We start from the raw sequence: 62,596 nt of genomic DNA, 5'->3' as shown, positions 1-62,596 counted from the left end.
CGAGTTCCCGCTTTGATCCGGCCGAAGCTTCGGAGCCGCCTCGGAGATCCGGCCATAGGGTACAGCGGGGAATCGATTAAATATCTATAACTTAGTTGTTTTTTGTCCAGTTTGGATGAAACTTGCAGGGATGGTAGCTTCCCCATTATACTCTATGGCTGGATCTCCAAGGCGGCTCCGAACTGTTTCAGGAAGCTGAACGAGGCCAGCACTTCGACCTGGATGTGCTGCTTTGGACCCTGAAGCGTCTGAAGCTTCTCCAGATCTGAAGTTTTGTTCGAAACCTTAGTGCTTTGCAAATAGTATTGTAGAGAAAGTGCCTGGGAACGAATTGCCCTGCTGAGATTTAAGGCCAAATATAGGCCTTGCTGACCTGAGAAGGGATACTCTCCTGACTCCAAAAATAAAACACTCCAGGGTCATGGAGGAGAATCAGCTGGACCTAAACTCCCACGTCCCAGGAGTGCTGTGTTTCTTGGGTATATCAATGGGAACACCGGGCAGGAGGGGTTAAATTACTTCCGCATTTGTCAGTGGTGTAACAGCATCCAGTTCCACTGTCTATGATTCAAGAAAGGTATGGAAACTTTGTCACGGAAAACCCACCAAAATGACGGCAGGATTGGAAAACGTGTCTTAGAAGAGCAAAAGATTCAAGGAGCGAAGCCTAGCCTGCTTATCCAAGAGAAGGAGTTACATGGGGAAGTTAAAGACAGGGCTCTTCAATCCGGTAGAAAAAGGTATAACAACGTGCAGGGCTCCCAGGCTGCTTAAACACAGCCCCTGAAGCCAGAAAAGTAGTAGGGCACCCTGCATTGACTCTTGAGACATGCCCATCTCAAATGCTTTATGTCCTACGGGTTTCAGCAGTGCCAAGCTTTTGGTTTGTGGCTAGCAGGATTGGAGGGTTTGGGCCCCCGATACAATCCACTGGCTGGAAGTTGAAAGCAGAGAGGCTGAGAAAAGAAATAAGATTGCAATTTTTTTAACAGCCAGGGTGAATTACTGCAGGAACAACTTGCCAATGCCGTCAGTGGATTCTCCATTGCTGGAGGTTTTTAACTCAATACTGGCTCTTTTCCTAGACGACATGCTTGCTCCAGTTTGCTGTTGGAGCTAAAGTGGGAATGGATTCATGGACGTCCTAGCACCAGCGTTGGTGCAGCAGGGCAGACTGGCTCCTTCTATAGCCTTAAAGTCTATGTCTCTATGAAGCCTTTTTCTCTAAGCAAAATCAAAATGAGCCGGAGCTAAGCTCCTATGTCGGTGCCTGCTTGAATATGGAGATGCTGCAGAATCTCTCTCGGTTGGTGTTCACAGCTGTTTTGACAAAGCTTTTGCTTCCTGAGCTTTTACCGTCTTTTGCTGCCCACGAGTTTTACCACACATGCAAGATGGGTGTGCGATACTACTGCTTCCAGCACCAGCCCCCAGGGAGATCATGCCAGAGAATATCGTGGGGGGAAACCCACTGCAAAGCTCTTTGAATTTTCTATCATCTCTTAGTAGCTCATGCTCCCGAATTCACAGCAGCTGACCCACCCACACTTTCTGATGCTGTTTTATATGGGTGCAGCTGGGGGTTGAAAACCAATTACACGCCAACCCAGCAAAAACACAAGTATATGCCTTCCATCTGAAAAACCATGAGGACAACCACCAGATCAGCATTACATGGTCTGGGACCTCCCACCGATTGAATCCAGTTTGCCTTGGAGTCACCCTCGATCAAACCCTCTCATACAAAGAACACATCAGGAAGACAAAAGCAAAGGTGAGCACATGCAACAGCATTTTATATAAACTTGCCAACTTAAAATGGGGAACTAGGCCCTTAACCATCAGAACCAGTGCTCTGGCTCTCAGCTTCTCATGCCCAGTATGGCAGAGATCTGTACACACTAAGTGCCTTGACCCTGATGGCTAGAGAATGGTATTTAGAAATTTGCTTTTAGAAATTGGCTTGTGAGAAGAGCAAATATTGCATTAGAACAATGGTCCAGGGGAATGGCTAGGGTTAATTGGGTTCTAAAGTCTGTTTGTCGCCAGGATTCACGTTCTCAGCACTCTGTCCAAAGTTAGCGGACACATAAGCACATACATACTGGGAAATTGAAAGCAGCAAAACAAGCACTTTGTTCCCTTAGAGCCCATAACAAGAAAGGAACATGCAGAATTAGCATTAGGTTACAACGACCAGCTGTATCTTGGTGAGAAATCCCCTGTTTTGATGGAATGACCAGATTAGGAGACAGGAAATTACCGAGTGAAGACACCACCAAATGACCAAACTAAGATGTGTACATGATTTGTTTAAAGAAACAAGGGATTAGGCTGACAGGGCAGAACATGGACAGCATGACCACCACAGGGAAACCAATCAACAGTACCCAGAAATGAAGAGTCACCAGGAGAAAGAGAATTCAAAAGGTGGGATCCTGAGGCCATCGTGGGCAGAGGGTGCACCATCGGCCCCTCTCACCCACCCCATTGGGGGCAGGTGGTGGGAGGTGGGCATCAATCCCCAACCTTCAAGGCAGCTGACATCCTGATTCAAGCAAGAATCACAAGGTGGTGCTCACATATGGGCTAGACATACCATCTCCTTGTGATACCCTGGGACTGGTAAATGAGTAGGACTGTGTAGTCATTTTGCTTGCTTTGCTTACATTAGTCATATTTGCTATCACTGGGTGTGTCTACACATTCATTCATGTGGGTGTGTCTACACATTATTCACCGCACATTTAGTCTACTACTTCCTTAATAAAGCACTAACTAAATCTACAGTATCTAAAGTTACTGCGGAGTAGCACCAGCGCACGGTTATTTAGTGATGCTTACTGCGCATTAGCCTAATAACACTGCGCAGTAGGCTATTAGCACGGTTTCTGCTGTGACATGCTACTGCACAGTGTTATTAGGCCAATGTGCAGTAAACATCACATGTAGACACTCCCACTGTGTATCAATAGCATTTGCCTATTATCGAACAGAAGGGGTCATGGTTGGTCGTCCAGAAAGATTGGGCCCACTAGGAACGAAGTATCAGGACTGGTTTGTAAATCCAGTGTCAACAGACCCCATTCTGAATGATAGGTGCTGATGCATCCCAGGATGTCTGAAGCCTACCAGCCAAAAAAGTGTGTACCTGCCTGTTGGCATCACTCTGCTCAACATCAGAAGAGCAGTAGCAAGCAGGACGGACTGACTGAGACAAACTGAAGATGTGAGACACCCTCTGTATGACCGTCCCACAGCACACCAACATCTTTTGTCATGCAGGAGCTTCCTCATCAGCACCAACCTCTTGATGCCACACCCAAGGAGATGTGACTACAGATGTGGAATGAGAGACTGAAGAAAATACCTAACACTGAAAAGATGGACATTTCAGTAGCCAAATCTGTACCACCAGGGGCTGATGAACCATGGCAAAGGTGGCAACGTCTCAACCACCTATGCACCACAGTTCGACGCTCCAAGGAACTAATGAAGAAGTGGGGCTGTACCATTGGTTCAACCACCTGCAACTGCAGCACAGATCCTCAGACTATGCAACACCTGCAGCAATGCCGGCTGCTTGAAGGCACATGCACAATGAAATATCTCAGAGTACAATGACTGAGTACAAGGCACATGTAACAAAATGGTCAAATGTGGTGTAGAGACACAAGAAGAAGAAGCTGGGGGTTTTGACTGGGGTGTGCTGATGCCCTCGTCTGCACTGGAAACCCAGTGATTCCTGGCTGGAGGGTCTTGCTCTCAGGCTCAGGGTTATACCAGTCCCCAAAACTGGGGTCAGGAAGGAATGTTTCCCCTCAGTCAGACTAATGCAGACTAAGAGGGGGTGGGGACTGCCTTCCTTTTGAGTGTGCAACATAGTCCTTCTCCTTGGATTTTCTGAGTGTGTAATAACTACTTTCTTGTTGCTGCAGTGGCAGAGCATCGCCAGTAGCCTCATCTTGCTGGTTTTTACCTATGGCAGATTACAGGGTGTTCTTGGCACATGGGGTACTGTGAGTGAGCATTGCAAGTGGTGATTTTGGGGCTTCCTTTCATTATTGAATGCCTGCAAACAGAAAAAACTAAGACGTGATGGTCTAAGAGGTGCTTTCCAGTCCCAGGATCCCTATGACCAGAGTCATGATGAGCTATACAAGCATTACCCCCATTTAATGATGAAGCATTGACATGCATGGCCGAAGGAGGTCACTAGTCCCAGGCCACGCAGGATATCTCAACCTAACCTTCTTCCTTCCCTCCTCCTCCAAGTGTGTAGCCACTTGGAGACTCACTTGCTGTGCAAGGCTGTGCTCCACTGAAACGCCCTTACACATGTGCTATCTCCAGCGCAGCACCGTGCACACACAGCTATCCTGTTTCCGGGGCAAGATTCAGCTTGGGACCACCTGGCACGGTAAGCAAGTAGCACAGTCATAGCCCCCGAGTGCTTAGCTGCGAGGATGATGTGTGCTCCTTCTCTTTCCCTTTTAGGCCAATATTCAGCAAAGCATTCAAGAGAACGTGCTTAAGTGCATCCATATTCAGCAAAGCAACTGAGCTCATGAAATCCTCAATGGGACTTTGAGACCCAACAGTCCTATAATTAAACACATGCTTAAATACTTAGCTGGACTGGGGCTAAAGCAGGTGCCAGTCAAATTCACACACCAACCACTATTTTCCTCTTGCAATGTTCAAAATGTTTCTCTGAACATGTGATGGCTGCTATAATACTACGTTCTCTAGCATCAAATTGCTTCTAAACATAAAGTGAACAGGCCAGATTCTTCAGGGACCGTCACAAATGTACAGGATGTGTCCTAGCGTCCCTTGGAAAGCATTGGTCTTGATTAGCTGATCAGCCTGCTATGCCGCGATTGAACTAACTGGAGCAGGAAGCTATTTCTGGTTCCAGAGGTCTAAGAAGCAACCAAGATTGCCCTGAACTTCAGCCTCTGAAAACTGGTCGTGAGACTATAAGTGCCACGCTAGGTCCGAGCAATGGCCCATCTATCCCAGATTCCTGTCTCCGACAGTGGCAGGAGTGAATACTACACAAGGCCAGCTTTGAACGGAATAAATCTAGAGTGATCTATCCCCTTGTTACCACCGGTTGAGAGATGCCACCAGAGGCAACATCTCCAACTGTCCTGTTCAACAGATCTATCATCCATGAATTTCTCTAGTCCCTTTTTGAACCCAGCTGGGCTTATCCGCCACCACCTCCTGTGGCAAGGAGTTGCACAAGTTAACATGTTGCATACAAACATACTTTTTCTTGTTGGTTTTCAATTTAAATTGTCTCCTAGTAATTTCAGTCGGTGCCCCCCTAGTTCTAGTTCTCCGGGACTTGGTGAATAACAGTTCCCTGTTCATTTTGTCTATGCTCTTCGTGACTCTATGCATCTCTATAATGTTCCCCCTGGGCCCTCATCCAAAGCGGGTCTCCCGTATCTGGACAATGTCTTTCCTCATACACAAGATGTATTGGCCCTGCCCCACCTAGGAACTATGCTGCACAGTCCCGAGTGCCATCTGCTGGTAACTTAGCTCTTTTATCATGACATTACATGCAGATGTCCCATACCCAAGGGCACTTCTGTATCAGGAGTTTCCCCTTTCTGGTGAAGGGTGCACAACAGTTTCCATTCTAAGTTCCTGTCTTTGGCCACTTAGAGAAATATTCAGCTTTCAGGGTAAAATGTTCTGTGCCCGCCTGGAGCATAAGTTGATTTTTTCCCCCCTGAAAGTTGAAACATTTCTGCACCCATATTAAAACTATTCCTTTTTCACCTCCCCATACACCTGCATACCTGAAATCATTCTTGCCACTTCCTTTCAAGGCGAGTTGAAATCGAGGGCTTCAATCTGGGTACGAGATACCGGCCGTCAGATTTTCTACCCACTCAAAGGGCCAGTGAAATCATCTCATTGCAGAACAGCTTTCTTAGCCCAGAAACATTTCTGAGCGTCTTTCAGAGCTGCGAGGGGCATCAGCTTTCATTTTGGCAAGTGCTGATCTGTTGGGACTTGTGGTGTGTGTCTGTGCATTTGGGTTTGCAAGGGGGGGGTGTTTCTGTCCTTCAGCATGCGCTTCCATAAGCTGTGCCCACTCCGCTTGCTGTGTGCCAGGGCCACACATATAAGTTGACAAGCGAGTGACAGGCCGGGCAACAGAACCCAAGCTTTCAATTTGTGGCAGCAAAGGGTTATCCTTTGAGATTAAGAAATACAAGTTTTGACCCCCACTGCTCCCAACTTGCTCAAGGACTTTATGCTTAATGTGTTTAAAGGTAAAGTGTTTCTCCAAACTAATCCAGCAGGCTTGGTACCAGCAGCACTCCTCTCCTGTGGACCTTTTGGGGCCTGAAGATGCATCCATCTTCTTCACTGAGGCTATAAACAACCACTGCGTTTGTCCTGAGACAACCCATTTTATCTTGGGACAAAATGCAATCGTTTGGACACCCCATCCCATCACCCCAGGACAAACCCTACAAAGGTTCAGGCATGCCAATAGCTGGTCCTGGGATATTGCAAAGCAAATCCTGGGATAGCATCACTGAATCAATGGCAGAAAAGGGGCAGTGCATTCACCAAACTCCGATGGGAAGGGCGATAGGTGCACGTGCCGATTCCTGGACTTTTCTGTCCTGGGACAAACCCAGCTACTTGTCCTGGGAAAGATGCAATATCCATTCCTAGCCTGAGTAAAGACACTGACCGTAACTCAAAGCATCACTTCATATGGCCCGTCGCCAGAGTCCAAAGATTACCCAGTCTTTAATATATTCATCTTCACTATGCCCGTGTGAGGTAGAGAAATCCTGTTGTTCCCATTTTACAGGTTGCAAAGGGCAGTACTGGGCTCCAGGAGCAGCCTGGGAAACTGAACCAGAACCTCCATCCATCTCCCAGTCTCCCCTCCGGCCTGTACTCAGCATGTACCGTGTAGGACAGATGCTGAGCGGAGTGGAGCAGAAATAGCATCGAGGAAGGAGAGGCAAGTTTTGTGGAGCGCCTGTCCCCATCTGTGCTGCACTGCAGCTAAGTCTGGGTGAAACCTAAGCCACCAGACTTTTCTCCTCTCGGAGAACTAGGTGCAGCTAGTCGTTGTCCAGCTCTTAGTTATGTCAAAAAGGTCTTTTCTAGCCTCGATGCAGATCTGGGGACTTGTCCTTTAGTTGTCTCAAGTGGACAGGGCTCACCTTGTAGGCCGACTAGAAGAGAGCCACGCACCTTATTTCACCCAGCTCAAGCTCTTCCTTGGTTGGTGGGAGCAGGCATAGCTCTCTTGATCCTGAAGAGCCACACGGACTTGCATCGCTTGTCCACAGTCAGCAGCCGTCTTTCTTTAGCACTGATCTCGCAAGACACTGCAACTTGCTAACCACCCAGGAGACGTAAAGAAAGATCCCCAGACCAGATCATTAGCCTGGGACTCAAAACTGGGTTTAATTATGCAAGAGGAGAAGATTTTTTATTGGGCCAAATACACGTTTGAGATAGACTCAAACTATCTTCAAACGCAGTGCATGCCTGTTGTGCCAGGCTCCGTGACCTTGGCTGACATCTGGAGAATAACCTGTAAAATGGGAACAACAGGATTTCCCTACCTCACGTGGGCATAGCGAAGATGAATATATTAAAGACTGGGTAATCTGTGGACTCTGGTGACAGGGGCCATACGAACAGCAGGAAAGGGACTGGATTAGGTTTAGTGGAGGGGAGGACACCACTGCCAATTCTGCAGCGAGGGTTTACAACCTAGGACCAGGTTGGGACGGAGACTCAGACGTCTCCTTTGTCACACAACAGCTACGAATGCCCTAGCAAAAGAAAAGCTACAGCTCGCTCTGCTTACTCAGGTAGCTGACTATCTTCACCGGGTCCCAGTGCAATGTTTCTTGCTGCCAAAAACCTTGCAAAGTAAGATGAAGAGAAGATTATCGGGTTCAGGACGGCATCTCTTGTGTCAGCGAAACGCTGAGGCCAGGCAGGGTTGCTTTCAATGGGACGGCTTGCATAAGGCTTCCACAATCCTGCCCTGTCAAGACAAACCATAAAAAGTACACTCCCTTAGACTGGATTTTTAATTTTCTTTTTTTAAGTTCCACTAAATTTTAGATTCAGGAGACCAGATTTTTACAGTTGATAAACTAGTAAGACATGCCCAGCTCAACTGCTGACTAAAAAAAGCCATACTGTATCCTAAAAAAACCCACTGAACTAGGCTTGCTCGCTTTTGTTAACCAACTGCAATGACTACCTAACGGTTTGGAGAAAAGCAGCCTTTATTCAAGAACCAAGCCCATCATCTCCTTGTATACAAGTGCAAGAGCTAACCACATCATTTGCCAAGGCCCTCAACAAGTCTTCTGACAAAAAAAGGGAAGAGAAGTGCTGCCAATCCTGATAACTGACAAAGAAGTCCATCAAAATTAGACCTTTCTACATCAGAGAAAAGCAGAAGAGGGCTGTCATCTCATCTCTCCACCTGCTTATTTGTCCCAGCCACCTGGCATGTTTCCTCTTATATTTCATGCTGGTTGGGAAGGGACGTTCATTTTCTTTTTTGCACAAGGTGCTGACATGGGGACCGCAAAGGGATTGGTCTCCAAGCGTCATTACAATATAGACACTAAATAAAAGTCAATGCACTCATGTAAAGACCCATTTGCAGATCATCTTTAAGGGAGAGAGATTTAGAGTTTTCTTTTTTAAAGTTAACCCTTTGGAGCATATTCTGTCCACTTGCACGCACGCAAGCCTCTTGGCTTCAAAAAAAAGTTTCATAGGTAGGCATTGAAATGCAGGATTTGGTCATTTTAACTGTTTATAAGATTTTTAAAACAGAGGTTTAAGCTGCTATAGAAAACGCAGCGAAAAACCTTCCTAAAATGCACTTGGAAAACTGCTAACGTTTCACAACCATATTAACGAAGGTACTGTATACTGATGCATAAGGGGAGGTGGAGCATTTGAAGCTTTGTCTTCTTGTGATTTAAATCCTGTTGAAAACAACACCAGATGGGTTCAAGCCCAGCAGCTCAAGGTCATCCAACAGTGTGTCCTGCTCCAAACCGTAAGCGTGATCATGATTGAACTACACAAAGTCATCAACAGAAACTTAATATGCTGTCAGATACTGGGTGATCTTCAGAAAAGCATTTTAAATGCTGCTTACGTCCAATGACAGGGACGCAAATAGCCCTTGTGCAAAAGCGATACTGGAAGAACTGAAGACCTCTCTTCGTGTTCAATTTTAAATTTGCTGCAAAAGAGCATGTTATTTACTTGATGGACTGCATTCTGGTCAGGACACTTGGGTGGCTTTCCTGTCTTAGGCACGTTCGAGGGGAAATGTCTTATCCGTTGTAGATTCCCAACCGTGGAGCCACCCAGCTGCAGCATTGTGCAGGCCATGCAGTGGCTTATCTATTAGCTATCTAGCCCAATAGAGAAAGATATAATCTCTACTGAATGCATTTAGGTTTCTCTATTGAATTTGAACCCTGCATCCTTCATAGCTTTATGTAGCACAGGATTTGACTTCCATTTTGCAGAATGATGCCATGCTCCCATGACACATCCCGAGATGTCAACTACGTTATTTTTAACTGTAACACCCACTCACCCACCCACTGTTCGGCACAGATTACCACATTTGTTCCCGGGGCAATTTCCAGGTGCTACTTTTGGTCTCTGAACAGAAGGCCCTCAAGCACCTGCGAGTGTCAGCCCACTTATTCAAGTGCTTAATTTTAGGCATATGAGTTTGAAATACTTGGCATGAATGTTTTGCACCCTTCAGGGGAAAACAAGGCCTGAACAAATGAAAAATCCGTCACTATACAAGATTTTTTTAAAAAAGACCGATTTTAGAGTTTGCCTTTTTTTTTTTTTTTAGGGCGCCAGAAGGGCCCACTCTAATCTAGTCCACTGATTCAGACCCATGGGGTGCCACGAGGCCAGCACTGCCGCAGGGTGAAATTGCCACCTGCACTTCTTTTCAGGAGGTATGTCAGAGCCGAACGGAGAAGCGGCTGGAGACGGAGCCCACACCTGCGCCGGTTACATTATGGCAGCACGACCTTTTGCTGCAGCTCTCCCTGGTTTGACTCCGACGTCAAATGCACAGGCAGTTCTACCTGCAGGCCCCGCCGCCCGTCTCCACGAGACACCCAGCAGGGCGGGACTGGGGAGCTTGCACTCCCGCCACCGCCTCTTCCTGATATGGCTCTGCAAGAGGTGTCTGGTAGTACTGGCAGTTTCCATACCATGACAATGCTCATATAACATTCATATTAATTTTTTTAAATGGAGCGCTGCTAAATTTTGACACGTTTTGCAAGGGTGTCTCGAGTCTGAAGAGGTTGAGAAGCACAAGTCTGGTCTGATGCCTACATAAGGCATTCATTCTTGCTTCAGGAGATTAAGAGCCCTGCAATCGCAGGCGATCTCGCTGTTCTTGTCAAGTTGCAGAGGAAATGTGCACTTGAATCTTTTTAAGTAGTGCTTCACAACAAAGAAACATCAGCTATGAAACATCTGACTTCTGAATCCCGATGTTCAAAAACCAAACTTTAAAACAAATGCTACGAAGCATTTCTTTATAAACAACTTTTTTTTTAAATTGTTTTTTAAAAATAATGAACTGAAACAGGATTTTTTTTTTCCAAAGGGAATATGCAGTTAGGTTTTATTCCTATAGCACCATCAATCCATAAACTTTGCTTTTAATTTACTGGTAAAACAGATCCTCTTAAGGCCCATAGGACAGAAATATGGGTTAGCTTTAGTTTTTGCTATGGTCTAGCTAACAGAGAATTCACACTTACTTGCCTCCACTCCCAAAAATTCATTTCTACAATGTACAATTATCGGTTCCATTTCGACAAAGCCAGCACGTCCAGTGAAATCATTTTTTTCTGGAGCAGAAAATCTAAAAATCTTAACAGCTCAGTAGACTAATCTATTAATCTGCCAATTTAAACTAATAATGCATTTCCTATGTTACAAAATGAGTCTGGGAAATGTATATTTGGGAAAGATTATTTAGTAAATTACCCGAGTTAAAAAGCTGAGTAGGTGTAGATATTTCCATAACTACCTATTAAACACATCCTTTCGAGAAGGATATGAACATTTACATATCTTGGAGAGTTATAGTCGGACGCCAAAATACTTTAAAAACTCTTTAACGTATTTGTCCTTCTTACAGATTGTATGCTGCAAAGACTTGCAGAGAAATCCTTTTTTCTCCTGACCTAAATAGAAAGACAACTTGTAGTTTTTTAGAGAGACAGAATGACAAAGAAATTGTATGTATAATTTAAGGTTTCTAAAAGTTAGGGAGGATTTTTTCCCCCACATGTACAGAAATCAGTGTTTGCAGGTATGTACAAAAGTTTATTTTACATTTTCAAATACCAACTGCTTCAGAAAAACAAATTTACAATAAGTAAACAGACATTATAAAACCAGCTTAATGGTGCATTTTCTATTAGAAACACAATTTAATGTAATACAATATTTAAAATAAAAATAGAAAAACAGAGTGCCTCCCTTTATAAAGTTAACAATTTCTGATGTGAACCATTAAAATCTTTTAAATACAACAGCAGTCAAAAGTATGCTGCAAAAAAAAAAATAATAATAATAATAAAATTGTACAAGTCTCTTTCTTGTACAATATTTTCCCAGCTTCACAGATAAACTCTGACCAGAAACATGGCAGAAGTCATAGCCTGGGAGCAATCTTATGGAGCTGTATCATGTACAGTTCACAACAAAATACCTGCTTCACAACTGTGTACAGCATATTGTTACCTTATTAAAAAAGGTTGTGTAAACACACACAAAAAAAAAGCTAGAATGCAATGCTTTTTAACATTAAACATCTATTTCTATAATTTATAAAGTATGGATTTTGCATATATAACCTCTTTTTTGAGTTTATAAGAAAGAGTTAAAAGGGTTTAATTAGAGGGATTTAATGACAAAATTGGGATTAAGAGCCATTTGAAATCTGGATATTAGTATCTCCATTGGGCCACTGTAGGGTATCCCCAGGATCTTGCATATCAAGTGAGCCTGTGACACAAACAGAACGCAGAGTGCAACACGTGATGAAATGAAAGGTGAAAATATTGAAGTCCCTTGCATGTTTCAGCCGGGAACCTAATTTTTAGTACTTCCATGCTATCAAAGTGTGAGAGTTGATAACTATGAGAAAAACAAAAGTTACAACAAAACTTCTACATTTCAAAGCGCTTGTTTCCTGATGGGATAAAAAAATATTCTGACTGTTTCAAAACTTATGAGGAAAAACCAAAGCATCTCAAAATAATTACAGAAAATTAGTAAGGCATGCTATAATACGTCAGTACTCAGTTGCACTGCTAAAGCTATGTTAGTCAGATTTTTCCATTATTAACCCAGTTTTCAAAAAAAAAATGAAAAGATCACTGCTTAGTATACATATTCCTAAACACTTGAACAATTTACAAGTAATTATAATGAACTGAATCAGAACATTTGAAGAATTAGTAAATGCGCCCCAATTTAAAAACAAACCTTTTACAAACAATTCATTGATATGTGGACTCATTTTTGGTATTAAATGTCCAAAGTACCATACACGTTTTTTATTAGGCGTTAGTATTTTTACAGTAATAGCATTTTACAGATTAACAGTACATAGTCCCATATCTATATATCCCTCTACAATAGAGGGATGCACCTTTAACAATGTTCTCTCTACAAACAGTTCAGAAGGAGCCATTATGTTTTACTCCATCAAACTGTTTTGGGGTTTTTTTTTTGTGATACAACTCAAAGGTTTAAAATAATGTTCAACTTCAGAGATGCAGTGACATGCACCTAGCACAGTAACATGTATTTGAAATAGCACTGCTTAGAAGCAAGGTCTTCTTATTTGAAAACCTTTATGTTAAGTGTCACAAAAATCACTTTAGAACGTTTGAGTTCTTAAGCAAGTGAAGAATCAAAAGTTGAATGATCTTTTTCTTTGCACACTGAGCCGCAATACTGCAGTCTGCACGGTGCATCTCATCGCTTTCCTCTACCTCTCCAATGCCAACGTACAATGGGGTGAGAGTTAAGACAGAACGGCAGCCTTTGTTTTCATCATCTAGCTGTTTGATTAACAGAGAATGTACAAGATACTAATGAATTAATGCTCCAGCATTTTCAAAAGCATTTTAATAAGCTACGCAGATGGCAGCCTTTTCTAAGTATTTTTCTTCACAGTTTTACAGTTGTCGGTATGTATTTTCGATTAACAGGCTGAGAGCCAAAAGGATACTTTGAGACAGTACAGGCTGCTGCACCCCAAAAAGGAATACCAGCAAATTTACATAAATATCATCTCCTGGCTTAGAAAATTTGATTAAAACAAAAAAATTGGGAAGAATATATAAAAAAGTAAATCAATCAAACAAAATAACTTGAGTTATTTGTGCTCAACGTTTCCGTTCACGTGCATGCATCCTGTGAAACTTTTGTTAAAATAAGCAGGTTTCACCCAGCTTAGTAAATATCCTTCATTTCCACTTCTGGCACTGAGAGGTCATAGGTATTTAACAACATGGATACAGAATTAGTAAACACAATCTACACTGCCAAGGAAACATTTTCAACTGTATCTGCTACTTTCGCTGGGACTTCGATTGTTAGAGTAACTACGGTCACTCTCACTGTCGGAGCCAGAAGACCTACAATAAAAGGTAAACAGGGTGAAATGCCTTACAAATTAGATTTCTGTTTGTGTTTCAAGTTCAAAGTTGAGTCAATGAATACTCTTTGTAAATAAGATTAGTTTGCCCCCCAGTTAAAGGGATATTAATTAAAATAGAAGATAGTGTCAAAGTTACAGGGTGAAATTCCAGTCCCAATGATTAGAGTAGGAGCTCTGTCACCGATTTAAACAGGGCAGGATTACCCCTCACAACTACATTTCGAGAGTAAAAATAAAATGTATTTGCTTGAATTCACCGAGCTAGGATGTATTTGAATAAGTCTTTAAAGCTGTCTCAGCAGTGTTTCTCCAATGGAGTGAGCATGCACATTTCTTACTTCAAAACCAGTAAAGAGGAGTCTAAAGGATTGGGCCACGAAATGGTAAAATTAGGTTTTGAAAAACCATTTGCTTATCAAATTAAATGCGTGTGTTTTTCTTCTTTGTGAACTGGTTGTGTTGACCATCTGTGCAATCTGCAGCCTATTTAAATGGCATGCAAGCTACACAAGTATATGTGAATTTAGAAGAGTAAACTTTCTTGAGAGAGCAGTAATTTTCCAGTCCTAGTTATTTAGTAGATAGCTCATATGCCAAAGGAATGTACCTTAATTCCACGTCTGTCTTTCTGAGATTTGCAGCAGCTAACCTGAAACAAGATTCAGGCTTTCTCCATCCCATTATAATCATATTCAGGTGTCAACTCTGATGTATAACAGAACTTATTTTAATGACAGAGATGGATGGTTTGGGGAATGATTTGAGTGATTCCACAGACTAGAAACTGGGAGTGGAAATCCAAAGGAAAAGAAGAATGGGAAATGGATAGGCTAGAAACAGCGCAGTTCCAAACACTGGCAGATTTTACCATTGAGCAATAATTGATGTGACAAAAGGGACTAAACAACTGACAACCAAAAGTTTGCTACTACCCAAGATCACAATCCAACCTTGATCTTTGTAAACTGCCCACTGACATCTGTGGGATTTCCACTTCAGATTTAGGGCTGCCCATCATCTTCCGTTTATACCATGGACCACATGGCTCAGACAGCAACCCCAGCATAGCAGTGGCCTTACAAATTGAAGTTCTTTTCGAAACATGCTAGGAACGTAAGCTTTCAAAGCAAATGGACTCTGAAAAACATATCCAGTGTCTATAGAAGTGTAACTAATTACACTTACAGCTCTTTAACTACAGTTATAATTAGAGTGTAAGAAGTGTCATTTGCACTGGCATTTTGGTCAGCATAGTTATTTCTCTTCTCAAGATTTTTGCTGGTATCTAGTAAAAAAGATCTACCATCCCATGGCATCTTGGCATTAAAAGGTGATTTTTCAATCCCTTGTACCAACATATAAAACAAACAGTTAGATTTAAATCCCACAATCATTTAGTTCTCAAATGGTTAAATAAGGATTTTTTTTTTTTTAAAATATGTGCTGCCACAGGTAGAGAAACAGATGTATACAAATGTACTTACAGCCAATGGACTGAATATAGCAGTACTATATTTTTGGTCTCTTCTCAAATTCCTCTACCTTTAGAAATAGTGATTTTGTCTGTTACTCTTGTCATGTATTTCTAATTCCTCATTATTACTATTAAACAACCTGGTAATAATAGTGAATTTTATATGGATAGTAGTATTAGGAGTGGGGGGGACAGGGTCTCTCTCATTAGCTTCCAATACAACACTAAAAGACTTTCATTAGGAATACAGCTATAGTTTTGAAGTTATGCTACTAAAATTACATACCTGGACCGTCGGTCATAGCTTCGAGATCTGCGATAGCTGTCGCTCCTTTTACTTCTACTTCGACTACGACTTCTGCTATAGTAACTATCATAGGTATATGACCTACTTTAATAGGGAGAAAAGAAGTCATTAAAGACTTTGGAAAGGTCTTGGTTAAAATGAAGAAAATCAGACTTGGGGATATATGTTGTAAAGACATTTATAAAGGGAAATAAGAATTGCTGAGTGGCAATTATTTGAAGGATTTGTCAAAAAGGTAAAACAATTAAAAATGTTTACTTCAAATAGTGTACTTTTCTTTATAAAGCACTAGGAATACATGCCTCACATTGCTTACCCAAATAAGCTATTTATTTAACTCCCCCCACCCCCACAAACTACATGCGTTTTTAGACTAATTTTAAACGTTCAACTGTATCAAAAATCTTAACTTCTCTCTTGCTATTTTTTAATGGGAAATAAAGAAAAAATGGGGGAGTAGGAGAAGGTTAAAAACAAACCGACAGACTCAGGAAGCAGTACACAAAGGGCGTCTAATTCTATTCAGGTTCTAATACTATGTTTTTTTTACCGTAATATTTGGGTGCCTTTATTTTTTTATCTTTTAAAAAATATGATTAAATTTCAGGCAGTCAAATTCTCTTACTTGACTACTTAAAAAAATATCACATAGGTTATAAATTGAAAAGGCACTGTCTTAATACATTTGCTCACTGTGGGTGTACCTACATGTGTTCTTTACAGCAGAACTGATTAATTAGCTTTCCAGTAAAGTGTCACAGTCTACACATGGGCTATTGGGGAAGTACTATCCTATTGCAGAGTAATTATGTGTGCTCAAATGCACGTGTAGACTGTGATGGACTGGCTGGGGCATAAGGGCACTACAGTACGGGTGCTGCCTGCCAGCTAGCCCTGCACTATAGCACTCTTGTGCCCCAGCCAGACCCTCTGTTGCCTGATGCCGCCACCTGAGCCCAGGGCTGACCCTCTGGGCCGCCTGCCAGCCCAGGGCTGCTCCACCCTGGCTGAACGTGCTGTGGTCCTGGAAGCATGTGTAAACACTGAACCCAACAGCAGCTGACAGAACTGTGTCCACATTCATTGCATTGCCCTAATTGCATGTGTAGATGCACCTAGTAAGAAGAGTTTGCCATCTGTATTAGTTGTAGGACCATAATCCCTACCTGGATCGACTGTGACGATCATATGAACTGCTTCTGGATCGACTTCTACTATAGGTTCGACTGTCAGAATGAAACAGGAAAGACGTTTTAATCATTAAATTGGAATAAATGCTGAATTGGGGAAAAAATATGATTTGCTTGGTGTTTTTAGTTGAAGCTGCCTGACATATTTTACATTCTCCAAGAATATGCAGTCTTGAAGTTTATTTCTATTCTTACACACCACAGACATTTCAAGTAGAGTGCACAGAAAATGCAGTTGCATTGATGCATCTCAACCTTGGCTCCAACATTAAGCTACTTTGATTTACTATGCCTCATTTACTACAATTTGTGGTAACATGCACTTCTGGGCACCATTTTCATCACAGAAACTTACCTCCGACTCTTGTAACTGTGGTACGAGCTACTCCGACTTCTTGACCGATCCCTACTGTACCATCCCCTGCTTCGACTTCTTGTATAGCTTCGGGACCTAAAATTAAATAACAATTTAAAAAAGGATTTAGTAATGTGTAAACTAAAAGGGAGACATACAAAAATAGGAATTACCATGAAGATTGATTTTGCAAATCTGTTTTATTCCATAAAAGCCAGTTAAGAGAAATTTAATTTCTACTAGCATGCAACTATGAAGAGAAAAAAAAAAAAAAAAATCACAAACCACAAGAAACTTTATCTTAAATGTTTCTTTTGTATCTTTTAAAATAGAATGGCAATTTACCAAAAAAAATTGCACAGCAAATGTATTACCTATAAGAGGAAGTGGAACTCCGTGATCGACTTCGTGAATGACTGTAGGATAGAGATCTTGTTCTATGTCTGGATTTAGATTCAGATTTACTTCGTGACCTACTCAGGCTCCTGGACTGGCTGTTGTCATCTCTACTTGGAGACTGTTCTTCGCTTGAGCTTTCTTGGTTTCTTGGCCTTCGATTTAGTCGTGCTGTTTTTCTAACTTCATCAAACAGAGATCCAGGCCGGATTTTATTTTTACTTTTTATTTCTATTCTTAAGCCTTGCGGTTTAGACTCAGGTGCCGAAGCAGTGCTTTTAACTTCTACAGCACTATTATTAGTAGCGGACTGTAGATTGCTTACACCTTGCAGAGGTTTCCATTTGTTATCTATCATACTGCTTTGTGTGCTTTCACCTATTTCGGTTTTCACGGCATTTTCCACAGCAATGGGCATAGTGACAGAGTTACTATCTTGTTTTCCTATTTCTCTTTTTTCTTTCATGTTGATCAATTCCCTAACGTTTCCCTGTTTGGCAGTGCTCAGTTCCGGGCTCTCAGTTTGTAAATCTTTGCTCACACTAGTATCCGAAGTCTGAGGCTTAGCATTCAGGTTGACGGGAGACAAGATGTTCACAACTACCTTCCCAGGAGAGTTACGATCTGGAGTACAAATCTCCATGTTGTCATCTGTTTGTAAGACATCTTCCGACCCATTCTGGTTACTTACTTCGGCGTTTTTAAGATTGCCGTTTGGAGCCGTCGCATTTATCTCTGGATTTGAGGTTGCAGCTGAAGTGCTCTTTTCACCGTCTTCTTTACTAAAGTAACTATGGTCCGGTGATGAGCTGCAAGCAACATTTTTACTTGCGAGGTTTTCAGCTCCACAAGACTTTTCATCCTTTTCATTTTTATCTTGGCACAGGTCACTGTTTTCACAAGTTTGTTGATTCTTTTCTGTAATGTCCTTGGCAACTTGCTTTTCCTTTTCATCCCTGGTAACTGGCTGCTCATTCGCATCCTCCTCTTCCTCCTCACCGAACTCCAGTGGCGGCTGCCAGTGAAACGCTTCCTTTTGTTTTTGAACCTTACGCTTCTTTTCTTTTTTCCCCTTTGATTTTTCTTTGGCTTTTCTGGAATGTGACTTCTTCAGAGTTTTTTTGGATGCATGCTTATGTTTTTTGGTCTTTCCTCTAATATTTGCTGAACTAGAGTGGGAACTCTCTGACTCTGAAGAGGAGGACTGCCGTTTGCTTGTCTTCCAAGTACGATCCGAATCCAGGAACCCTTCTGAAGAATTTGCTTTCGTTTTCACCCTGCTTTTGACAGGACCAACTTCCGTATCAGATCCCGAGGAAGCCTCACCTTCCTCTTTGCTAGATGAAGGCCTAGACTCATCTCGACCATTTCGAGTTTCATCTCTTTCTGAATTTGATTCGGAGTCCCACTTGCTGCCTGAATAGGATTTTCTTCTGGTCTTGGCACCACTTCTAGGCCGCTCTGAAGATCTCTCCTTGAAGGTTTTTGTTTTAGAACGGGCACTATCCCAGTCACTCTTCGCTTTTTCCTCAGCTCTGTCGGAAGTCAGATTATTCTTATCCCGTTTTGGATTCTCCCCTTCTGACTGAAAATGGCCTTCTTTTTCTTGGGCCGTCTGGACTCTACCAGAATGCTCGCTGTCTGTAGAAAAGTCTGAAGATGACCTACTCGCACTTCCTTTTCGCCCTTGAGACGACTCGTCATAGTCTTTAGAGCTTTTGTAAGGAAGAGTACTTTCAGAGCTACTTTTCTGCCTTTTCTTAAGCGATTGGAAGTTTTGTTCACTTGACTCAGATTTTCTTTTGCTTCTGCCTCGATCTTCATCACTAAGGGAGTAATATGAGGAAGACCCGCTGTAGCCTGACTGGTCACTGCGATATTTATTTATTGACTGGGATCTGCCAGTTGACCGAGATCTTGTTCTTGAACTAGATGGACTTCTCGATCTTGTATATGATCTAGAGTAGGATCTACTTCGAGAAGATCTGCTCCTTGATCTTGGCCAACTATCTGAACTTCTGTCACTACGATACTTTGAATAGCCACTTCGCTCGCTCTCTGAACTCTTGCGTTGCTTATGGTAGGAGGAAGTAGTATTAGCTTCCTTAATATTTACTAAATTGTAACTACTTTGTGCAGGCATTAAATGGGTTGTTTTAGCTTTCATTTCCTGAATTCGCTCATAAGATGGCTTCCAGGGCTTCTGTCCAGGTTTCCATCTGGAAGGTGGAGGACTGTCACTTAAGGGTATAACTGGAAGGCTTTCAGTTACAACTGGGGGTACTACAACTTTATCACTCTGTGGTATTGCTGCTCTTACAGGTTCAGTCTTGTTTGGCTTATTTTCATTTAACCGTGCTCCAGTATTCCGTGATGAACTGGGGACAGTCTTCTGGTGCCTCGAGTTAGAGCTAGATCTTGATCTGCTTCGAGACCGCGATGATTTAGATGCTGTTCTTGACCTAGAACTTCTTCGGGAATATGATCTGGATCTGGATCTGGATCTAGACCTAGACCTGGACCTGGACCTGGACCTGTAGTATGATCGGGAATCTCTGCTTGATAAAGTTGATGAACTCTGATCGTCTTTGTCAGATTTAGACCAGTCTCTTCTAGATGAGTGTCTAGAAGATGAGGAAGAACGTGACTTCCTCTCTTTATCACAAGACAACTTCGCCTTCCTGGTGGAAGAACGAGAGGATTCTACCTCCGATGAGAGTGAAGGTTTCTTTTTTTTAGTTTGTTTATGTTTCCTGAAATGTTTTTGCTTCTTGGACTTCTTTTTGTGTTTTGCCTTCTTTTTCTCTTTTCGGTGCTTTTTGTGATAGTTGGTATATCTTACAGTACTAAGATCAGAATAGCCATTATGCGACCAAGATCTTGATCTCTGGGACATGCTTCTTTCATCCCATCTGCTTGTACAAGGATCACTCAACCTTAAAAAAAAAAAAAGGTCCAAACAAAGTTAGGGTTTATTTATGTTTCTTTAGCAAACAATCTTAAAAATATATTAACAGGATGGAACAAAACAAATACAATTTTAGTCCCTGACTAATACAACTTTTCTTCTTCTTATTATTATTATTATTCAGGAACCAGATACTTAAATGCAGAACACGGAACGAGATTATTAGACCGTCAGAACATGGTATAAAGTTCGTATTACCGTTAGTAAGTTACCAGAACTTCTTGAGAGAGCTGCTTCTGAGAAACACTTATAAACTGTAAAAATACTTGAGCAATTTTTTTTTAAATGTGATTATTAAATCTTGTTCTGGCCCTAATATTAGACTTGCCGTGTTTATCTGTATTCCTTCCCAAGAGCTCCCTAGCTGTTGGTCCCACATGGTTACTGCACTGCCCCATCCACCATGTGCAGGGTCACCCCTTCCTTTTTCCCCCGCAAAGTAGATGCTCCTACTGCAGATGCTCTTACTGACTCTCCACTAGCAGTACGAGGGTGCCCCAGGGCTGTATTTCATCACTTAACACATGCACCAGCAGCTGCTTTCCAGCAGCTGATTTTTGGGGGAAAAAAGGTGTGTGGTATGCAAGTAAATATGGTCTTGTGATCCTGAACTAAGCATGCCCACAGAAGACATCCTTCCAGATGAACTACTCAATCACTGAAGCTGCAAAGAAAATGAATGTAAGCTAAGTTTGGAAAGGCTATTACAGTTCTGGCACAAGAGACTTTTGAAACTTGTAGCAAAGATCTTACTTGTCTCCTTTACTCCATTTCTCTCCGCTGGGTTCTCTGTATGTTCTTAATCTTTGCATTTCTTCTTTCCAATGAGGAGGGGTTTCACTGCTCTCATCATTGTCAGACTCAGAACAGGAGCGCGATCGAGGTGGGGTGTGGTATCGCTTGAAGAACAAACAGCAGAATTAAAATAAAGGCAGACAGTACACAACAATTATCCTGTCGCAGAAAACCAACGTGAAAATCATCCAGGAGGTCTCAATAATACAGGCAAGGAAAGAAACGCCATTCTACATTCCCTTTTTGTCCTGTCAGCATTAAAGGGGACCTGACTTTTTAACAAGTATGACATTAAAGACTCCCCCACTACCCCGAGTTGAAAATTGGGAGATGAATGGATTGATTTATATGGAACTCAGAAATAAGACATTTGGGATGAGATCTAAGAGTGAACCTAAACATAAAATACAGAGTACAAACAGAACTTGTCAGCAGGAGTCTATCCTTTGAAGCAATGTAGCAGCTGTATGAAGATTGCCTTTTTAATATACCACTGGTATATAAAGCAGGTTGGTAAGTGTTTAAGGATGTGGACCCAACAACCCTTTAAATATTATATTGAGTTCCTGTGAGAGAGTGGGGCTCTTCAACACAGGGGAAGAGGTGGGGATGGTAGTCATGGATAGAAAGTCAATATGCTGATACTGCTGCTAAGAACAGATCATTATGTAATTAATAGAAAACCCAGTTTGTTTTAGGGCTAGCAAATAATCTATAGTGTTGAAACTCGTGATGTTAAATGGAAACTGGAAATAAAATGCCCCAATAGAAAACCTCTTCCATTTAGCTTTAGTCCGTTTTACTGAAAGCTTCCCACTTTGGAGCACAGTGATCTGCACCTCAGCTAAACGACTTTTGGTGGATGCCAACAGGAAAGCACCCAAACTGCAAAATGCATCAAAGATGGTTCTGGATACAACAGCCAACACCTGTTCTGAGTTGGGTAGGACAATGGGGATACTCCTGAAAGACTCCAGAACTGGTATTTATAGGCTCTTAATTTTTCAGGAAAAATCAGGTGCACAGGTAGCTCAATCAACAGTTTATTGCTTAGATACTGAGTCAGTATTAAGAAGATAACTGGTACCAGGGTGGAAGGCACCACAACTTGGAGCACTTGGATTCACAGAGAAAAAAGCAGTGTCCGATTTCAAGCATGTGCTGTCTTGGAGCCTGGTACCAAAGCAGCAGGGAACCTGTTCAGAAGTTTGGTTCTTCTCGAGACAGAGACAAGTTGCAAGTCTGATCATGTCCCAGCCTGTTAGGCATCAGGGATAGCAATTTCCATCTTGGCTCATCCTTGGAATGTGAAATCTTCTGAACCTAGAGGATGCTGATACCAATGCGATGGTGGATGAATAGGGTCTTTGGTAGATGTGAAACAGGAGCTGGGGCTGAAACCTTGCATCACTGAGACATTAAGAGAGCAATTGACAAGAAGGTTGATGCTCACTAATAGCCTCTCTTTCACTGCCTAAATAAACTTGCAACAAACTTTTGAGGAGGAGCAGCCTCAGTATCATTGCCCTGTGCAAATGATTCCTCAGTCCCTCCATGTGCTTAGGGAAACAACAAATGGAATGTGTGTAAGATGGGGAGATGTTCAGAGTGCCTGTAAATAGATACCAGAATACTACATCAAAGACAGATCTTAAACATCACTGATTTAGCTCGAGTCACGATGCTAACATGCCTGTACTGAAAAAGGGCAATTAATGTAGAAATCTTTGCCATGTAGGTACTTACAGACCGCTTGAGCTAAATACTTCAGCTGCATAAGTCGCTTGCCTATTTTTAAAACCCCACACGAATTTGTAGTTCTTTGTTGAACACTGCTATAATTTCAACACCCACATCCAAATCAGACGTGAAGTATGGCTACAAAACACTGACCATGCATTAAAACACAATACTACGCATAATCCATAGCTCCTTTACTCACTGCACTGGCTCTGTGCACCTGAGATGAGACCTGTGCAGATTAACTGATCTTCATTTACATGCGTCATCTTGTCTATCCAAACCCATAAAAAAAACCCCAATAATAATGCGCCCAAGAACCCTGTAGCAGGTGTTTTCTGCAACCTGGGGCAAAGATAAGCAGCAGCAAGAGGTACTTTCCCCACACTAGTGAGGAGGAAAGAAGCAGCGGTGGCTGGGTCCTAGTGCTCACTCCCAGTGCTCACTCCCTGACCTGAACTGGGTCAAAGCTGACCCACAGCCTCAAAAAACTGCCAGTCACTGCTGTACATCATCTCTCTTTATAACAGCATCTTACAACACTGAGGTTTCAAAGGAGGCTGTTACAGGGAACTCCAATAACTGGAAGAGGATAGTAGCTACTGTCATCGTTTCTAGTTCAAACACTGGGGCCCAGTAGCAATTACAGCAGGGGTAGGCAATTATTTCAGCCAGAGGGCCACTTAACAAATTTTGGTGAGCTGTTGAGGGCCACATGGGTAGCCCCTGCCCCTTGGTCACCATCTTGAGAGCAGAAGTCCTGCCCCTAACTCCAGATCTTTGCTACCAGAAGTCCACCCCCTTGCCCCCCCAGAAATACTCCTTTTGGAAGGGGAGTTGCCATCTTAGAACCAGAAAAAAATATATCATACACTAACAGTCAAACACCTACTATATTTCATTTTAATTTTACAAAAAAAATGTTGTCATGATTTGTGCTAGAGTACTGTATCTAGAGGTGGTTGCATAATAATTTAAAATAAAGTCTTAGCAGTCTTGTATATTGTGTGGGGGGTGTATATGTGGGGGGTTGTGGGGGCAGGGTGTGGGTGTGCATCATTTGTGGTTTTTAAGGGAGTGTGGGGACCCCTCCTACACAGTCCCCCGATGCTGTATAGCCCCCGCCAGCAGCAACAGCAGCAGACAGGGGCGCTCAGGGTACTTGTGCCCAGCACAGGCACTGGCGCCTGGTGGCACGCGGCCCTGGCCAGCACTGCATAACGTGGCGAGGAGAGCAGCTTGGCCAGGCCGCCTCTATCGCCAGGGCTGCGCATTGTACACATACAGTTCCTGCACTCATGTGCTGGAGCCCACTGCCTTCCCCACCCCCTGCCATGTAGGTCCCATGACTCTATAGGGAAGCAGGGGCTGGGGCTCCCCTCCACTTTGGGAGCAGCCCCAGGATTTGCGCGGCAGGGAGAAGTGAAAGCAGCAGGCTCTGGAGTGCAGGGCTTCCCTCCAGTGGCGCACGAGTGCAGGACCTGCAAGTGCACAGCATAGAGCCCCAGCGATAGAGGCGGCCCGGCTGGGCTGCGCCCCTTGCCCTCAAGTGCAGTGTTGGCTGGAGCCACGCACCGCCAGGCGAAAGCATCTGTGCCAGGCACAAGCACCCCAAGCGCTCCTGCCTCCCGCTGGCACGGGCTACATGCCATGGAGAGCGAGTGTTGAGGGGTCCCCACACCCACACCCTGCCCACCTGAGCTCTGCGGTGCCGCCACTCCCCCAAGCAGAGGCTCCGTGCTGTCACCAGCCCCAGGCCACACTCCTTGCCAGTTACAGCTCTGCCCCCATTGCTTCTCTACCTGGTGTTCGGAGCAAGTGGGATGCTGGGGAAGCCAAACAGGTTCCCTGCCGGCTGCAGCAGTGGCAGCAGCAACCCTGCCAGGAAGATGCATGCTGGCTGGGCTGGGCCCTTCCACCCACACGGGAGTGAGGCGCAATAGGGTATGTTGGCTGGGTGTGCGTATATGGGTGCCTTGTTCCCACCCTTGTGGGCAGAAGGGTTGGGCAGGGTACAATTAGTTGGTGGGCATAAGGGGCCAGATGAAAGCACCTGGTGGGCCAGATCTGACCCACAGGCCTTATTTTACCCGCCCCTGAATTATGGGAATCAATCTTCCTGGCTTTATTTTATTTGTAAGTAATTTTGACAAGTGATAATAACCAAAGGGACATTTTTTCCTGAACAATCTTTTAGGCAAACTTTTTTGGGGGGGATTCAGGGGAAAAGCTTAGTTTTATAAATGCACTCTTTTACTGCAAATACAGCAATGCTTCAACCCACCAAGCAAGTACATTATGAAGTTTTAACCTTGGTTAAAACAAATCTCATGCAAACCATTTGAGTAATTTAAAATCCTGGGGGAGGTGACGGGGAGGGAAATATCAGAAGCTACATACTATTGTGCCTCTTCCTTTAATTTTTCTTCCAGATTTGGAGACTGAGGGCTTCTGGTCACTCAATACTGGTGCAACATCAAGAAGTTTCCTAAAATAATAAGAAAAACAGGCTTAATATAAAAGCCATAGAACAATACATACTTGTTCCTAACACATGAATACCTTTCTTCTATTTTTACACCATTAATATTTACCAAATGGATTAATACAATATATCAAAGCCAGTATACTTAGAAGCGGTCACCAAGAAATAACAAGAAAAATATATAGTTCTCCTACGAAAAGGTAGGTTATTACTATAGTGATTTTTGCCTAGCTAGAAAGATCAAATTTAACTTGAAAACTTAAGGGAACATTGCTGACTTGCACTTCAAAATGCTCTGCTAAAATAGTCCATCCCTTTCCTTAGGACACTGTCATTTTAAATGATCTACTAACCATGTGTCCACTGCAGGGCAGAGTGGCTAAGGCACCTTGCTGTGGATGCAGAGGCATGAGTTCACGTATTACTTCAGACTTCCACAGACAACTCCCAATTAACCCAGCAGTGAATGCGTACCAGGGCATTCAGGTTGAGGAGTTAAAGGGCACTAGACATAGCAGTTACTCATAATCATTTTTTCTGTGTGCCTCTGGCTACAGAAAACAACGCACCTCAGATCTGCAAACTTTCTAGGATTTTTTTGGTTACAAATCCACTGAATAGTTTCCCAGTATTTAAAAAGCTTAGTTTAAGGAACTACATCACTGGATTACCAGCAATGGATAATCTATTAATTCTAGTAAATTTTAGCAATGAGACAACTCAGTATTTTTTGTGAATATACTTTAAAAGGCTGAGAAGTACATGCAAAGGATTTGAAGTGCTATGACCGCGTAGTGTCTAATTTATCTGGGATTGTCCACTTACATTCATAAATGTTGCTTAGGTTTAATAAGTTAAATAGATAAATGACCAGTGTATTACTCCATGGTATTCAACCCACTATACTAAGAGAGGCCTGTAGGGAAAAACACTGGAACTCTGCATACGCAATTTCTACCACGTCTACTTTGAGATAATGTGCAAATGTCTTTTCTGGGTCCTTTAGAAGCATTTTCTTCCTATATTTAGAAAAGATTGGAGCCTTTACAAAATTCCAGTGGATTGATGCATCATATTAAATTTCTTCCAATATTAATTGGAAAGATAAACTTCTCATTTTATATTCCCACTACTCTGTAATAAAATACTGTAAACCATAAAACACACAATAGAGCGTATCTCAGGTTTTTGTGCTGAAATAAGAAGTTATTTACACTCTGGCCACGTCCAGATGAACGCAGCTGTTTGTTCCCCTGGGGACAAGTAGCTGCGAAACACCTTGTCACGGCGCACTCTGGCACATGGGAGGTTATCACGGGTGGGGTAGGGGAGGCTGAGATCAGGGCCAGTGACTGTGTTGGCCCCAGCAGCCTTGCTGGGGGCCTTCTAGGGCTGCAGCCACAGGTCTGGACTGCAGCCAGAGTGTGGCTCCAGTCGGCCAGGCTCTGGTTTTGGGCAGTGCATGCTACCACCACATGTGCTGCCTCGCCTTTTTCTGCCATGGGTTTTTTTGACCCTGGGATCTCCCAGGGTCAACCCCCCACCCTGCAAGGTAGCAGCGCAGGGCACGCTGGTATGTGTGACACACACTGCACATTTGTGCTCATCTGGACGCAGCCTTTGTATTTTAGCTGAAAGTCTGTACCACAGATGGGACTCTCCAGGATAAACAGCAGCATGTAAAGGTATTAAATTAGATTTAATCTAGAGGGATTTGACAAAGAAACCAAAGTAGAAATTCCAAAAGAAACATGACAAATATTTAAGGTAGTTGGTCTTAGAGTTAAGAAATTTCTTATCACCATGTGAGGCTCCTATGTGGACCAGTACAAAAATTAATAGAAAGAACATTTCTGAAAGCTAAGAAAAGTTAAGAGTCAAAGTAAAAAGGTTTAGTCTGTTGCTTACGGCTCGGGCTCTACATTGACAACAGGTGCGTCCCTTCTCAGCAAAAATCTATTTTCAGGCACCGGGGGGATTTCTTCAGGACGTACCACAGGTTTGTCCCTTTTCGTAGTTGCATCAACTGATCTCTCATTTGCATCGCTCTTGTCAGAATGATACCTATGAGAGGAAAAAAAACCATACAAAACAAGATTACAAGTTAAACCAAAAAAGAGGCATAGCTTAAAAAAATGAATTTGGAAAAATCATCTTAAGTGCCATAGCCAACACTAAGATGATTCAACCCCCAAGTTTTAAAATTGCACAAGGTCATTTAGTTTATGAAGTTTTTATGCTAACTGAAATAATCAAGATCCCACAGCATTATGGAAACGGGTTGTTTCTTATTCAACAGACAAGATGTTTGTTATGTTAGACCATTAATAGGAACCTACCTAATTCGCAGTTTCACGGAAACTACAAAATTGGGCACCGTCTCTGAAATCAGGCAACGTCCGTGAAATTAAAAAAACAAAACAAAAAACACCAAAAAAAAAAAAAAAGCTTACTAAAAATGAAATGTTGGCTCCCCAGGTGGGAGCCAGGGGTCCTCATGGCTGCTGTGGCACAGCCTCACAGCCTGCCAGGGAAAGGGGGGGAGCAGCCAAGATGGCACCCCCTCCTGCACTGTTGATTGGCTGAGAGGGCTGCCCATCACACAGCCCCGCCTCTGGCCATGCACCAGCGAGAGGCGGGGCCACCAGGGCCCTTCAGCCAATCAATGGTGAGGGGCGTGTTTGTTGCAAAAATCGCCTCCATGCACCTAAGTGGCCTGTAAAAATCCCTTTCGCTTGCTGCAGATTAGGTAGATCCCCAACCACTAGGTACTCAGTGAACTTGTAATGAGTTAATTTAAAATGAACAAAAATAATTTTAAAGACACTATTTTCACTAATCTAGCATCTGTAGCAGGGGTCACCAACATTTGGGGGTGGGGTGGATGGGGAAGCTGCTCTACCAGTGCTTAACTCCAAGTATGGGCTGCTTCCAAGCTGACCTGCCCTCCCTTCCCTTGGCTCCACAGGCCAAATAAGGTAGCTCTGCAGGCTGAATGTGGCCCACAGACAGTAAGTGAACAACCCTTGATCTTCAATATAGTACCTTAAATTTTCCTCCAATTTCTAAGAATTATCCAGAATTTAGATTTAATGTCATTTTACCATGTCTACGTTAGTAAGGAGTAACTGACACACAATGTCCCTGGTAGCTTTTCAGTGAGTTGACTGAGATGCTAACTAGGCCTCGTTGGAGATTCAGCCCTAGACTAAACAGGCAGCTGACACATCTGCCTCTAGCTGGTAAGTCTGTTGGGGTTGGGAGGGAGGGATTGGGGCTGGGACAAGCTGCCTAGCCTGAATGGGGGAGGTGCGGGATGCGGGTGTGGCAGCGCTGGGAGTGGGTGCTATGCTCTGCTGTCACTTACCCCTTCCGCCCGGAGCAAGCCGTGCCTGAATCATGACCCCCCCACCCCCCCGGCAAGCGGCAGCAGGGCAGAGCCCTTGCTCCCAGTGCTGCCACACCCGCATCAGCACTGGGAGCTGGGGCTCTGTGCTGTTGCCGCTTGCCAGCTGGCACAGGTGAGGGGCGCAGGCGCTGGGAGAAGGGGCTATGCCCTGCTGCCGCTTGTCCCCTTCCACCTAGAGCGAGCTGCACCTGCATCCCCCACTTTTCCCCTCCCCGCCCCCCCGCCATGCAAGCGGCAGCATGGCAAAGCCCCTACTCTGAGCACTGCTGCGCCTGCATCCTGCGACCCCCTCCCCAAGTCCCGCGCTGCCCACCCTGGCTGGGCAGCTTGTCCCAGCCCCAATCCCTCCCTCCCTCACACCCCTCCCCTTCCCCCATTCCCCAGTCCCAACAGACTTACTAGCTGGAGGCAGCTGTGTCAGCTGCTTATTTAGTCTATGGCCGAATTGCCAAATCTTTTCCAAATTGATTTGGATGCTTTGAATTGACTTGGAGCTTTTAACTGATCTCCCAATTCAATTTGAATTTGGAGATTTGGTCACCGAATTGGGCCAAATCTCCTCCAAATCGAATCAGCTACCAAAGCTTCACACAGCCCTAATACTAACATTCATTTAGTGTTTTTTTGTATACAGTGATCACTTGAAAAAATACAGATAAATCTACAGTGAATTTGTCCTTAGGTATAACCAAGAAACAAAAATACATACTCACAAAATTAAATACATTTTCATTTTTTCATGATGGACAATACTAACATTGCAATTCTCTTCAGAATTTGTAAAGTTAACAAACTAGTCACCCTCTTTGGTTTGATGACCGTTTACACCTTGGCTCTTCTTTCTTCCTCTCTTCTCTTCTTCGCTTTCTTGACTGTTTAGTTTTAGTTCTTCTCTTACGTTTTCTTCTTCTACTTCTTTCATTTTCAACTTCACTTTCAGATGATGATTCTGAAGAAGTTGATGAGCTGGACGAGGAATCTGAAGCTTCTGACTCAGAAGACACTTTCTTCTTTTTCTCCAAAACTAAAGACAATTGCATAATTCATTATTAGATTACAGACATGTTTCTCCACTGAACATAATATAGACAAAGCTACTTTATTTCACAAATAGCCACATGTCAACAGAAACAAAATAGTGACATGCTACATACCATTTGTACCGTACAAGCATTTAGATTACGGGTGACCAACCCGTGCCACACATGAGCACACTGGGGAGGGGAAAGACAGCACAGTGGCAGACAGGACAGGGAGCAGAAAACAGAGCAACAGTTTTGGTAGGGAGCACAAGGCAGGAAGTAAAGAGCACCAGACTGGTAGGAGAAGGGTTTGGAAAGGTACTCAGAGGGTGCAAGGCTAATTTGTGGCACACCTGCCCAAAAGGTTGGCTCCCACCTATTTAAAAATCATACATGTTAAGTGAATAATATAAAATGATTAATTTGAAATAATCATCTTCTAATTTGGCATGATTATGCACAAGATAAGACGAGACAAGCAGGAAGAAGCATTATAGCTGTGTATAAAGCAAGAGCTACACTCGCATTAAGGCAGCTACACTAAAAGAAATCAGTCGTCTATACTGTTGGTTCCAGGGGTAGACAGGCCATACAGAACTGTATCCCAGATTTGCCCCCTGAAAGTTGGTCACTTTGAATATATAGGCCCTCCGGTACTTATTTTTACCCTAAAATAAGGTACACTAAATTCTGAGTCCAAATTTCCATCAGACACACATACATACACACATACATTTTTTTATATCTCTATCTCTGTAGCTGGCTAGCTAGATCTCTCACTAGATAGCTAGATATGTATATATAGACATATCTAGCTCAGTAAATAGGAATCTATTATATCTACTTAAAGGCAACAAACAAAACCCCCACCTCTCTAAACCAGTTTGCCTCATTTCGCATCTTCATATGACACACACACACACACGCACCTAAAACAAGGGCTGTCAATCGGTAGTAAACCCCCACCCTCCCTGCTCCGCGTCTGGCTGCTTGTCATGCCCCCCCCCCCCCCCCCCCGGGGGTACAGTTATTTAAAAGGGGGGTAGGGGATACACTTGTTAAAAAAAGATTGAAAACCCCTGACCTAAGACAATGAATACATACCAGACACATTTATATAGACATATATTCCATGCTTTCTGCAAGTAAGGACAACTTCCAATTAATTTCAAGCAAAACCGTGTTTGCTTACCGTCTTTTGCTGATTTTGTAATGACCACTCCACAGTCAATAACTCGTACATCTGCATATGGCCTACTTGCAGTATCAGTTTTCAGATTTTCTATTTGCTCTATTACTTCAAAACCAGAAATAACCAGTCCAAAGACAACATGTACGCTGCAGAAATAAGATTCAGAAATTAAAATGATATAGGCATACTTTCTTCTCTAAACTTCCTTTAGGTTAAGAGTCATAGTTTTACAGGGAAACAATTAGCTTCACTATTTTTGGACTGTTTAAGTCAATTTTCCCCAAATAGGTTTGAATAATGCTAGGGATATCTTGAGAGCTGGGATATCATGCAATAGAGAATATGGATCTATTTTCTAGGAACGCAGGTCTGCCTTCTTCTGAAAGTCAACAGCACCCTTGCAAGACAAATGCAACTATGCACATGCTAGATAAAAATAGCAAGATAAAAATCCGCCCCCTATATATTTATGGAGTAGATCGAGGCATGGGTTTGTATTTAGAGTTCTTATTGGTGCGAAATTTCCCACCATCTCTTGTAGGAGCTATTTAAGCAGGCTCTCATATTTGCCCTCCACCCATAAGTTTTCTGCCTGGTTGGGTGAGGTCTGGAACATCTCTCACACAGGTAAGAGATGTAAGCTCAGAAGAGAAGTGGTAGGTTTCCCATTAGCCACTGAGATAGCTTGGTGAGGGTTGCCCTTGCCACTGTCAAGGCATGGGGCCACTGAGCTTCCATCCAGAGTGTTTGCAGGACTCTACATTGCCTTTATTGAGAAGTACAGGAATAGCTTGATTAAGATACTTAAGAGAACTTTAACACATTCTTGATTTCAGGTTTGATCAACTTATTTCTCAGTACAAAGCACCAATATAGGTAAACATTATCAATAGCATTTTACAGCTAGCCATCTGGAACAGAAGTAGTTATGGGGTTGGTCCAAAGTTACACAGTGAATCAGGATAATAACTGAAGAAACCCTTACTATGAGTTAACTCAAGGGTGTCAAACTCATCAAGCCCCGCAGCACACCACATAATCATAGGAAAAGCAGGGCTGGAAAGGACCTCAGGAGGTCATCCAGTTTAACCTGTTCTCAAAGCGGGACCACCCCACCACTTCAGGTGGCACATGGGTCAACTCCAAGACCAAAAGGCAACACTGTGAGCCAGATGATAGGGCTCCAAGGACCGGACCACATCTCTGACATTCCTCAGTTAACTAGAACACTGATAATGTTCCTTTCCAGGTGGAAGTTCTACAACTAATATTTGTAACAAATTTATTTGGGAACATAATGTATAGGACAGAGCACCGAACTAATTTCATTTCTTTAAAAAAAAATAAAAAAATCCAAGACTGTTGACAACTGAAAGCTAAAACATAAAAATAAATAATATGATAACATTTTATATGCATAGTTTATTGTGCAAAAACAAAAATCTGTATTTGAAAAAATGGTGATAAAATATGCCAATTATTGTTTCATGGTTCATTATATTGCTTTCCCCCAAAAAGTGCTTCCTCCTGGCTTTTGTTTGCCTTTAAAATTGAGTTGTTTCATATACAGTGTTTGTATATTAATTATGTATTTTAGAATGATTGTTGCTACACACGTTTTAAAAAGATTCTTACCTATCAAGATGAGGAGCAGGCTTTGTTGTTCTGTGTGACAAACATCAACATGGATAAGATGGTAAAAATCAGGGATTCAGATGAAGAGGTAGAAAGGAGAATGGCACAATAAAATAAAAAAGGTGAAGGCAAAAGACAAAAAAAAAGGTGGAAAAAATCCAGTTAAATATTTGAAAACAAAAAGTTTAAAAGTTCTAGATTACAAGCATATTAAAGTATAGGGACACTTATACACTACATTTTCACATGTAAAAGTCCTACCAAAAACTGATTAAATGCATGCAATATTTATATGCACTAAATACTTTTCATGTACAGTGTTTGTATATACTGAAACCAACACCTTGACCTGAAATATATTTTTACTGATAAATACTATGCAGTTTGGCAATAAGAAGCTAGTGGGCAAACTAACAATAATTTAAGTACTGCTGAAACTGTTACATTCTAAAACTATTATTTTTAAGTCAGCTTGATAAAGAACAGTAAGTACTATTTCCTCATTCTTCTTCTATTTGCTGGCTGCATAAATCAATTTAAAGCATTATATTCAAGTCAGGACTACAATACTTAAGATCTTATTAAATTTGCACGCTGCCTTCACCAGTGCAGGGCTATGCCAGCTAGAGTACGAACCGTATAGTAATACATACAAATATTACCCATCATTAACATATCACAGATTCACTCATTTATTCAAGTTAGAAACTACTGGGTGTGGAAATGCCAAACCAAAAGTCAGTGCTCTACCTTCTGTATATCTACCAGTTATTAAGGTCTGTCAAATTTCTGACATCCCATGAGGAAAAAAAAACGTAAAAGAAATAAATCTTAACAAAAATGAAATCAATCATAATATAGCTAGGAATCAGAGTATCTCTTTAAATCCTTCACCAATGAAGAAAGAAAATTTCCAGGTTAAAAACACTTTATTATGACACTGTATTAGCAGCTACCTTCATTCAGTTCTAAGAAAGGCTATATTAAAGTTGCAAAGGAGAACTGCACTATTTCATAACAAATTCATGGAGGGATGGCATGTTAAAAAAAATTATATTGCACATGAGAAAAATCAAGAGCTGGACACTTTGACTTTCTATTCTTAAAGCTGTGTGTGAAATCCCCAGGTCCTGTTTTTCCTTTTTAACCTCTATGAATGGATTCTCTTCCAATCAGGGGCCTAGAGTGGAAGTTGCATTTGAGTTTTCATTAAAGCAGACTCAGTACCAAACCGACAGTGACAGTGTATATGTAAGTGGTTCTACCAGACTCTGTCTACACTATCACTGTAAAGCTACTTTTCACTGCCTAATGCAAAACTAGACTGGCATACACAATTCCATCCAATAAAAATCAAGTGATGTTGCACCACTGAAATACACCTGCCAAAAGACTGAACTGCCACCCTTGAACATTCATGGTGTACCTTTATTCAGGTCCAAATCCCAATGTATACCTCACCCACCCTAAACAAACAGAAAAGTTCTAGTATAAAACACCAAATGAGAGACATTAAGTTTCTATCACCACAGTGGCAGGTGTCCCTTCTGGTCTTCCACAAAAGTAAGCTGACTTTACTTCTGTAATATACTGTATTAACACAAAGAAGCAATTTCTTATGGCCATTGCAATTTTATAAGCAAAAGAAAAATGCATTAACAATCTGCTCCCAAGCAAACAGTTTATTTTAAGCAGGTTTAAATATAAATGTTCCGAAATACTGAAAATTAAGAAAGTGATTAAGTGAAACCAGCACTGAAATGTACATGCCTTAGCTTTTAGAATTAGGAAAACACCCAAGTTTAAGACACTAAATACACTGTACTAGTGAATCTTGGACAAAGGAAGTGAGCTATGCGGTCCCCAAAAATCAGCAAAGATCTCAGATGCATACTTATGTGCTTTGCTGAACCATGACTCAAGTCTTGGTTAAGGAGGAAAGGGAGAGTCATTTGGTAAAAGCCCACCCAGGTTTCTCTCATTTCCTTGACAATACATTACTAAATTCTTAAACTCTCTTCACTTTCTTGGTCACGCAATGAAAACATAAGAATAAAAGCTTAGTCAAAGGGGAAACTTTTAAGTGCATAAACTACAAAATAAAAGAACCAATTCACGGACTTCAAAAGGAGAGTCTGGTGCCCAACTGCTGAGCATGCCTTTGAAAAACTTCCTAGAAAGCTTATTTAAAATTAATGGAAATGTAATAAATTAAACTGAATGTCTGTTAATACCACTTCAAGATTACTTAAATTGCCAACGTACACACATCCCTCTTCATTCTTGCCCAGTCGCTTTTCAAAGCAGTAACTAGATTTTGTCCTACTGAATTTTTACTTAAGTTACCTAAAAAATACTCCATCCAAACTTGAAAATAGAAAACTCTCCCCAACAAGCTTTTTGCTTTTATATGTAGAATAATATATTTGTTAAATATCTTGGTTTGGATAAGTTTAAACCCCCCCCCTCAAATACCATCATAAGGGGCAGTATCATTTAAATTAACATTTACAAGAAAGAGATTGTAAAGTCACTGAAGGTTACTGGTAAATTAGTTAAAAATCCTGCCACATAGTATCTTCTGATAGACAGTCATATTTTTTCTCCTAGAAGGACCTCAGTCCTAACATGGGGTTCAATGTACATAACAATATGATCAGAAAGAGACAAGAAAGAGATAAAAACAGAGAGAAAAGAAAAAGGACACAGCCTTAGAGGAATGAGACATTACCTTTGGAGCGCACGATGTAACACTGTTTCTGTAAATTTTACACAAAAATGGCAGAAATAAATTGTAATACATTTCCAGACAAAACTGAGTCTATGTTTTATTAAAATACAAATTTAAAATTATCAAGTTGTATGCAAAACAAGGACGCTTTAAAAAAAATAGAGGGCTCTAAATTTTCTTTAGAACATAAGTCTTTGGAAAAAATTTTGGGCAAGTTTTCTTTTTAAAAACTAAAGAAATGTCCTGCTTATGAAATGAATAGTAGAAAAGAAACTATTATGGAAAGAGTCTACTCTACAGCCTCAGTCCAGAAAAGCACTTGAACACAAGTATAACTTTAAGCAAATGAGAACTTGATTCCAATGCGACTATGACATGCATGTGATTACGCTGGTGTTAAAGTGCTCTACTGAATCAGTCATAATGCTATACAAGATGCCATTCCATTACTGAAAACTGTTGATTTCCTACCGAAACACGTTAGAAAAGTGTAAATCCACATTGTCACAGGTTCCTACAAATGGCTAACACCTCTCGTGTTAACAAGTTTCCTTTAAAATGGTGAAAGCCACCATCATTAAAAGCAAGTCATAGCCTATGATTTTACTAACAGTGCAAGGAGGAAATCAACACTGAAGGTGCAAATAGAGGTATTTTTACCAAATAATTATACATTTTCATTCTAACAAACTGCAAGAATGCTGCAGTTTGGTATAACACAAGAATTTGTGAGGAAAAAAAAAGAAAGTCTAGGAATAGTTAAGTATCTGCTGAAATAATGTGAAAGTGAGTTTTTTTAATGCCATCTTTATACACCTAGATCATGATTCTCTAAATTTTATGTATGTGCTTTACTCGTGTGAACAGTCACAAGGGAATGGAATTATTCATGCGCTAAAGCTAAGTACATGTGTAAGTATTTGCAAGACTGGGATCACAGATACTGAAGTATTACACCACCTTTGATTTATTCAGCAGTTTAAATCTATACAAGTAAGATTGATAGAAAAAGCTTACTTCAGGGTTAAAGAGCTGGTTATTTGACTTCAGTGAGAATTGCTGAACCTTCCTCTTCACAGACTTACAGAAGGCTTAGAAATGAAGTGCTTCTAGCTTGTCACCAATTATACAGAAGTCACTTGCATAAACAATGAAAGAGCAAATCTCTGAACATTAATTGCTTGTATATTAAAACAGGTTGGCATATTTTAATTTAGTTAGGAAGCACAGTGCTAAGCTTTAGAAATGTTACTGCATGAAACAAAAAAAGAACCCTTCAAATCATTTTTTGGCAGTGGCAGCACATAGTCACAGCATCCCAGTTGAAAAACCACTGGACCAAATCCATGGGGCTACCCACAAAAGCAACAGTAAGGGTATGGATGGAAATCTTGTCAGAATGAGGACTCTGCACATTTAATAGCATTTTGTGTAAAGCTATCTTCCATATTTTGTTGTTGGCTTTTTGCTTCCTCTCTCATACTGTTCTTGTACATAGTATCACAGCACAAGGCAGTACTGGATAGATGCAGGTAAGCAAGCTCTGAAAATACCTCTGTTGAGAAACCGGGTAATTAGCATAGGCAGAGCATCATGTTACTGTGGCTATGATGCTTCCAGTACCCAAGTTAACTCCAGTTATCTCTATACAAGACTGCATTCATGCTGCGCTTGGGCAGACTCCAATGCACGATCTCCCACGGGCTCTGCAAGAGCTTACTTGCCAGTCATGGCAGCAGCACAGCCAAAACTGCCCACGCACTGGGGAGTAATGAGAAGGGAGGGTAAACCTAAGATTACTTAGCATGTTCTCCGATCCTCCCGCAAAACCACCCTGCGTCTGAACAGGGATTGAAAAAAATTTTTAAAGTTAAAAATTCAGACGACCCTCTATTTAAAAAGGTGCTCTCCCAGAATATACACTTATTTGAAAGTAGTTAATATAAAACTGAAGTTGATGGAAGTCCATTGTGAGAAAAAAAATATTCAAGGAAAAAAAAAAAATTACACCGTTTCTCTATGGGTTGTTCCAGCGTGTCAGCTAAACCTAGAAGGCTGCCGATTCCAACAGTAGTATAATTACAGCAGGGTGATCGGGGGTAGGGTGGGTCCATGAAAAATATTAGCTGTCATTACAGCTATACAACCATGGGCACCCAGCTGTTTTGTTAAAGCCCTGGATTCCAATATAGTATTTTTGCCATTTCAAATAATATAAAGCAGTCTGTCATGCCTTTGAATCAGTCCTGCCCATTTTTGACTTTTTTGACATTCAAGTTTCACTTTGAACATCTATCTAATTAAACAATAATGCATTTCTCTGTCACGCTGCTGAAGAGAATTACTACTAGAATTAGTACACTTACCGGTTGGTTATTTGACAAATGAAATCCTGTCTTCGACTAAATAGATCTTTCACTCCAAAACATTCCCTCCATTTAATAATTATTAGTTAAATGGCAGAAAGCATCAATAAACCTTTTGCATCACTTGTGACATGTGCTGTTTTATTTTTGTGACCATGTTAGTTCTACAAGAGTGGTTTTTAGCCTGTTTGTTCTTTTTTGAAACTCTCCTTCTTAAAAAGTTTTCTAAGCTATCTTTCCCACCAGTAATTTCCATATCCATTTCTCTAAAAGTTCTTTCAGTCGCACTCATGCAGACAGACATTCCTGCTCACTGAACTAAAACTGGTTTGAAATCAGTAAAGTTGATGCTAATTCTAAAATTCCAGCATAAACAATATTTGTAGCCCAATCAGACACTGAAAAGTCTGAAGTTATTCCAAATGGTACCAATGCCTGATAGAAGACAAAAGAAAGACCGTCAAAGCAACAGTTAAGTCTGGGCCAAGCATGGAATATAATCTTTAAAAGTGCACACTCCTTTACCACCATTTCAACCTCAATTAGGCAAATGCTTATATAAATACCTAACTAAAGCACTATACATGTTTTGTAAGGTAAGCACGTGTATAGGTGCTTGTCAAACTGCAACATCAGTTTGCATGAAGAAATATCAAACTCTTGACCCCAGCAAAATAAAACTACAGGCATTTATAGATGTGCTCCAGAATGTGGCACTTTCATTAGAACAGCTTCAAGTGCCGTGCTAATTAAAGCACTTGGAGCGACACGTGCATCAGCAACCCGATGCTGAAAAATGGCGGTGGAGCGCTTTAAATTTAAGCTCCCCAATGCCATTTTTCAGCACTGGGATGCTGATACACACGACGTTGGAGTCCACTGGAGTGGGATAATTACCATGAATTAACTGTCATTACAGCATGTCGAAGCAGGCTCCCTGCACATGTACAGGAGCCCTATATTCACCATCTAAACATGCCTCAATGGGTGTGTATTTAGGGCTGAAAATAAAAATTCCAGTTCTGGAATATGTCCTCTCCATATATCCAGCAAGTTCAGTGTATCACTTCAAAAGTCATTACATCTATATAGTGACAAAGTCCTTTAAAAAACCCAGGCCATATAAGCTAACACACACTTGCATTTTCTGCTTTGATGAATTTAGATCGGCTGAAAAAAGCTGATTCAATGAACGCTTTATTCTATATATTCTTTTGTCCTCCAAATTGTTTAAAGGATGACACTAATGGAGGATTATTTTGGATTGCATATTATAATACATCATTCTTTCAAAAGCGTAAATTAAGCCTGGACAAATGTACAGTATTTCCCTCATACAGATGTAAATCATTAAATAACTTTACTGAACACGAACAACTGTTTTCATACATTGTATTTTATCTTTAGAATTAAAAGCCTTTCAACATGTAAATTTTAGGTTTGAAAGCAAGAAAGTTACTTTTAAGAGGAGAACCTCAAAGTTAGATTCCATGTTAAAAATTTATGAGCAACTTATGATTTCTAGGTTTATGTTAATCAATGAAAATTTACATAAAGAAAGAGATGAATTTGGCTTCATGACACAGGTTGTCAAGAGCTGTGCTTCACTACAAATCAGATCCTAAATAAAATCCTGCCTCTGCAGCTGACTACATCGGTAAAACCATTGGTTTTCACCCTAAATCTCACTGGTTTCACTGCAGCTTGCATGGCTTGTAGCGGTCCCTAATACATGCTATCAGATGCAGGACTGGATGACTATAAAATTTGTCATTGGTTTTCCCTCAAAACTTGTATTTAAAAAGCATTAAAAATACAGATGCTTTTCAAAGTAGATTTCACATTTAAGGTGATATTTTTAAATACTAATGTTCATCATTTAGTCTCATAATTTGAACTGTGATAGTACTGTAATTTTTATAGAAATCACCTAACATACAAGATACTTATCTTACTTGTATTAAATTGTTAACTTAAATTTTATGTACAAGATAAAGAAACTTTAGAGCCCTCAGATGGTAGCTTCTTGATTGATGTGGCATCATTAAAATTTTCAAGTTTACAGTTCAGATAAGGTTAAAAATGGAAAATGGTGACTTGAAAAATCATAATGTTAGTCACTATGTAACTTAAAGGACAGCAATGAAGTAACTGGTTTTCATGGACTCATTGTACATAATACACCATTTATATATTATATGGAAATTTATATATAATATAAAATATATAATGTTATTTTAGTGTACTCTCCATTTTTAGGACATTCTTTAGGAAGAGACCTAAAAATGTCTCTTATCTGAACCTTATTACATCATGTTGGAGATCTCTTTTCAGGCAAAGAAAATATGAGTGTCCTTCTGGACAATTTACTTCTTTATTGAAGACAGTGAAGCGCCATTCATTCTTATCCACCAAGAAAGATGGCAAAGAAAACAGAAGTTTTAGTGTAATAAACTAAAATATATAGCTTCAATTTCAAAGCAAGGCAGCAAAAAGATCATTCACAATGAAAACCTTCTACCCAGCACAAACCCAACACTGGAAACCAGATATCCCCCCCACCTAAGATACACACTGTGAAATGTTAACAGAAAACATTTTTTAGAAGATGGCGACATAGATGGGTATTCAGACAAGCCTTAGCAATTGAAAAAGGTTATTGGTGCGCCTAGAATTTGTCATCTTCAACCAAAGAGAAAAATAAATGAATAAAAATCAGTTATTTCTTCCAGCCCTGAGTGATTCCCATCAGAGCTGTTCCGTACAGTCAAGTATTTTCCATATTTTACTAGAAACATACTAATATACTGGCGTGTATAGTATAATAGAAATGAGAGCTGCAAAAGGAGCTCTTCCCCTAATGTTCTACGTTACTTTTCTGCCAACACTGTTTCAAAATAGGTTTAAAATAAAATTACACACATGTACATACAGTACTATGCAGCAACAAAGAAGGCAGGCATTTCAGGGACAGACTAAAGTAAAACATCCCACAAAAAAACCAAAATAAATGCAAAGATAGCATATTTTTAAAACGCATGCAACTCGCACTGTTTAAGTGTGAACTATTAGATATCTTGTCCTTTCTTTTACACAAAACTTTCTAGTACTGCAAACTATATATCATTTGTTTTAATTTGTTTAGTGTGCGTCACTTAAAAGAGTACAAAGCCAGATAATAAACTATTCCCTAAACACCAACAGACATAAAAGCATAAGCCATTTTTTTTTTTTTTAGAAAGCAAGCCAAAAATTTTTTTTTAAATCCATATATGATTAATTCTTCTAAGCCAAAAGAACACCACAAATAAAAACCAAAACCACTTTATCTCAATTTTCCCTGTTTACTATATATTAGGGACTGTAGGTACCCACTGGACACCTTGCAATAACTGCATTAAGGCCAATAACATCCGGTTGGAGTTAATTTAGCAATACCATCTTTCTCATGAACAGCGCTTCTCTGTTTAAGAAAAGCTCAAGTCTGAAATTATATCTACTCACATGAAAAATTGGGAACCATTGGTATGCTTCCCTCGGTTTGCCATTGACAAAAGGAACGCTCTGTCATGTTTGAGAATAAAGTTTTCATCTGTTTGAAGAAAAAACACACTAGTCAGTCTCCTGTCGGTGAATACAGGTATAATATTTTTCTTTTCTTGTAACACATGGATAGTACAAGGAGAAAATCTTCAGCTGCTCACTAAGAAAATCTGAACACTTAAAAAAAAAGGAAAAAAAAGAAAGAAAATTTAAATCTAATCAAACCTCTAAAAATACGAGTGCAGATAATTGTTATAATTGTTAACTCTAACAGCAGGCAAAGAATACAGTGGTATTTTTTTTTTAGATAAGTCACAGCTCTGGAAACAGCACAAAATATATTGTTTAAAATAATGTATTTAAATGCAATTTCAAAGGTTTCGGTACTACCTTCAATACAATTATAGTGCATCAAATGCTTACACCACTTGAAACATTTCCTGTAGGAAAGCCACCTTTCTAACCGCCTCTCCCTTTGCCATGCTAAAACATGGCTGCGCCTGTTCACTGCTACCATTTCTCCATCAGAGTGAGCATCACGGAGGTAGAAAATACCCTGTTCAAATAGCTTGCTCCCTGTTAGGGCGCATCTGGAGGTACAGCAAACCTACTGAATCCACACTTGAAGTCTCAAAATGCAAAAGGAAGTTAAATTCATAGGGATAACTGAATGAGAAACAGTACAACATGTCTGCTCTTCACCCAAGTGATAGAACACATAATTAATATTGAAAATATAAAAATGCATCATTGAGTGCAATGAATTAAGTAAACTAACCTGCAGTTGTGCAAGCAAAACGCAATCAGTAAAACAACATTAATTTTAGAAAAATATTTCAGTAAAATCTACCATGCGCAACCTCATATTACAGACTTAAAAGCTGTACCATTAATCTTTAAGTCTGCCAAAAGATACAATAGCAAATTGTTAGCATTTACTAATCTCAGCATTTTCCTTCGAAAGAAAAATGTATAACTGTTTAAAATCAGAAGCAGCTACATGACATCCTCATGTAGACGCTGCATATTCTGACACCTAACCATGACTTCTTATACTACAGAAGCTTCAGAGCATGCATCTAAATTGCAAAGAGCTACACACAACACTTGAAACATCCAGCTGTTGTGGAAAAGCTTATTTCAACAGTGGAACACCACAGGGACTTCCCAGCCTTCACAAAATAAGAATTATACCATACCCTGTCTCTTAAAAGAACCAAATACCATAATAAAACTCTCTCACCTCTTTCTTTCCAAGAAAAAGCTTTAGAAAGAAAGTGAACGATGAATTTATTTACCTAGTATAGGCAAGCAAATTAGTACCTTGTGTGGAGTATCAACACGGCCAAGTATTTTTAGAAATCAAACCCGAAAAATACAAACCTTAGAGAGGAAAAAAGGGAGGTGCTTTAAAGAAATGACAACTGTTCAGATCTGAGAATAATTCCAAGTATTATATCTTCAAATCAATCAGTACCCCTCAAAAAGGTTAGATACAGAATTCTTCACTTCTCCAAGCAATACAGATATCCATCCACAAAACTGATATTTAATCAGTTGTCTATAATATTTATTAGGAAGGGTAAAAGGGAACAGAGTTTGAATTTGTGTTACTGAGCTTTTGTCTCTTACCTTTTCATTTTGCAAAAGACCACATTCTCTATAAACAAAAGAATATGTTGACAGTTTTAGGCAGGAAGATAGGAGTTTATTCATGAATAAAGTTGCCTAACCTCCATGCTGAAAGTCATGTTCAACCAATAATGTTAGCCTTAATTAATTGTCAGTTTAAATTAAATATTACAATAAATTTATCTGAAATTCATGCATATAAAAACAATTTTCATGCAACATTAGTTTCATGCAAAAGGTGATCTATAAGTAGATCTCTTCTCATTAAATATCTTGGGGGAAAAAAAATATCAAAAAACTTGCTTATCTCAGAACTGAAGCAAAAGACCATAAAGATATATTTAGCTTACCTTTAAAATATCCCCCATAGATAGATTCACCTCCTTTTCCATTACCTACATAATAGAAGTATGTATTAATCTTTCAGAGATTTAAAAAGTTTGGGTTATAAAATTGATACATATGGCAATCATTAAAAGTACAAAAAAACATGATACTGTGGACAGCTAATACAAGTGAAAGGGATATATGCATGTACTAAAGATGTAACATTTTGATTTTTTGACAACCCTATTTTACAAAGCATAACCATGAACACATGCATCTTAAATTCAACTGAAAATTTTGCACCAGTGATGTAGACCATAATCCCTGGAAACTTTGGAAACTGGAAGCAGCCTTGTACTACCCCTGGAAGCTTGGGAAAGGCTGAGTGAAGCTCAGAGACGACTCTTCCCCCTTCGCACTTTTTGGGTAAAAGGAAGGAAGAAGGGGAAAAGCAACAGCAAGCACCGGAGAAGAAAGTGAGTGAATAAGGCTGACAAGGTTTCCCTGCACAGAGGCATTCCAGGTGTGGGTCAGCTGCCACAGAAGTGGATAAATAACTAGCCAGCAGTTCTTTCAAAGCCACCCTCCTTTCTAGTCATCCCCTAGTACAACATACCTGGAAGTGCAGCATTTTACCAGTAGAAATAGTCACGCTGCAGAGCCAATCAGTATGATTGTAAGGCTGAATGACAAAGGCACTATGGTAATTTTCAGAGGCAACAAGGAAAGAAACACTAAGTTGCCTATGCATGGGTGGATGGGACACAAGAACAAAAGAGGGGGGCAGGGGAGTAAAAACATCCTGCCTATTCTAAATTGGCATTCAGGGACCCATTCATTAAATTATTTCCAACATGCCTATCACCACGGAACTTATTTATAGTTACATCCCTTCCACGCTGCTGTGTCTCAACTCAAGAGAACAAGAGTAAACATCGTTAGTATAGCTCACAAAAAAGGAAAATGCAAAAATGGTTAGAATGTAAATTAACATTTAAATCATTTTTCATTCAAACAAGGTAAGAGACAGTAGGGTTAGCAATTCAGTAAGGGAAATCTGAAATTGGTTTAGCTTTCCAGTTTCAATTTAAAAAAAGCGTTAGAAGGATTGACAGAACTGAAGGATGAGTCTCAGGAAGCACATGCGAGTGCTCTGGGACCTCATGCTCTGTAATAAAGTATAGTGCTGGATGTAATCTTAACATAACAGAATGAATAATACAATCTTAGTAGTTTGACTTTATGTTCAGAAACTGTAAAACCATTTTCAGGGAACTTCCAGATTTTTAACTCTGTAAATTATTTTTAAAGTATTTTAACTCTGTAAATGAAAGCTGCAGTGAAATCTTTTGGCAAACAAAGAAAATGTTTTACCTTCACTGAAGTCCCCACCCTGTATCATAAAGTTTTTAACCACACGATGGAATGTGGTGCCTTTGTAACATAGCTTTTTCCCAGTTGTTTTTCCAATTCCTTTTTCACCTGTAAAATGGCAATTAAAAAGTAAAAAAAAAAAGAAATACAATTTTGCTGAACTAGAACCCAGCTATTACTGGATAAATCCCCAAGCAGAATTTTGTTTTTTTAGTTCCAAGGAAACATGAGAGGCTGTCAAACTATTTAACCAGTTACCATATTTAGTTGAATACAAGATGACTCCCCAATAATTAGACACAAGCAGTCCTCGGACTTATGACACAACTGGTTCCTGAAAACCACGTCTTAAGTCGAAACGTTGGAACTCAGAGCCGATTTTCTCATAAGAAACAATGTTAAAAATGGGGGATTGGTCCTGAACAAAGGCCCCATACCCTATTTCACCAAAAATACCCCAGAATTTTGTACTCGATCAATTATAAACTAGTAATATAGCTACATTAATGTCTTTATATTGGAAATAGCAATCATATTGATTTGGAAGGACTTTTTTGAGGTGACTTTGCTAGACTTTTTGAAAGGCTCTTGCTTGGACTTTTTAAAGGGTTCTTGGCTGGAGTCTTCTCAGGAGTCTTGGTTGCAGGGTTTTCTGGAGTCTTGTCTGCTTTCTTAAAGAAAGCATCCAAGGAAGTTTGGACAGATGTTCTCCAGGGAGATGAGCAACATAGCGAACTTGTTCGCTTGCATGGTGTATCGGATCAAGCGTTGTAAAGTCAAAACCGATGTCATAAAGTTGAAACAGGGCATCAATTTATAAACGCTCTAAGTGCATAACATTGTAACTGAAAACGTTGCAAGTCAAGGACTGCCTGTACTATATATGGACAATGTATACAATTTGTTCTAATGTTCCAAGTATAGACTCCAATTATTGAAGATTTGCCTTGAATTTGTCCCCCTCCCACTGCTACAACAGGGAAAATAAATCTGGGGAGTCAGGCAGCCCTCTTCCTCTCTGCCCCCCACAACTTCTTCCCCCTGCAGCCCCTTCCCCTCCCTTCTTACTGTCAGATCCTGCTCCCCCATGGAAGTGAGGGGCAACTCTGAAAACAATGATCTTGCAAAAAAAAAAACCAAAAAAACCCCAACTAAAACGAAACAATGTATTTGTAGTAACTTGCATGTAGGCAAATTACTGCATGTCCACAGACTTGGTTCATCCAGAACTGATACATTTTACCTTTTTTATTTTTTTTTTAAACTGCTGCAAGTTTTAGCACTGGTTCTCCATAAACAAACTTTTAAGCAGCACTCCTGTACCTACTTATACAAATTATGCATGCTATTAGTCCAAAGCCAAAAGGCTCATGATATACCATATAGTTCAACGGGCTGGTGACCCCATAGCCCAGCCCTGCTCAGTATGTGCGTGTACTCTAGATGCCCCCACAAAGGAGCCATGTGCTAAGCTAGCCCCCAGTGGAACCAGGTGTCGGGGGATCCTCTGAAAATGCATCTGTAGATAGATGAAGTGCAGGAACACCTGGTCCGGCTAGACTCATGGACATCAGGGCCACACTAATCATATGCAACACGCTGGAAGAAGAGGCAACAGGCTGATTCTGAATGAACTGCTGAGGGCCCTGTTTTGTGATGTGCGCCAGACATTTTAGGCTGGCGAAGAAACAGGAATGACTGGAAATGGAGGAAAGGCACTGCCTGGCTGTGGGAGTGACGAGGAAGTCAAAATGTGTTCAATGTAGTGGTTCACCATGACTTGAAAAAGAGTCTGAGCACAATGGGCACAACCATATATCTTATTCAGATGGGTTGCACTTACTTGTCTTGAAGGAAATAAATTATCAGCAAAAGATTTTAATTTTAATCATAAATTAATGTGGATTTGGGGTTACTTTTTTTAAAACTGAAAATTAGGGATTTTTTTTTTTTTTAAATCAGAGAAAACCAGGATCCCTGTTAATGACACTGGCACAAAAAAGGTCAGTGCAGGCTAATTATATTTGCTGATGATGCATATTATCAAGGAGGATCTGGATATCAGGCAGGAAAGAATGGGTGCCCTTGAAAACTGGAGTAATAAAAATAAAATTAAACTCAGAGTGCAAAATACAAGGTAGAATAGGAGTCAGTAAGAATTTCTGCTATGACCTCTGAGTTTATTAGCTGAAAAGTGCTGAGGAGGAGGAGGAGGTGGTGGTGGTGGTTCTGGGTGCTGATCATTAGAAGCACTATAAATCAGTAATAGGATTCAGCCATGAAAGAGATAAATGCATTTCAGGCAAGGTATTTCCAGTAGAGATAGGACAAGATCATGTCATTAAGGTCTAGTAAGGGCACTACTTGGAGGAAGTTTCTAGGAAAGGACTCGAAATATAAAGATAATGAGGAGAACTCCACTATCATGAATGGAGACTAGAGATTTACTTGGTTTGTGTAGCAGCACAAAGGCCAACAGGGGCTACTGCTCTATATACTGGTCAGTGATGCACACAGCAGGGATGGAGAAGAGATGCATAAACTGAAGTTCAACACTAGCATTGGAACACCAATTAGCTGGGAACAGATTTGTACAAGGAATATGATAGTTAGAAAAAGCTTCTTCCATGGTGAGGCTGTCCAACTGGTGGCCTGCAGGCTCTTGCCCTCCTGCCACTCTCCACCTGCCCCAGGAACTGGGAGGAAGGTTGAAAATAACATCACAGATAAAGGTTATAAATAGGCTGCTCATAGATCTCCTAAAAGAATGAAACTGGGGGAGGAGGAAGGGGGCCAGGAAGAAAGAAAAGATGCTATCTAGCAGGAAATGTGTTTCTTAAAATGACCAGATCCAATCTTGGTAACTCCTACAGAGAATGCAATAGAAAAATATCACATTTACCCAAAGAACCTTATTTGCCTATGTCCTCAGGTAGACATGGCTATAACCAATACCCCCCGAAATATGAAAGATATTGAATTTTGTCATGTGAAATGGAAACTTCACAGCATGAAGAAGAAAGAAGCCAAACTCAACAGCAACATATATTTTCTCTTCACTGAGATGTACTTGCATTTTCACAAACCTGTGTTTTGCATACTGGCTTCTACTCCACCCAGGAGAGCACAAAAAACACCAGCAGACTCTCCCTATACCTTTAGAAGGGTGTTTGTTCCCAAAAACTTGCAAAGAACAATTTTTCCAACTATTTATTTGGTCTACTAAAAGGTATGTATCATTTACCCAAACAACCTCATCAACCCAAGCAGTAATGCTTTTCAAGTACATACAAAGATGAATGTGTCAAATCCCATTGATTTCAATTTTAAAGACACTAAAGTCAATTTAAACCTGCCTGCTAATTTGCATCCAAACAATTTGCTCTCAGCTGTTTGCACCTTATTAAGGCTTAGTAACTGTGTTATTTGGAGTTTGCCATCAATCTGCTTTTAGCTGTTCCCACCTGAATAAAGTCCTTACATTACTGCATTACAACCTTGCCTCTTATACCAGCCTTGAGACTGACAGAGCAAAATCAGTTTGGGGACTGCTAATAGCACAGCACTCAAAGAAGTTAAAATGGGCTAGAAGGATTTACTGCCTAGGCTACTCATCAGGCAGTCTTCCGATTGCGATGAGCCTACCATCTGCAGCTTAGATTGTATTTAGCCTCTATCATTATTAGCAACATGCATTCTTCAATCGACGTCCAGGAAGGTAATGTCTCCACTTTTGAGTAGTGTTCATCTCTGCAGTGCCATTGCAGAGATCTCTGGCCACATCCAAATCCAACGCTAGGGAACTACAGAAGGCTACTCCAGCAGAACCCTTTTTTATTATCCTTCCCTAAAGTGACTGAACACCTAGTGTTACAGCCATCCCAAACTCATATAGTCCCAACTCCTTCTCTGCTCCCAAACCCTTGCACAATCGTTTTGGTTCCCCTCGAGTTACACAGAAGTCCTGACCCACCAGTAACATGCACACTAATTGAGCACTCTACGTGCCTTTCTGAAACCCATAGTCCACAAAGGCAACCGTCGGTTCATTTTGTGCTATTTACAATGTTCTTAAATTTTTGGGGCCTAGACCTGCATTTTTTGGAGATGGAATATTCTGAACAAAAGATATTTTACACACACTACACCTACCAAAGCCACTTATGATACCCCTGTTATTTTAAATAATTATATCAATTGTTAAGCAACTATAAAGAATTGATAATACGACCTACCTGAGCATAAGCAAAGAAAGTTCTTGCAAGTCTTTGGACATATATCTGAGAAGAGCTGAAACATAATTCGACCAACTGGAAGAGAGAGACAAATAACCTTGTTACAAGGATTTTTCAAGATGTTAATTTTCTGCAACATTAATAACACATAAGCATAGTCTGTAGGCATAGTTTCTTGGAAGAGGGGACGTTACCAAGCAGAATGAAACAAGAGAACAAATCTTGGGATTATAGATGTCTGGAATAGGAATAATTTACCTGAAATGGAAACCAAGTAACTTTACTAAGATCATGCCAATATTTTAATAAGCATCTTAAGAAGGTATTATGATTTTTAATGAATTAGATATGATAAAGTTACAGTTAGAGCAAACATCTCATCTGGTCTATAATTACTTTTCTGAAACAAAGCAATACAATTTATGCCTTAAATTAACAGCCAGTAACTTTTACAAGCTGCAGGCTAGAGCAATTCCGCTCCACTCCAATGTGGGCCAGGGAGTTTCAGCAGCATATTGGTGGTGGTAGGCAAAGGCGGGTGTTAGGGGGAGGTGGAGGTTGTGTGCCCCCATGCTGGGGCCAAGCAGCTGGGAACTCCATTAGGGCCGGGCAGCTGGAAGTTGCATCTGTCTTGCTGCTGTTTCTCCTTCCTACTCAGCCCGCCCATTCTCCTGGCTGTCATGCAGGTGTAGCTTCCAGTCGCCTGGCCCCAGCATAGCTCTCCACTTGCTGGAAGCTCTATCATCGCCGCTGCAAGAGAGAGGGGGAGTGGAGGGGGGATCAGGGGAGAAGGGCTTGGTGGCAGGGTGGGCTCAGCTGCCTGATCCTGGTGCAGCTCCTCTCCACCCAGGTCCAATGTGACCACAGGGACAGATTCAGTCCACAGGCCTTAAGCTGCCAACCCCTCCCTTAGATAAAACATCAGCAAAATCATATGGTCTGTGGGATATTCCCCCTCAAATTTTAGGACACGTTTTATATAGGGACATACCTTTAAGTGGTAACTGAATACTAATAAATTATAGGTCTACAGGTATTGGGTAGGTCACAGCCGCATTGTGTACCACTGTCACGGGAATCACAATTCCTAGCCCCAAAAGCTAAAAAGCACACCCTGAGTGGGTGAAACAAGGAGGAAAAGGGAAACATGGCAACGTATCTAATAAATATTTTAGAAATTAGGTATGTGCCCTTTATGTAAGTATAAAATTAATCAGTAACTGGAATCACAGGAATCTCAGTGCACTACCTGCTTAGATAGCGAGACGGCTTTTCTCTTCACATAACCTATTTAAGACTTCCAGAAGGAATAGAAGAAAAGGGTGCTCACATAATTTCTCCTTAGCCCAAAAACAAGTATGTTATGGTGCTTTACAACTGACCTTTACTCAGATACGCACTAATATTTTTCAAAATATACAAAAAATGGTTTAAAGAAACTGTTTACAGTTGCTATTTCATATAGTCTCAGCTATCTGAATTCTTTAAATCAAAGAGCTACAAACCTGATGAACAGAATTAAAATACAGATTTAGAAAAAAAAACCCTTAATATCCTTATATTTTGTGAAATAAGAATTAAAAACCCCCCACCGAAGCTACCTAACAAAGTGGCGTTATACTGAGTTTGGTGATCTTTTATTAAAGAATGCCCTCTAGTGGTATAAGGCTGGAAATAGTTCAATGCTGCCAAAAAACTGGATTGCTCAAATTTTAACGGCAAGTTAAAATCGAGCTATTTTTTATTTTCCTGCACTGGAAACATCTCTTGAAACAGAATTACATCCAATACCATGGCCTCTAATAATTCAGTTTTAATTTTATTGGGGGACAAGAAATAACTAGCTAGAAAGCTTTTGCAACTATTTTCTGGTTGAGAAAGTCAGGAGACTCTCTACCCTAAAGTGAGCACTAAGGGCATTTGTAGATGACACAGAGGGGTTAATTCTCCCTAAATTGAAGCAGTGGTTTTTTAAAAGTAAACCCCTGTGTCGTGTACACCTGGTTGTCGGAGCCCAACCCTTACCTGCCTCTCCAGTGGCGCGGAAGAGAGGGGAGCTGCCAGCTGGCAGAGTGGTCCCTGAGCTGGGGGGAGCCCAGCGCTTCCCTCCGCGGCCGCAGGGTAGGAAACTAAAACTCCTCAGAGGTGTTTTACTTTGCAGTGCCCCAAAATCGTTTGCTGAATCCCAAAGTCATTTAAAGGTGCATTATACCACCGAATGTGCTACAGCGGCTGGAATTAACATGTAATGGGCTGCCAAATGTGCAAACAGCAATGCCATTAAAGCAGTACAAAAGGTATTTAACCCGCTTTAAATACCCCGGCTAAACTATGCTGTCTGCAAACAGCCTAAGTCTCACCAAAGGGAGAGTGATGTGTCTCATCTCCCACCCCTAACTCCCTGTCAAGAAAGGAAAGAAATGGGGCAAAAACAGAAGAGCGCAGCTCCTCTCTTTCAGAAAGTAAAGAGGGGTGGAAAATCTAAATGTTTGTTAAATCAAGCCTCTCTGAAAGATCAGAATCTGTCCCAGGACCGGTTTAAAGATCTAATTTTTAATATCAACCTTTGCTGGGATTTAGTTAATTTTCCTGAACATCAGTTAACAGCAAAATACTTTGAGGTAATATATCAATAAGGATGGTTTACATAGTGCAACAGGTTACGTACAGAGGTTGTGGAAATGCTATTCTTTAAAATGTAAGAGCAGGTTAGATAAACACTTGCCCTGGACAGTTTAGAGGAGTACGATCCTACCTGGAGCAAGGGGTTGGACTAGAAGGCCTTCTGAGACCCCTTCCAGCCCTGTATTTTAGGAACACGGGGCTAAGTAGGCTGACCTTACTTAGTTAAAATGTTCTGTAAAGTTCTTACAGTAATGGCTTTCAAAAAAACTTTTTGGACTAGTGGACTACCACCAACCCACATAATTTCTCACTGACCACCACACATTAGCCAAAAGGTCCTAACTGCAAAGTGAAGACAATGAACCATACCCGGTTATTTTGTAGGACCACTGGCAGGACAAGATACTGCTGACAAAGTTCTTTAACCATACAATTACTCTATGATGCTCATTTGGGTAGCAGACAAAGGCAACTATACAACTGAAACAGTAAGTCAGCTGCCTACGTAATTTTAATGGCATGAAAAATGGTGAACCTCAATTTAAGTTACTGAAGTCTTGTTTACATAGACTGATTCATAGATTGTAAGGGGCTGGAAGGGACCTCGCAAGATCATCGGGTCCAGCCCCCCTGTACTAGGTGACCGTCCAGTCTCCTCTTGAAGATTTCCAGGGTAGGTGACTGCACCACCTCTGGAGGGAGTTTATTCCACAGTCTGGAAACCCTAACTGTGAAGAAGTTTTTTCTAGGGTTAAGCCTGAAATGGTCTTCCAGGAGTTTGTGGCCATTACTCCTGGTTTTCTCCAACAGTGCCCTGGCGAACAGTTGTTCGCTGAGCCCTTGATATATTCCCCTGATGTAGCAGGAAGCTGCTACCAAGTCCCCTTTCAGCCTTCTCTTTTTTAGGCTGAAGAGGCCCAGGTCCTTCAGCCTTTCCTCGTATGCCTTGCTATATGGCTTACAATCAGAGAAAACTTGCTTCCTGCTGGGATCCATTCAGATCAGTCCATACTGCTTAAACGTGTATAAATGCTGTGACACAGTTCAACGTGCATTTAGTTGTATGCTTTACTTTTACATTTCATTGTTAACCAAATTAGGAAAGACCTTTCTAAGTTACTACACATTTTATTATGATTGGTGTTGAGTTGCTTTTGATGGAAACTGGAATTTAAAACCCCCCACAGAACGTCAACTTTTTAAAGATGTGCTTATTAGTTAAACTGATTTTATGCATCCAGCACATTTGTTTGCTTTTTATCAAAACGTGTTTTGCAATTAAAACTGATTTATTAAACAAAGAAAGTATTGTCTGTAATTTGTAAATAGAGATGATGGTTTCTGACCATCACGTCCTTCAAGATTAGGATCTCTGTTTGTTCAGCGATCAAGCACATAGTATTCTGTTCATAGATCGGCAGTGGGGGGGAGGAGGGAGGGATTCCTGCTTTTCTGGATCCTAATCAATTTCTCAACTTTGAGTGAATTACTTAACTAAACTAAATTTGTAAGAAAGATTAAGTAGATGCACCCGCTATCAAAACGGTTTTACCGATTCAACCAACTCTGGTTCCAGGTGCTTAGTCAGTGACTTCCTCCAGTTAATTAATTTGATTTCCTTTAAAACTTTCAAGCAATGCATATTTGCTCCAGATACATTTTTGTTACATTTTTTACTAGATTAGATTACAGTAAGGGTTGGGACTTAATGTAGTGTTTCAGTTTTAAATTAGGTTTAATTTAAAGCAAAAAGGAATTTGAATATTAAAAAAAAAAAAATCTTTAGTTTTTTTTAATCTAATCTGTTCTGCATGTGCCTTTTACAAGACCAGCCTCCCACCTCAGTTCAAACCAGATCCAAGGAAAATTAGAGCAGTCTCTCTAATCACCAAGAGCCCTTTGCTGAGCGGTGAAGTGTGGGCCCATGATGAATGTTGTATATCATTCTCTTAACTTCTGCCTGAGATCTGCAATAGCAGCTTGCTACAAGCTTGAAGGGCACATACAAAATATTATTTAAACTAGTGCTAATGAGCAAAGAAAATGAGCCACAATATATTCCTGGAAGTCTGACACATTATGGGAGGCAGAGGGGGAAAGAAATCAACCAAATCACAAAGTTAAAATAAAATTTAAAAAAATACCACCTACTTTTCTTTTTCTAGGTTATTCTATTAAGTAAAGTCAGCGGTCTTCAGTGCTACCCACAAGCGTGACCAGATTCAGTAGTACTTTAAGATGACTAGGGTTATGAAAATTATTTTTTCTGCAAATGAGTAAGTTATGTGAAAATGTAAGAAAATACTACTCTGTCCTCTCCAAGCATCAATTTCTGTTTAAGTCTCCATTTGAGTTACTAACCTTAATTTGCTTTATATACTCTATTTCAAATCTCTGCAGGGTTTCACTCAGACTGCTGGTGAGCACAGCTCTCTACTCTGCAGTCTCAGACATCTCATCTATTAATTCTCATAGTCATTTGATCTGCCCCCTGAAAGACAAGTGAAGACCCCAGAGCATAATTCCCTTCCTATTACTTCCCAAATGCATCTGCAATGGTGAACACTTACTTCCACCAAGGCAGCATGTACGACTCTAGTGGCTAAATACTAAAGCATACACACCAGGTGTAATAAGGCTAGAAGAAAGAAAAAGGGACTGAACAAGAAGTGAAAACTGATTGACTGGGGATGCCCACATGGAAGGATGGATAAATGAGAAGAGAAAAAATGGAAACTGGAATGAGTATCAGAATGAACAAGCAAGACTAAGAATGACAAAAATAAGTTGAAATGAGGGGAAAAAGCAGGAATGGGACACAGCAAATGAGACAGTTAAATGACATATGCTTTCCAGAGGATGAAGAGACTGGATAAAGAGACTTTAGATATCTAGGGCATTAAAACACAACTGACCTCTGGGTTTTTAAATTACAGTATTATATTTAGTGCATGTATACCACCCTTCCAGATTTATCAGGGTAAACAAGTCCTGTAAACTAGTCTATCTTCATGTTTTGTACAATTTAGTATTTTTCCCCATTAGATTTACAAAAAAAGGTAAAAAAGAATACCAAGAACAAATAAGCTGTATTATTTTATTTTAGTAGCATAACTAGGAAGTAAAGTGCTCGTTCTTGGTATACTTTCAATTTATACTGCAATTGGTTTTGTGACACACCAAACATGATGACAAAGAAATACAAAACAAACTTCCTGGCAGTAATTAAAATTTCAAGTTGCAGTGAAAAACACTGGTTTCCAAAGCTTGCTGAAAGAAACAACAACAGGGCCGTCCAACTTGTAAGCAGCTAGGAGCTGCATGCCACGTGGACTATACCAGCATGAGCCACAGGTTCCCCAGCTCCCTCATAGCATGGATGCCCCTTCTTACACGTGCCCCCCAGCTGCACCATGCTGCACACATACTCCAGCACCGTACCCCTCATCTACCTAGACAGAAGCTCCCCAGCTGCACTGCAGAGGCATCCTGAGCCCCTGCGCTGCAAGCTGTTGCACCACCCCTGGGGCAGGCGCAGGAAGCAGAAGCCAAAGGAGGGGGAAAGAATCTGCAGACCCCAGCTGCAGTCAAAGCAATGAGGGGAACAATAGCTGGATGGGCCACGTCAATAGCTAACCTGTCATGGGCCACGTGCGACCCACAGGCAGCCAGCTGGACAGCCATGGAATACAATCTATAGCATAGTGCAAATACTAGCCATAAAAAGTTTAATTCAAGAACCTATTGGTAAAATAGAAATTATGATGATCAGTATTAAATTACCTGAATTAAGCTATAATGGCTAAAAGAGTTGTTGTTGTTATTATTATTATTATTAACAACTCCTGCCCCTTGTATTATTTGTACTATAGATCTAAATGTGTGGCAGGGGAGTCCACTCCAATCTGTCTGCCCCTTTACAAGAGATGCTATACTGGCTGGCCTGGGAGATGTTCTATCTACTTTAAACACTAAAATCACTTTTACACTGCTCCCATATGTTGAATTGCTGCAGATACCTGTGGTGGCAATGAATAACTTCTCTGTAAAGCCTGTTAAAAGGAAGGCTGTCTGTTTTGGTTGTTACGTGGAAGACATCTTGGAGCTACCAGGACCACAAAGCTATAGCAAACTACGCATGTTAAGATCCAGGAGACAGATGAAGCTTTGGATGCTACAGACGATATCCAGTTCCTCCATTTTCCGGGAGAAAGTCACTTTAAAAATCCATAAGTATAGGAGGAAGAAAACTGATGTTTGTTTACCCACTACTGCAACTTTGATAACTAAATGTATCAGTGCTTCCCTCCCCAACATCTTCCCTAAACCCAATGATGAAAAAGCACATTATCGTTATATTAATACTAAAAATTGGTATAATCACTAGTTATTTTGACACTTAAGCTTTTATCAGATTGCTGAATTAATATCTTACCAACACAGAAAGAATAGTACACATTGTTTATCAGTGTGTGCACACATTGCTGTAGTGCTTATATTTGACTCAGACTTTGCAGGTTATCTTTGCAACCAACAGGGCTCCAGAGTTAACTTTATTTATTTATTTCGAATGAAAGCTTGGATTCAAAGCACAATTTTATGGCAAACTCAGGAGGATAATTATACACCAAGGGAGAGAACCACATCTTTATAAGACCTGAACTTAATGTTTGCAAGTCAGCATGGTTTTCCCCCCAAAACTGTAAATCATTAATCAGTTTCAGTAACTATATGGCCAGGTTTCAACTTGCTGTGTAGTTGTGGGGTTCATTCAACTTTAGAGAAGCAATGAAGTCAGCACTGCACAGGACCAAAACTCTACCCCTGCTCTATACAGCCAAGCTCTGCATTAAGCGGAAAGGCTGGATATAAAAGTATTGCATCTCAGCACCACTAATATGAAGTGATATCAAAGCTGGATACGGTTTTGTGCGCTCTTAGAACGTTACCAACCGAAGCCAGCCAGGAATGGAAAGCGGCAGCTTGGTACTCTATTTCTTCCTGTGGATGCAAAACAAATGATTATAAGAAAGGGCAGGGAAGGTAGCAAGGGACATAAAAATGGAAGCAGAAATGTGGCTGAAGGAAGAGACACAAAGCAGGAAAAGAACAGAGAAACCAAAAACTAATGTGATCCAATAAACAACTCCAGAACTGGAGAAACAAAAAGAAGAGCAAAGAACGAAGAAGCAAAAACTTTAGGATGGCAACTGTATCACTTAGTTATGAACCCACTAGACAAAAAACTGGAGACACACTGGCACCCCAGTACCCCTAATTCCTAAATATGATGTTATAAACAAACGCTCCCCGTTCAATTTCAAGAGCAAATTTGAAGTTGCGGGAATAATGAAGTTCTGTTTAATGCACCGTCACCTGTTTTTGGAACAGTACAACAGTAAAGAGAACAGTGCTTTTTTCGGTGAGCGGTGCTGACTGTGCTTACTATAACAATCTCCTGCAGATACAGAGATTACTCCAGAAGATTTCAGGAAAAATTGGGAGCAACCCACATATCCTCAATTAGCCCCTGCATATAGAAGTAAAGGGGGGGGGGGGGGGCTTGGAGGAACAGATCCAAGCCATTATTTTGAAGTTAAAAGCTTTCAGGAAATCACAGAAAAGTCAAACTGAAAGCCTCAAGAATTTTTATTATTTCGGTAGGGGTGTACAGGAAAGCACTAATAGCTAAAATTGCGTGGTTTTCAATGCCTATAAGAGCTGTTATCATAAAGATTAAATACCACCATTTAGCAGACGGGGAAGAGATAGGATGAAGACTATACCCGCAAAACCCCCAGGCTAGGACGAAAACTTAGATCACCTACGAAGGGCAGGTTAACACTTGATCTGAGCCAGAAACAACGATGATGAAAACCAAGAGCTAGGGATGAAAGAAACCAATTAGGCCACCTAGTCCGTCCACGACCCGCATTAAGGAGAGCAGTAAATGCGCTTTAGGAGCTTATAAACTGCACGGCTGTAATTTTCTCCCCAGTTTTCTTCGTTTTTGGGCGGTTTGCAGGCGCCGGAACGAGACACAAGCCAAACCACGTTTAGGAAGCCACCCAGGACTGCTGCTCTTCAAGGCATATTAAATCACAGAATCGGGGAGAAGGGCTGGAAGGGCCCTCCAGGGACCACATCTAATCCAAGCCCAGGCTGGGGCAGGATTACCCCCCCGCTACTTCCAAACCGCCCCGCGCCGATCGACCTCTCTGCAAAACGACACGGCTTGCGCAGCTCGATCGGGTGCCAAAAGGCCAGTGCTTCCCCCTCTCGAAGGGCAAGCTGTCTGCCCGCAGGCAGGGCAGAGGGGCGGGAGGATGCCCCCGCTTTTACCTGGCTCCCGGTTGATTTCGATGTCGAAGAAGCACTGGGGCCGGTCCTGCACGCCCATGGCAGCCCCCGTCTCCCGGCCTCATGCCCTGGGCACAGGAGAGAGCAGGGAAAGGGTGAGCCAGGCGCCCTCCTCCCAGCCCCCCTGTTCCGCACACGGCTTATAGCACGGGGCTTCCAGCCACACACGCGTGTGCACGCCCTCCCACTCACACACACACACACACACACACACACACACACACGCGCCCCCCCCCCCCACTGACATACATGCACCCCCCCTTCCCCTCCTCCTACCCCGAGCAGGGGCAATGCAAGCTGGAGTGCCCCCACCCCCACCCCAGGAGCCGGGGGCGGGGCAAGCAGCCTGCTGTCCCCTGATTGGTGGGCGGGGCGCTGTGGAGGGCTCCCATTGGCCCACAGCCCCACGAGGGGGTGTGGCTGGGTCGGGCTCCCATTGCCCCCCCCCGTGGGGGGAGGGGATGAGGCCCATTCCCTGCGCGGGGAGGGGAGGGGGGGAGGCTCCTGGTCCTCACCTGGCGGCCGCGGCGCTTTGTTGCCCTTCCCCGCCCCCCCGCCCCCAGCCCGGAACGGAGCCGCCGCCGAGCGCCATGAAGGGCGGCCGCTCCCCCCGCGCTACCGGAACGGGCCCGCGCATGCGCACGGGGGGGAGAGTGCTGCCCGCTCCCTGCTCACCTCCCAGCGCCGCCAGGCCCGGGAGGGGGAGCGACTGTCCACGCTGTAATCCCGCGAGAACGCGCACTTCTCGCGCGGCTTCGCCCGCCCCGTTCTGTGGCATTGGAATGAGGGAGGGGGAGGGGCAGCGCGTCATCACGGGTCGTCCACACCCAGAGTGCACCGCGCTCCCACCGTGTGTGGACACGCTGTGTCGTGTCTCTCACATACACACACACACACACACACACACACACACACAGTGTGGACCACCACACACCCCGTGTCACACACACGCACAATGTGCACCCCATCCATGTCTTACACACGCAGTGTGCACTACCACAGCCCCGTGTCACACACACACACACTGCCCCACACTATTTCTATCACACACGCACTGTCCCCCCATGCTGTCTTCCACACAACTGCACGTATGTGCACATACCCACGCTGTCCCTCACACCATGTCTATCATACGCACACACACACACACACACACACACACACACTCCCCTATCCTATATTTCTCACACGCACTGTCCCGTGTCACACAAACACACCACACCCAAACCATCCATGCCATGCCTAGCACACGTAAGCACACTGTCCCCCATGTCTATCACGCACACACACACTGTCCCCATGTTCTGTCTACCACACACATATTTTCACACCCACACACTGTCCCCCATGCCATGTCTAACACACATACACACACATGCACACTGTCCCCCATGCTATATTTATCTCACACACACTGTCCCTGTGTCTATCACACACACACACACACACACACACACACACTCTCCCTCATGCTCTGTCTACCACACACATGTGCACACACATGCAAACACTCTCACACTGTCCCATGTCATTGTTGGAAGTCACTCATCGTGGTGTCCTGTGACCAGTGGGGTCCCCCAGGGCTCTGTCCTTGGACCCGTACTGTTCAACATCTTCATTAATGATGTGGACACTGGAGTCAGAAGCGGACTGGCCAAGTTCGCCGATGACACCAAACTTTGGGCAAAGCATCCACACAGAAGACAGGTGGATGATCCAGGCTGACCTGGACAGGCTCAGCAAGTGGGCGGACAAGAATCTGATGGTGTTCAACGCCGATAAATGCAAGGTTCTCCATCTTGGGAAGAAAAACCCGCAGCATCCTTATAGGCTCGGCAGTGCTATGCTGGCTAGCACTATGGAAGAAAGAGACTTGGGGGTCATCATTGACCACAAGATGAACATGAGCCTGCAATGCGATGCTGCGGCTAGTAAAGCGACCAAAACGCTGGCTTGCATCTATAGATGCTTCTCAAGCAAATCCCGGGACGTCATTCTCCCCCTGTACTCGGCCTTAGTGAGGCCGCAGCTGGAGTACTGCGTCCAGTTTTGGGCTCCACAATTCAAAAAGGATGTGGAGAAGCTTGAGAGAGTCCAGAGAAGAGCCACGCGCATGATCAGAGCTCAGGGAAGCAGACCCTACGACGACAGGCTGAGAGCCCTGGGGCTCTTTAGCCTGGAAAAGCGCAGGCTCAGGGGTGATCTGATGGCCACCTACAAGTTTATCAGGGGTGACCACCAGTATCTGGGGGATGGTTTGTTCACCAGAGCGCCCCAAGGGATGACGAGGACGAATGGTCACAAACTACTACAAGACCGTTTCAGGCTGGACATAAGGAAGAATTTCTTTACTGTCCGAGCCCCCAAGGTCTGGAACAGCCTGCCACCGGAGGTGGTTCAAGCGCCTTCATTGAACACCTTCAAGATGAAACTGGATGCTTATCTTGCTGGGATCCTATGACCCCAGCTGACGTCCTGCCCTTTGGGCGGGGGCCTGGACTCGCTGATCTTCCGAGGTCCCTTCCAGCCCTAATGTCTATGCAACCTATGAAATGTCTGTCACACACCCTCACACTGTCCCCCCACGCCATGTCTGTCACACACACGCAGTACCCCCATGTCTATCAGACACACACACACACACGCACACCCCCCATGCACCCCCGCAAGCACCCCTCCATTCGTTGCTGGCTTTTGCCGCCCTGCAGTGGTGCCAAGAAACGGAGACGGCAAATCCGGGGCCTGAGAGAAGTGGGATGATCCCTAGAGGAGAAACGGCAGCGCTGGGAACCAGACACGCGTGTGCAGCGTCATGAAACACACGCTTTCTCCTGCCCTAAAGGGAGGGCTTGGTGGAGCATTTCCCGCAGCAGACCAGGCTGCTGCGGTTGCCAGGTGGACAACACAACCCCGGTGAGAAATAAAGGTGCTCGATGCCCTTGTTCTTTTTTAGTAACTGCTCAGCAGGGAAGCATAAGTGATTTTACAAATCGTCGCCATCTGTGCACCGAAAACACAATGCTGTTCACAGCTCCAAAGCTGAACATAACACGGCGTGTTTGCTAAAACATGAGCAATGATACCATTTCTTAAAAAAAATAAGACGACACAGAAATGTAGCCCTTGTGGGAATGAGCGTGCCTGTATCTATGACTGTGTGTATGCGCATCTCTATAGGGAGGGTGAGACCTGCGTGGGTGCAATATACTATTTAGATGCTCTGCCCCAGTGTCAGATGAAAGCATCTACTGCTGCAATCAATTATAAGTGCTCCTTTGCAGCAGGGAAGCACGTTGACATTGGGGGTTTGCACTGGGCCCCAGTCTGGATGAGTCCTACGCGTGTAATGCCGTGCTGTTAACCAGCCCTACAAGCAGCATACATTTCCTTGGTCTGACTATTCCCTTACCATATGCCTGCACCAGCCTTTTGCAGTGCTTCAGAAACGAATAGACTAGAATGAGGAACCTAATAGATTTGAAGACCACAGTATACCATAGGTAATTTCTCTGTCCCTTTGATCTCAGCACATTCAGATCTCCTTCTAAATAACTAAATACAACATGTCCTTATTCTTTTTTTTCCCCATAGTTGAAATACTTCTGTGCCAATTCCTTCCCCCTTCCTGCAATATTTAATGTTCAGTTAGAACCTGAGTTGTTGGCTAAAGGCAAACAAACAAACAGACCATAAAAGGCTTGGAAATGTGCTACTCACTTTGCATGTGGGCGGCACCAGATTCTAAGCAATTAAAAGTTAATTTCAAGCCTCAATTATTTTAATAAAGAACTACATTAGAAGATTGGATGCTTTGAGAGCTGAGCTCTCATAATCATATCCAGGACTGAAGCTGATAAATATTGAGCTCAGTTGAGGAAAAGTTATTAAATAAAGAAAAAAAAAAAAAAACTGCATGCATTTTTAGGCCGGTGTTTACAGATGATGAAACAGGTACACGAGTAACACAGAAATATTCTTCTTCCTTCTTTGATAGAAGCTACTGCAGGTGCTTCTTTAGCTAAAATAGGATGCATCTACACTTGCAATTTATGTGGCTCAATGTGCAGAGAAATTTGCTCCTTCATAAACTACTTCCGGGTGCAGTGTCTACACATGCACCCAGGACAGCAGCAAATTGAGCCAGGGCAGAGCAGTTTAGGTCAGGGCTGCTCTTGCTCCTGCTCTGTCCTCTGCAGCAGCCACAGGGAGTCCCAGGCTCTGGGTGGCAGTGGTCAGACTCTGGGATGAGGCCCAGGCTGGTGGCAGCCTCCAGGGTCAACCCCAGGCTGGCACAGTGCTCCAAGGCAAAGCCTTGGGTGAGTAGCTGGCTCTGCAGTGAGCCCTGGGCTGGCAGAGGCTCTGGGGTCAGCCCTGGGCTCTGGGTGGATCCGTCAGTCGGTGGAGGAGCTGCTTGCACCACGAGCCTCCTGCAGCTGCCGAGCCACGTGGCTCGTGTGGTGCTGCTGAGTAAAAAACTCAGCGACAGGAAAGTACTTGTATTTACAAGTGCTAACCTGCTGCAGAGTTTATTAGTCTGCTGAGGCCTAACTGCACTGCACATGTAGATGTGCGATGTTTACCATGGCCCTAATTAGCCAGCTCTGCAGTATAGACACACCTGTAAGGACTGATCGTGTGCCCATCTAATGCCAGTAATGCCAAACTTG

At 41.9% G+C, this 62,596-nt stretch overlaps 1 protein-coding gene across 4 annotated transcripts; it reads right to left on the bottom strand.

The window, feature by feature from the left end:
- Positions 1 to 11,397: 11,397 nt before the first annotated feature.
- On the bottom strand, positions 11,398 to 58,520 carry NKTR (natural killer cell triggering receptor). 4 transcript variants are annotated; one of them, XM_059729234.1, is made up of 17 exons: positions 58,445 to 58,520; positions 57,912 to 57,997; positions 48,945 to 49,019; positions 44,710 to 44,817; positions 43,359 to 43,403; positions 41,338 to 41,425; positions 32,737 to 32,766; positions 31,102 to 31,247; positions 29,689 to 29,911; positions 27,387 to 27,542; positions 25,394 to 25,481; positions 21,212 to 21,357; positions 17,469 to 20,426; positions 17,095 to 17,190; positions 16,716 to 16,775; positions 15,529 to 15,633; positions 11,398 to 13,745 (listed from the first exon to the last, which is right to left on the bottom strand). In XM_059729234.1, the coding sequence occupies exons 2-17, from the start codon at positions 57,967 to 57,969 to the stop codon at positions 13,667 to 13,669; spliced, it is 4,461 nt and encodes a 1,486-aa protein (XP_059585217.1). In that variant the 5' UTR covers positions 57,970 to 57,997; positions 58,445 to 58,520; the 3' UTR covers positions 11,398 to 13,666. The 4 variants fall into 4 exon arrangements, with proteins under 4 accessions (XP_059585217.1, XP_014464479.2, XP_019355078.2 ...); XM_014608993.3 differs by lacking the exons at positions 44,710 to 44,817; positions 48,945 to 49,019; positions 57,912 to 57,997; positions 58,445 to 58,520 and adding an exon at positions 43,009 to 43,036; XM_019499533.2 differs by lacking the exons at positions 44,710 to 44,817; positions 48,945 to 49,019; positions 57,912 to 57,997; positions 58,445 to 58,520 and having other exon boundaries at positions 41,338 to 43,036.
- Between the last annotated feature and the right edge of the window lie 4,076 nt (positions 58,521 to 62,596).

The sequence above is a fragment of the Alligator mississippiensis genome, chromosome 5, assembly GCF_030867095.1.
Source record: "Alligator mississippiensis isolate rAllMis1 chromosome 5, rAllMis1, whole genome shotgun sequence".
Classification (NCBI taxonomy): domain Eukaryota; kingdom Metazoa; phylum Chordata; order Crocodylia; family Alligatoridae; genus Alligator; species Alligator mississippiensis.
This window is presented reverse-complemented; position numbering and strand designations above follow the sequence as displayed.

What these genes read in the sequence shown, in the direction of transcription:
- NKTR (XM_059729234.1), bottom strand. Translation starts at nt 57,969, where the DNA reads ATGGGCGTGCAGGACCGGCCCCAGTGCTTCTTCGACATCGAAATCAAC. An exon ending in GTCAATGTAGAGCCCGAGCC is followed by an intron (nt 25,482 to 27,386) that starts GTAAGCAACAGA and finishes TTATTATTTTAG; the next exon opens with GAAACTTCTTGATGTTGCAC. An exon ending in GATCGTCACAGTCGATCCAG is followed by an intron (nt 15,634 to 16,715) that starts GTAGGGATTATG and finishes TCCCTATTAAAG; the next exon opens with TAGGTCATATACCTATGATA.